The sequence below is a fragment of the Varroa jacobsoni genome, unplaced genomic scaffold, assembly GCF_002532875.2.
Source record: "Varroa jacobsoni isolate VJ856 unplaced genomic scaffold, vjacob_1.0 scaffold_1356, whole genome shotgun sequence".
In the NCBI taxonomy this organism is placed as follows: domain Eukaryota; kingdom Metazoa; phylum Arthropoda; class Arachnida; order Mesostigmata; family Varroidae; genus Varroa; species Varroa jacobsoni.
The window spans coordinates 80000-140947 of record NW_019214258.1 but is presented as its reverse complement, the minus strand read 5'-3'; the positions used below and the strand labels follow the sequence as shown (position 1 = coordinate 140947).

General features: G+C 40.0%; 2 protein-coding genes and 1 long non-coding RNA gene across 6 annotated transcripts in view; 1 reads left to right on the top strand and 2 right to left on the bottom strand.

Annotated features, from left to right (window-relative positions):
* Window positions 1–1357: 1357 nt before the first annotated feature.
* Window positions 1358–32527, bottom strand: LOC111269116 (octopamine receptor beta-2R). Of its 4 annotated transcripts, none has more exons than XR_015314475.1 (3): window positions 31168–32527; window positions 14015–14092; window positions 13363–13632 (listed from the first exon to the last, which is right to left on the bottom strand). XR_015314475.1 is itself a non-coding variant. In XM_022848491.2 (2 exons), the coding sequence occupies exon 2, from the start codon at window positions 5794–5796 to the stop codon at window positions 4336–4338; it is 1461 nt and encodes a 486-aa protein (XP_022704226.1). In that variant the 5' UTR covers window positions 5797–5862; window positions 31168–32527; the 3' UTR covers window positions 1358–4335. The 4 variants fall into 4 exon arrangements, 1 of the variants encoding a protein (XP_022704226.1); XR_002685593.2 differs by lacking the exon at window positions 31168–32527 and adding an exon at window positions 26157–26798 and having other exon boundaries at window positions 14015–14080; XR_015314476.1 differs by lacking the exon at window positions 31168–32527 and adding an exon at window positions 21315–21658 and having other exon boundaries at window positions 14015–14080.
* On the top strand, window positions 22640–25424 carry LOC111269118 (uncharacterized). Its single transcript, XR_002685594.2, has 3 exons — window positions 22640–23089; window positions 23754–23902; window positions 24703–25424. It is a non-coding gene; the product is annotated as an uncharacterized LOC111269118 (long non-coding RNA).
* Window positions 32528–46097: 13570 nt separating the features above from the next.
* The window catches only part of LOC111269115 (polycystin-1), an 81846-nt gene continuing 66995 nt past the window's right edge, over window positions 46098–60948 (bottom strand). Inside the window, exons 42-53 of the mRNA XM_086971981.1 lie at window positions 60641–60732; window positions 58424–58654; window positions 58183–58294; window positions 55363–55519; window positions 53133–53244; window positions 50975–51219; window positions 49978–50149; window positions 49279–49506; window positions 48889–49022; window positions 47931–48767; window positions 47714–47800; window positions 46098–47472 (exon numbers count right to left, since the gene is read on the bottom strand). Of these exons, the coding sequence (XP_086828107.1) occupies window positions 47209–47472; window positions 47714–47800; window positions 47931–48767; window positions 48889–49022; window positions 49279–49506; window positions 49978–50149; window positions 50975–51219; window positions 53133–53244; window positions 55363–55519; window positions 58183–58294; window positions 58424–58654; window positions 60641–60732 (2671 nt within the window). The 3' untranslated portion in view covers window positions 46098–47208. The remainder of the gene's footprint in view (window positions 47473–47713; window positions 47801–47930; window positions 48768–48888; window positions 49023–49278; window positions 49507–49977; window positions 50150–50974; window positions 51220–53132; window positions 53245–55362; window positions 55520–58182; window positions 58295–58423; window positions 58655–60640; window positions 60733–60948) is intronic.

Below are 60948 nucleotides of genomic sequence, written 5' to 3'. Positions count from 1 at the left end.
GGTGCTTAATCTTCCCGCTGTGATTCTACAAAAGGACAGAATAATCGTCGACGACGCAGTGGCCGAATTTCCGCCTTTTGTACAGACATATGATCAGGGTAAAACAGGCAACCTAAGTCCACTTTCTCTCACTATATTGCTGAAGACCTCTCTGACAAAATAAATTAGCCGAAAAAATAAGCCGAGGCCGTGTTGTAGGCAGACGGCTTATATGCGGGGCGAGAAAGTTCCAAGTGTAGCAAACTCTAACCCGGATCCATACGGCAATCACAGATTTAAGACTAACCATAAACTTGACCAAGATGCAGGCGCTAAATTTCAGAGGAGGCAAGACAGCGGACACTGACATCCCGGTTCGGTATTCGTACTTGGCGTTGTTCTTGTCAGAGAACTGCATTAGGTTCATCGCGCTTGTCACCGAAGTACGCAAGAAAGCAGGTTGGCCGCATCGGCAATTAAGTCACCTCATCGCTTGCCTTTCGCAACTGTTCTGAGTTTGTTCGACCTCGAGTTGCAATGTATGAACAGAGAGATTTCACAGTAAACGACCTCGAATAATTAAATCACTTCAAAGTTTTCTTCCTCAAAAAAGCACTAGGGTTATACCTAAGATCGTCTTGTGTATCCTGTAACCGACTCGTTACTGCTATTCGCGAACCTACATTGCCGCTTCGAGCACCAAAAGACTGAAAACAAGGAGCATAAGATTGTGGAGATTGATAGGGGTCTCTTTGCTTCAAGTTAGATGAGGAACGACAAACGAGCAGAGAAGGACAAAACAAGGTAAGTAAACAGGTCATCAGTCTTCTAGCCGTGTATAAATTCCGTCGTAAGGTCTGCATAATTGCCAGGTCTCCATGAGCCTGACGATACATGTAGGTGCTTCAAATGCGAAGAAAATTATTATCGACATCATGTCGCTTGCCGCCACCCAATGCCATTTTTAGGATATTTAACAAATGTTTCAACTTGGTTTTGTAAACTCAACAAGGTTCGTGTAACCTATGTGCTATGGATGGTTTTATATACTCTTTCTGATATTAGGATATTGCGTCGCTGTCCTTTTAGGTTTTGACCCCTATTAGCAAATGTAAATAAATAAAGTTCGCGTAATCACCAGGTAGTCTGAACAATAAAATTACGATACTATTGTTTGTTATACACATCTAGAATATCACTTATGTCTCTCTCTCTCTCATTGTATTTGTCAAGGGGTAGTCCAGACTGGTTGGCAAAAATAGTTCCCGCTTACTTAAACAATCAAGTGCAAATCTAAATTTTTAAGAAACACCTATTCCTAAAGAAAGACGCATTTCTGACAAGAATAGTATGATTCGTAATTTATTTCTTTATTATCATTATTATTATTATTATGGTTCTTTATTTGTTGGCAACGTTTTCATATTTATATATACAGTACAAATACAAAGTTGTTACACTCAGAATCGGCTATAAATTAAACACATAGTATTGTCTCGTAGTTGTTATCTTCACTACTATTATTACTTGTTAGTGTTATTATTTTTTTAATATTTTTTATAAATAATAATTGTGTGGCATCCAAGAAAATGTGTTATCTACCACAACTGGCAAAGGATTACCCTAGTATTAATTAGGTTTTATCACTTATTCACTAACTTCAGTATTACTATTATGTTTATTGTTATTACTCGTTCTGACCATAATCTTCTTCTGATGGAAAAGGTACTAACATTAGCACCGAGCGTCGCAGCTTTAAACGTACACGGTGCTCTGCCTTGTCTTCGATTTGAGAAGATCTTTCGCCCTGGACCAGAGTCACAAAGTTTGAATAATTAGTAGTAACGGTACGTGTGCATTACTGTCACTTTTTCGCATCAGGACATCATCGTTGACAGGTAAGACTAATCATAAAAAGCTAATCAAAGCGGCTCAAATTATAAGTACGTATTCTACTATATATCAAATGCCATACACATGTACCGTTGTTAAAGACGACAGACCGATTTAACTGCTGGATTTGGTTGTACTATGCCACACGTGACTGTCGGTAACAGGCGTTATTTCGAAATTCGGAATAGTGGACATCTTTTTAAGCGGTTCGAATAAAATGATTAAGACCATATACTCCCTGAGCTGAACGCTTGTAATTCATGTACGATCGGATTATTTCGCATTCAGACTACTATTTAGCATTGACGGTTGCTAGTAATGACGTATTCCAAGAATTTAACTTCTGCAAGTGTTCTTTTAGCATCTTCCTCTAAATATCTATTTTATATTTTTTACTGCTAACGCTTGATAACTGTCTCAGTCGTTTTGAAGCCGAAATGTGACCAATGCTATTGTATAATTCGGAGTTCCTGCTTGAGCCATAGCTTTCGTTGACTCCGCGTCGACGGTGACGCAAGAGTATCATTTTGTCTTTGCTTTCTCTAGATGTTGAGTTTTCTTTTTTTTTCCCCCTTATCTATCCGTGTCGATGACTTAATTGTTTTCTTGTGCTTTTTTCGAATTGGTCCTTGAGATGTTCATACTGCTACACGTACTCGCCATCTTAGCCGACATGTGACATCGCTGCAATCCCTGTTAGGCTATTTGTTTGTGCTGCTAAGAGTGTTACTGATGCTGCTGAACTTCTGATAAGCGTGTCCGATCAGTTGTCGAAAACCTCAAACAAAAACGCTCCCATAGAGGTAACCAATGTATTCGACATTGACTTAAATTTCATTCGAACTGGTTGATTCATTCCTGCCACAGAACATACTGAAAGTAATTGAACTAGAAAACGTTTCGTGCCCATCCTGGTGCCGCATTATTACTATTCGGACTAAGCGGACAAGTGTCGACCTATTAGGCTATATACAAAGACCGCAACGCTTTTCTAATACCTTCCGTCCTGTCTTGTATCTATGTGATACAATGCGACAACGATGACTACGAAGACGATACGTTTTGCGGATAATACTTACATAAACAGAGCGGTTCCGTTTCATCTTATACAAGCAGTCTTGGTACCAAGAGAAGTTCTTAAGCTACTAGTGACGACCGGCCGTCTGCCCGCCTGCAAAGTGTGTCGTCTACAATCTCATTCAACCAGTCGCTGCGACCTTTTTTTGTTCTATGGAACAGGTTACATCTGCAGAAAAATTTCATGCATGCAGTGAACGTACGTCATGGCCACTAAGGCCTGTATCATACCACGACCATCGTTAAGTGGACCTTCTCCACAGACTTTTTTTTCTCTTCGACACCATACGTACCGGCGTTGGCCCGACACTTAAACAATTGTCCGAACGTAATACTTCTTGTTATTTTTTCTAAATCGGCTCTGGTCTTGTATATGGATTTGTGTGTATGAACGACTCCATCTGATCTTAAATCGTTTAACTTGTGGAGGTCTTAGGTGGCTCGAGATTTTAGCTAGGATTTGAGTTATCATTAGCAAGCTTTAAAACTATACGTACAGGCATACGTCTACGTATTTTGAATTTATATACTGGCAGCATCTGTTCCGTGAGCCATATTCACAAATGATGATGACAATAATTACAGTACTCTCAACCATATGATTTCAATAGAATTTCTGTAAGCACAGCGTCTTATCCATGATCAAAATGGATTGGTTGACAGTCGACAGCAACAAAGTATTGCTATTTAAAAAGTTTCTATTTTACCTTTATTTTGTTAAATTCTGTTAACAAAGCCTTTGTTGTATCATTACGTTGTTCGTTGTTAAATGTGCAGTTTGCATTGATGCATTTCCGTGTTGCTGACGCGCACAACAATCACTCCAATTTACTAAGATGGCGTCCAATAAATAAATTCATTACCATTGCTAATCTCAGATAATCTTGAATGTGTACTATACGATTTGTCGTCTTATCTATATATCACATAGTCGGCGTCACGCTGAACGAGAATGACTTCGCCATTATCGAGGTTTGCCGGATTTCTATGGATCCGGAAACGGAACATTCGGTAGTAACTTGCGCAAACATGCTAACGCAGGCTTACCTTTATGCGCTATTCAGTCTTCTATCACTAGGGGTCTCATTTTTCGTATTTTCAATGGTACTGAAGTTCTAAGCGCAAATGTGTTTGACCAATCTTCGTTCCTTCACCGTGATCTGCAAGTCGCTTCTTGGCTCGCCACATGAACTCCTATTGAGCCTTATGCATCCTATAGGAAACAAAGGATTAGATTACTAACGTGTGGTCCAATGTCTGGTAACGATGGTGATTATTACCTGATTAGACCGAACGTCAGGACGCTGCTACACCTGCGGATACACAGGCAGCGTCCTGAATCATTCGGCGGAGGAAGTACGCCCTGGCGACGGATCCTCCTGGCAGTCACGCGAGCGCCGTAACCGCCTGATCTGGCGAATGTAATGAGGTGCGTGCGCAAAGATGCTTGTGCCCAGTTTGTGGTGAGTTGTGTAGATGACCATGATCTGAGTTGGCAAAGAGTTGCCTGCGTTCTCGGTGATCTTGCAGACTCCTCCTATTCAGTGGAATGGTATCGCTGCGTAACGATGTCATCGTTCGTTTCCGATCGGTATCGATGGCGGCGGTTGGCAGATACTTTGACCAGCATCCGGTCAGCCACATGCGTCGTAGGCCGCTACGAACCTCAGGCATACGGACCGTATAAATGATCGGGTCGCAGAGGCACTTGACAAAGATAAGGGAATTGGTCGCAATGCCAAATCCCGTTCGTGTCCGGACATCCAGTGAGTTAAGTGGACACGGACATTCGTCGCAGGTGAGTGCGTAAAACACGATGGCGGGCATATAACCAATCAGGTACGTACCGAGAATGAGCAATGTCGTGATTACCGCCTTGACATTACGTTTTATATGCAGCTGGTTTCCACCCACCTGATTTTTCTGCCCCATAAGAAAGCTGTTGTGATTGCGTTTAACGGTTATGAATATGTGGATATATAGAATAGTCATTATGACGAGTGGCGCAAAGAACAACGATGAAACAGTGACCCGATACGGTAGATGGGTCATAAATTCGTAGTTGCAATGTAAATGCCGAAAGTCATTTTCGGGGTGATTGAGTATGATGAGTGCGTATGTGACGAACGGTATCACCCACAGAGCAACAATGACTAACGTCAGTCGGCGGCGGGTAATTGTCGATGCATAATGAAGCGGCCGAAGGATGCCGACATAATGATTTATAGCTAATGCCAGAAGATGAAGCGCTGACGAGGTTAAACCTGTCATGCGAAACACTTCGAGAAGAAGTGCCCAACAGATATTTGGGGACCACTCGTAGACGACAGGCAAAAAACTGTTGACGGCCATTGATCCGGTGCACGTAATAACGGCATAGGCGTTTGCCGCTACCAAACTCAAAGAGAAGAACACTGTTGGTGTAATTTTCCTAATATATCGCGCAGAGAAGAGCACCAGCAGGTTGATAAACACCGAAGCCAGCATTCCTAAAGAAGAAATCACTACAAGCCATTGATAAAGTATCATTCGCACCTCAGCGAAGTTTGGATCTTCGATATCACCGTTACCTCGAACCAGCGTACAGTTGTTCAGTTGCAGATGTTCGAAGGCAACGGATGAAGATGAGTTGAGATCACAAGGCTCACTCGAGTTCAGGTCGCCGTCATCAATACCCTTGACGGAGTACGCTTTGAACACCGACGGCAATGTGCTGTCAGCCTGGACGAGGATGATTGCCGGAAGGCGATCGGCAAAATGCTCGGGTAACATCGTTAATAGCAGCAGTAGTGGGGTGGGGCCAGCGGAAAGTGTTGTAGAAAGGGTCGAATAAGGTACGTCAGGCATCCCGCAGTCGACGTCTAAACGGGACACAAAGGCCACCACCACATGATATCGAAAGAGTCGTTTGAACTGAAAGCATCCACAAACAGAGAAATGACAAGGCACGCAGTTCGTGTTAGATGACTGTTTCTAGCACATGTACTTCAAGTTCACCTGCACTCAAAAAACAAAAACAAACAAATTGTTTATCTTTTTCATAAAAACATTTTTAGTGAAAGATATTGGATGGCAAAAATTCATGGAAATATTTTTAAAAAGCCATCACGGATATCAACGTAACAGAAACTATCAATAGAGCATTTAGCTTGACTCGTTTTAATTTTAGATGGACCAATGCACTTCGTCACGCGCCTGTTTTGTTGTTAACCTATTAATTTGATTCACTGATATTACATCCAGACTCACGATAATCAATCTCATCGTACCCGTTAGCGTTCTGCTACCAGTGGTCCCAGCCAACTTCGTCGTTATTTTTTTACTTTTAGTACATTTCCGTTATGTGAGTTTTTTAGTGCTGCTTAATTGAATTTTTCTTTAGAAACACACATCCCATTTTTGAATAGCGTGTGTAAATCAAGTCAGCTTTTTACCTTGCAGTACTAGTTTGTCTATATAATATATAGACAGGATGTTAAAAATGATTATCTAATTAGTATCGAAGTAATTTACTGAGCTATATGAAATATCTATATATATATATATATATATATATCAAAATAGCATCCACGTTTGAGAAGGCTTTCAAAGAAGATTAATTTTGCAATATTTGTAATAATTTTCGCTACATTCTTAAACGTTCAACTGGGTAGCAGAATCACAGGAGGAGGAGGACTAATTTTTCACCCCCCTACCTATGTACCCTTGCGGATGCGCTTTCTGTTTATTAATCTGTGGCCTGAACCCACAAGCTAGGATCTATAGTATATACATAGCGCCTGTTTTTCGTCTTCGTCGTTTACCGGACAGCAGGCCCTCTTGCAGATCAGTTTCTAATGTATTTATATCAGAAGTAACTAGATGTAATAAATAGCTCGAACAATTAGTACAGCAATATACGATGCTATCTAATTAATCAGACCTATTTTTACTTGAGTTCATAATCTAGCACACGAATAAGGCAAGCGATTTGCCCAATCGATATCGTCGGTGCGCGATGATACCGCTGTAGCCACTGCTAGTGGTCGGGCTAAAATTGCTATTGTTGCCGATAGCTGAAATAGATAAATCATTGACCCAGACAGACTGGGTGCGGTGTAAACGGCGTAATATATGGACTGTGACACCTTCGTTATGTTGGTGGCCTGTTAAGGCGGCCAAGGACAACGATTCGTCTCTATACGACAGCGTTCGAGCCTCGGACTGTCTTCATTTCGTTAAATCGGACTCAGCAACGAAGCTAAATTTTTCATATGAGAGTCTCACACACGGCTAGTTCATATAAGCCGGCCTCTGGATATCTTTGTTGCGTAGGGCCAGTGGCCGCCCAGTGAAGCCATGTTGACATTACAGGTGACACCGGTGTATGCGGGAGGTCCTAGTGCTGTCCTGGCGTAGATATTCGTAAGCAGTATGCTATTCTCAACTCATAGGTCTATGCAATTGATTAATAGAACAGTGGCTAGTCATTTTGACTGTCGCATTGGTAAGATTCGCAGTTCTGCCTAGACTGCTAGCTATGACATACTACTTACCTTATTCTACCTTATTATTATTATGTACTCATATCCATTGGGCTAGACGGACAATCTTTATATCGATACTGAACAACTATGCTTCAGGAAATAATAATAATAATTTCTATATATTTATATATAAAGCTAGCACGCTAGCAATAACGAGAGCCTGTTACCTCGAGACGAAGGTACAGCTTATGATCGCTTAATGAATCTGCACTAGGATTATTTTTGTGCAGTACAGATTTTATACATCATTTTTGTTATCTACTTTTTGTTAGGAGTATCCAGCCAACATCGGACTGCAGAGTATTGTGACCTTTTCGTGGCGTAAAGAGATCTGTTTCTATTTCAATCAAATATTGCTACTGCTTAGCATATATTTTTTGTTCGAATTTTACAACGTTAAATAACGCAACTTAACGGGAAGGACGCCTTAGTCCTTAGTTGCTCACAACGAATACAATTCTAATTAGATTCGATCGTACGGCTGATCCCTGAATATTGCAGATCCTTCTCAGGAAATGTCTACCAAAAAAGTGTGTGAACATCCAGCTTACTCGGTAGGTGACCTTATTAGTGATAGAATGTTTTATAAATGTTACGTACTGAATATGAAGTAGCATTTTTTCACGAAAATAGTTTTCGAAAATAAACTATTCGTCAGGCAGTGTCGATTATGGCTATGGGTTGAGAACGTAACGCACCCTACTAAAGCCGTAACGATTGGGGGGTGGATAATGGGGTTTGTCGTTACGAGTTCGATTTCGGTGTCGAAATCCTCATGTGTTAGCCCTCATTTGGCATGAGCTTGTAAAACATATATAAAACATTATTTCGACGAATGAATACAGGCGCATTGAAATACCTACGGCAATATATAGAGGCCACTCTAGAACCTGTGATGGTTCGAAGGTCTGTACCTGCTTTTGAAACAAACATTGGTCAGCAATAGCTCTGGATACCCTCTCCGTCATTTCGGAGACCGCTGTTCTTAAAAGGTTTTACTATGGGTAAGCAATTATGACCCGTACGAATTGACATAGCGGTATTCATTTCTCAGCAGTTGTAATCTGTCATTATTATATTCCAAAAAAAAACTGAGACTGTTTATGCTTCTGTTCACATTTTTCTAAGGGCGCATCAGTGACGAGTAACCATCGGTACATAATCATACAATCATCACAGGTAGATGCAATACATAGAAATCGACATTGGCTCCAATCAAGTTCCCCAGCAGATACGCATTTTAACAAATGATTACGTTCCTCATTTCACTGAGTTTTGGCCATACGGACGCATTCGTAGCGTCTGTACGATTTGGAATAGTGAAAACCGAAATGACTGCATACATAGGTTAAACGATTTGTCCTATTTGTCTATAACTTGTTTACGAAAAGCACTGAGATAATTAACGTACGCAATCTGAAGCGGGATACCTTACCTAAATATTTCGAGTTTTACATTCGATACGCGTTGCGTCAGACGGCTAGCTACCAGAACAGAACGAAGTGTAGTCCACGCTGGGATTCGAACCATAGATCACCGCACCTCAAGTCTAGCAGACACACATGGCCATCATGGAAACATTGACTCGACATGCCTAATGTGACCAAACAGGGTATGAAATCATCCCGAAAAATTATATCACTGTCTATGCATAATCGTGTTATAGTAACATGATGTTGTTAAATGCTGACTATAGACGAGTGTGTTGATATTTGCGTACAATGGCAAGCTGGTCCAAAAGATCCATTTTGTTTCAAACAACGTAAGTTTTCGATGTATATTAGGCCTCCGTGTAGCGCGTAGTATACTAGAATAACTTCTGAAGAAGCAAGCGTCTGATCTCGAAACGCGATTAACAATGCGTCTTGGACATGAGGAGTACTACGTGAACATTTGTTTTTCTAGGCAAAAACCATTTTTTCTTCCCCACAGTTCAGATACCCGTCGGAGGCTGCCGACGTCTCACATAACGACAGGAACAACATTGCGTTTTCCCCTTTGACGTTCGGCTAAAGTGTTCACCGCAGACGATAGGTGAGAATGTTCGAGCGGGGTGTGGAAATACAGCAAAAGACCAATTGGAAACTGGGTTTTTCCTATGGTCGTTTTCGAGTCGACAACCGCTGCCATCAAATACCACTGAGCTTTCACTTTAAAGTATCGAGACAGAAACAATTTTTTAATCGTTTTTCTTCGATGTGCGACTGTACAGTTCAGATTATGATGTAATATACGATATCTTACATCAATCGCCCTCTGAGAATACGTCAACAGTATAAGGAAGGAAAGCAGTTCCGTTGTTATGTTAGAAGTTATTTTCACTTACTCTGTTTATGGGAACCGTGTTCTTCCAATCAGAGGAGTAACCAACCAGCAGTTTTACTTTATGATGATTTTGCCTGTTGCAGAATAATATATAGATTATGTTAGAATAGTAAATACAGAGCGAAGTGAATCCAGCCTTATTCCGAGCCATAGAGGTTGTTGACGAAAAGCAACATATGCTTTTGTTGTTCACGTGTTGTTTGTTGTATTGAAAAAATGCCATGCTGGGCGCACTCAACTTAACGAATCGAACTTTAAAAACATTCTGCGCCGTCATTGAATAGAAGTTATTGCTGGTAGAATTATTTTACGCTGTTACGTTTTCACAGTATGTGGAACAAGTGTCGTGGACCGCTTGTAAAAAAAGCAAAATTAATTGCATCGAAGTCTCATAGGTCTTGTCCGGGCAAGTATCTACACTAGATATTCTGGCAAATAGATATTCTGGTAGTGATGTTGCCTGTGAAACAAGGAAATCTCATAGGATGTAAAACTCCGTATAATATGTGTATATATAGAGAATGAGCGGGACCAAGTACCGTGTTCATTCTGTTCAACTATTTCCTTGTTCCTTCAACTAGTTCGACCTGTATGTTAACCATTTTGGAAAGTCTGCGATTAGCGCGTACCTGATGAGGAGGATCATTAGAATTATCTATCGAACTACGTTTAGCTAGAATGATTCGAGGAAAATTGGACACCTCTAATTACCTTCTCTTGTCCGTGTGTAGCAATGGTTGGTCTCGGAATGGACGATATGATAATATGTTAATCGTCATTGCACAGTCAAGCAAGCCAGCAACTAGAAGATGCCCAAATGTAGCTGTCAGCAATTAGAATTGTCAATTGTCTACCGTCACATCGATCTAAATGCTTTGAATGGGAAGAACTGAATGCAAACGTACATAAAATGACCACGCAAGTTTGCCCAGAACCCACATATTCACCTCCTATACCTGATTTAAGAAACACTTCTATTTTGAGAGGTTATTGATATACGTATGTTCTCCTAATAGGTTTCATTTATTTATTTATCTATTTTTTTCTTTTAACACAGAAAGCGTTTTCGGTCACAACTCTCGCAGGAACGCCGGGGTGAAACTGCAGACGTTTCGAAATAGTGCTGAGATGTGGACAGTCTTGTTCTACTTTGTCTGTTAGCCGACAGATGCCAATCTAGAAAGGGCAGAAGTTCGCGGCCTAACTTTGCGGCTTACCGCACTGACGTAAAATAGAATACTGCTCCCTCCTCCAGGCGGGGGGCGCCCGTCATCATACAAGCTTAATATCCTTCCGCACCCATTAGCGAACTAATGCCTTTTTCGAACTTGGCTTACATTGTTTAATTGGAAACGTCTACCGATGATGCTAAGGCATCCGTCAGGAAGTTTCCGAATACCTGCCCCGCCTAGTCCTACCGCCTCCGTTCTAGACGAATAAATACCACACTCAACAGAAAGCTATGACTTAATATAGTATATAATTATTCTAACTACTTCTACTAACCTATGAGACGGCTTTGTGACATTACTGGGTTAATTTTAACCTGGTATTCATCATACGCGAACATTTCCGTTGAACGTCTTTGCGTGCAAGTGCTTCGGGCAATTAGGAAGGAAATAATCGAAAATTTCTCAGGCACTGGTTGAGAAGCTGTGGCTCTATAAGCCGTATTCTATTAATTTTTTGGGGCATTGTTCATTAATAGATCATGTTATTGGCTTGCATGACACCGATTTGAAGTCTTTCCTTCCATTTCGGACAACAAAACATTCACTACGAGACATCATTAGCAACAAAAAGACATAAACAACTAACATACTAACCCACTTTTGATGCGTTTTTGCTGCATTTACTTGTTAATTAACAACTAGTAAGGTGATAGTAGAGCGGTAGAATAGCGGTTCAGTTGAGCTGTTGTCCTTAAAAGCGATTTGCGCCCGTATTTGCTAGAAGGCATCACCAACTTCGACAGCACGTCTCGTGATGGATCTACCGAAGGCTTTTGTGCTACCTTATGAGCAAAATAGAAAGTGCTGCGATAACCTACGCCAATTAAACGACTGCAGACCCCCGGAGTATACTGCAGAGTAGCTAGTGCTGGAGGGGCAGAAATTATATAAAAGGGGCGTCTAGCAGATGGTGTCAATGGCAGAGTAATGGCGTATTGCGACAGCCTTAGGTAATTTATGAGGTAGGCCTTGATGGCTTATATGCACTATGTAAATTAGCCACCATAGGTTAAAATCTACAATAGAGAAAAATTCGAAAGTAGCTCCAACCTATTACGCGTAAATTGGGTGCATATAAACGCCAAGCATGCCACTTAAGTTTTTTAAAATCTTCCTTTTCCTAGAGGTTGTGCGTGACGATACTATTTTATCCTCACGTGGTGGGCCTACGTACGTTCGCTGTCTGTGTGATTCTTTCCGAGTATCTATTGGATGACAGTAAAAACGCGGATTGAATACCTACGTCCTCTGATTAACACCTAGGTCATGCGCGCTACTGTGACTGACCTGTTGGTTTCAGGCGCGAAGGTCAGAAACAGAGCGAGCGAAATGGTAGCATAACGGCTGCCTAATTCCACGACAGAGAGCCATAGCGAAACAGGCCGGCCTTAGGCTTACCTCGTTTGTGAGTGACCTGCAAGGTCAACTCGATTTTTCTGGTATTATTCCGCTTGACCGCGCAGCATTGCACTCTTGTAAATTGCGAAGGCTCACCTTCAATGAAAAAATCTGTTTTCGTACGGAAGTGGTTCCTGACCAAAATTTTAGGTAGGAACTTCTTGATATCTTAGTTTGTGAAAGTTTCTATGTTAATCTGAGAATTCTAGAAAAATATTTGTTGAATGACGAATCATTTTTAGTTTCACATCTTAATACCTTTGTGTGCCGATGCCTTAGATATATATATGTACGAGTCTCGTGTCGATGTATGTTTGTGGGCCAGAAAACGGCTAGCGGGATCTATATTTTTCCAATACACGCTTCTATGCTGATAGCTTGCTGAATTATGAACGTAGGACTATAGAAGCCCAGATTGAACGAGTCGTGTCGAAGCCCTTCAGATATACGTTGCCAGGCCAAGTCATTTTGCCGTTTCACTTTATTTTTCAATTATACACATAATAATCATCTCGTTCGTAGCAATTCAAATTAAACTAAGGATTAGTTTTATCAGAGATCTACTTTATAGGTATTGTCTTGTCTACGGTTTTGTTTAAAGTCAAGAGGCCGAATTTCTCCTGCCAGTCCCTGTTACGAAAGCCGCTCACTCGAACATTCCAAAAATGATCTATATGGATAGTTACTATCGTTTAAACCTAAAAAATAATTTATATAACACCTGAATTCTATGTAATGAGCGAACCGACTAAGGGAAAAAGACGTTTTAAAAATTGCTATGCAAAATACGAACAGATTCCTGTATGCAAATCAAATCCAGACTACATTGCACCCCAAATCACAAAAAAACATTTGCAGGTTCAGTAAGCAATAATTTCCCCTCACTCAAATATGCAAAAAAAAACAGACAATCCTATCACCATAGGAAAGGCTCAAAATTCGTTTTCAATAAATTTAAATAAGAAAGACACAAAATAGAACATCTAATAGTAGTTTAATTATTGCGCGCGGCGGATCAGGAGGTCATTTATAATTCAGTAGATTTAATCTAGGGTTTCACTGCTGCAATAGCTTGCCTCCTGTGGTGTCTGTATGAGTTTTTATGATCTGTAAGGTTTTCTTTTGAAGAGACATTCTCATCGATTGTTTCTTCTTCGCCGCCAGATAAACACGGCAGCTACCCAATCGCGTATATAGAGTATCTAGCGAGAATTCGAAAAAAAAAAAAGCAAAGGTTAATAAGCACCCTAGTTTCCTGGTTTGGCAAAATATAATAAGCTGTGGAAACGTCTCTCTTATGTTGCAATGCACACCTAATTCAACCGATGTGCTTTTGTTCTTATTGCCCGTTTGTTTATTTTCCTTGCAACCTTTACAACCTAAGGCATAATTTCCGTCAATCATTTATGAAATGTTGCCTTTGCTAACGAAATGGTTACGAAGGGCTTCGAGCACACTCGCCCAACTTCAAAAATGACAGTAAGTTGATTAGCAATTAGATTTAAAGTCGCTACGACAACAAGCCGCCAGATTGTACCATCGTTCTTTTTCGATACTCTGAAGAGAATGGAAGGCTCTACGAACCTGAAGTATTGCAAGTGCAAGCATGAACATACGCCATCTGCCACATTTATCACACGTCCCGATTTCCTGAAAAAAAATCTAAACATCCTGAATGTATCTCTATTAGACAGGGTAACGCCTCAGTTCTTGGCACCGGACCTAAGCGGGCACGCAGTAACTTTTAACAGCCTCGCATACTTTGATATTTATCCAATATAATCCGAAGAACGCTTAGCTTTTTTGAAATTGGAGCAAACACTATAGAAGTTATTGTTACTACAGTGTCCAGCACCTCATTTGTAAAAACTCTTACTTAATAGAAATCGGTCCGGAACATTATACCTAATTAAACTAGTTAACCAAGCAGCGAGTGTCGACACCTAGTCAGTTAAACGTACCAGGTAAACGATGCATACATCGTCTCTTATAATATGCGCTTGAGCGTTCAGTATATAATGTGAGATCTTCTTCTCATTCCGAATAAGTCTTCATTTCAAATTATTACCCGCCTACTTCGAGCATGAAGTTGGCAAGCGACTGATGCGCACAGAAGTTCCCAAGTCTCAATATAGCATTAGCGCCTTTACCAGTGGTAGACTAGTGCGTCTGCATGTTCTGGCACGCGTATATAATCACAGATCTCGTTCGGTATTATCGTTCTACGCCAGATTTATCACGCATCGCCCTGTAATGGGTGGCATTTTCATAAGGCACAAGGGTGCATTACATGAAAACGAAACATCCTCCGGTAAAGACACAATTTGATCGATATGATATTCCGTTTACGTGATATTATTATCATGACCGTACGTGTATATAATATGGCTGGTTTCTTAAGATGAGGCTGGCCACGAAGTTCGAAACGTTTGGAAAGATAACTAAATCAATGATTTGTCAATTACGACCGTCGAGCTACTTGGTTATCGTCGACGATCGACGCTGGACCATCGATTATAACTACGCTACGTTAAAGGCATAACTATTCAGGGCAATTATTTCATCCTGCACGTTTAGATGACAGGATGCAACCATCTATTTGAGATTACTTGGTGCGGAAACTACGCATTATTTAAAACGTAGCTGATCCAGGGCAATGCCGTATAGATGTTTTGAACATGGCGAATGGATAGCATATTTAAAAGTTTATCGGCCAGCGCTTTTAAAAAAATCCTCCGAATAACCCGTTCTTGGACAAAGCAGGGATTCGGGGATTACCGAACAGGACCTTATAATTATATGTAATGATTTCAATCGACAAAGGTACCTATTTGAAATAGCTTTGCGCTTCTCGCTGCAAATGCCAGTTACTTTCGACTGCAAAAAGTCATACCTATTCATGTTATGACTGCAACACTGAGTTTAGAAACATGTGAGAGTCGCTCGAACGCCTATTTGTCTTCTCTTTTTTTTATTTTTACTTTGCTAAGTAGGCCTTACATCCCATAGCATGAGCAAACATTTATTAGTCGGTGACCCTCTTGAACTCAGTAAAAATCGTTATCGTTTGTCCTAGTGGCCCTATAGTTTTGACCCAAGTCACCGACAACAAGGAAACAAATCACGCGTCATGAAATTTAAACCTTCCATCCTTCTTTCGTGTTAGTAGAACACGTCTGCCGCGTGTTAAGTCGTTCATATGCCTTAGTCTCACCACAACGTTAGTGGAACGTTCGCTGCCAGAAAGCCTAACAGAACGACCTTAAAAGGCGATGCCAACTGCGAGTCATTATTTTGCGATAAAATGTTTCAGTTTAATGATTGCATCGAGTGCTTTGCATGGAACCAGTCACCCGGCAAAGAGTAAGTCTCCGAGGTCTGGTTGCCATGGAGCCTGATGTTGGTGCCGGGATTACACTCATCAAGCCGAAACCGCCCATTGAACCTGATGACAAAGACCCTTCCTTCTATTTGTCGAAAAGCTTTGAACGCCTCTCTGAAGGACTAACGTATTGCGCCTTTACTACCAGACATACGTAGATAGTGGACCCGCATTCTATCTGCCACCTACAGTGGCCAGCGAGGAATGGAGACGTATAAATGGAAGCAGTAGATTTAGATTCACTGCGTACGTGCACGACGCAAAGTTTCTGAGAAGCTCTGAAACACAGCTGTACATTTTCATATATAAACTTTGTAATCCTAACTGTTGTCAATATCATTCCGATTATCAGAGTGCGATCTGAACCTATAAATCAACTAGCAAATTCGATGTCTAGCTTTTCGTGAGCCTGTTTTTAGCACTGTATATATAATTATCATACATAACTGTAAGGGATGCAGCTTACGTGATACAAGTAGCTTTGACAGATCCGTTTCAGATAATTCGACTTAGATGCTTCAACGGCATGGAACAGCCTTGGTGCTCACGTAAGCAGTGTGCTGATTTAAACCCACTTTATTTCAAGTACATACCCATCAAGCGATTGATTAGTTCGTCTCGATTAGGGACAAGCGGCCCTTCAAGTATTGCTTAATATAACTTGATATCTAGCTCGGTGCTTCAATGTGTTAAATATTTCAGCGAGATCTAAGAATGCTACAGAGATTCGATACTGGCCGAGTGCTGGCTCACGGACCATCGATGCTTCTTAGCCCATCTTGCCATTCATTGTAAAGACGTTAACAGGATGAAGTATTTTACAATAATTCCGTTTCATATAGCACAGTATTGGGTACTTCCCGTTTGCTTTCTTCGTTTTACTTGTTTACTTATATATTTTAGACGCTTCTACTTACGGATGTCCATTATGATTTCATTGTACAATAAAGCAACCCTTATAAACATTTATAAATGAAAAAAAGTGCACTTTAATAACATTGACTCTATTTCGTTTCTATGGGAAAGTAGCATGAAATACCTAGGTCGTGTACAACAAGGCCTTTAGAACTGGGAGGACTGCTCTGCTAATTTGAATATGGCATTTTGGAGGATGTAGTCTGGCCCGGTCGGTCTACTGAGGTCGATGAAGGTCATTGGTTGAAGGCATTGTTGAAAAAAGACGACCTGCAGACAAATGGTGAAATACACTACAAATTAAACTGTAGCCATATAACAATATTTGGATCGATGGAATTTATTAAAAAATATTCGTTTGAATGCCTTACGAACACCACAGACACACACGGTTTCTGATTGCCCTTCAACATGTAGCCAGACACCAAACATCATGCAGCCGCATTAACAAATTTCTACACCTAATTGTCACCGGTGACGAAACCGAGATCCCCACGTCAATATAAAAGAGGATAACTGAGGAAGGTAAGCGGGACTGACAAGGACCTAAACACTGGGACATCGCTCAGACAGATAATCGTCTCTTCCAATTGCTGACAAATAAAATCAGGTTTTAAAAAAAAAGGACAAAAAAAAAAGTTTGACGGTGCGGAGGATCCCTAGTTCCTCAACAGCAGAACTGTACATTTATGGCGAGAAAGAATCAATAAATCGATTGTCAAATAGGAGAAGGCCATGGAAGGCACGGTCAAAAATACGATAGATTAATTAAAGTCGCCAGAATTTGTATGAAATTTCAGGTTTCGTGCTAGGTTTGAAAAAAAAAAGCCGAAATAACATAATAGGTTATCCGTGCATGCTGAGTAAACGGCACCCACTGCGCAACGATAATGAGATGAAAACAAAAGACAAATGTACGAGTTCAGAGCGCTTTTTTTCGGTTACCTTATATCGTAATGTGACCAAAATGTCTAGAGCAATAAATAAATAATGGAACAATGACGGACCAGTTTGAGTTGGCTTAAATTGTATATTAATTAATAATAATAACAAATTAGTGTATTATATACATTATGTGGCGATATTGTGTTCCAAAATCGTCAAAGTACTGCTTTCATTGCACATAAAGATTTGGATTAGATGGGGGTGCCACAGTGTTGTTTTAGACATTCACATCGGAAATAGGGGTGTAGGGATAATTGGAAGATATATCCCTTTGGGGCCATTTGCACATGGCCAATGCGGCGACCCTTGCTATTACATAAGGGGGACACGTTTTTCTTGCACTCGTCGTTTATACCAGGAATGAATTCGTGAGAAACTAATCATCGCTGGTAATGACTGTCATAGATAATACGTTATACAAAATGACCAGTTTTCTATTGTAGCCATGTATAGATTATCGGACCCGCTTAGATATGGTTTCTACCTGCTGAGTAAAAAATAATTGACACACATGCGCATAGAACCAAAAATATTCAGTATAACTGTCCCCGGGTTAAGGCTGTACCAGTTTTCTGATCCTATTGTGCAATATTCAGATCTAATCTACCAGTTCAAGACGAAGCCTAACAATGGGTTTTCGAGCTCATGGAGAAAGATACGTTTTAATGAAGCTCAAAGAATTGTACAGCAGACATGACCATTACTGTGTTCTCCCTTTAAATGATGTTTCATAATTATCAGTAATTGCCTTATCTCCTTCGATACGGACGTATCATTATAACGAACGAACCATTCCGCATAAATTAATGAAGTGGCGGCCGCAGTAACTTCGACGTCTATCGCATTGAAAAGGATTTGCTCTAAATTATAATTAGCGTTAAAACTTGTTTTTCTAACGTATCGACTGCCTCGTCAGACTGCTGAATCTTCTATTTTGGAAAGATGAAGTTGTCAGCGATCAATCAAGTCTTCGGCTCTTCTTGCGTAAAGCAAAATGTTAAATCTATCCAGCAATTAGCGACAATACTAGCCTATACTAAGAATAGTCAAGATACCGCTTCGTACACCTAGTATCGTCTCTATGTCTATAGCACGCATCTCAACGTTTTGGCAGTTTGCATTTTCTTTTGTCTTACTCGCTTCTGCCTGCGTTATGTATTGCGAACGAATAAGCATTGGTCGACACTTTTTTCCATCTATAATTTTTCTGTACACGTTGTTGTTGGGCTGTTTTTGGGGAGTAGGAGCACTATGCATTGCTGGCTTCTTGTTTTTCTGGCCTGTTTTACTATTTATTCATCTGCTCTCAGCTGATCGATGCAGTGCTCCGCGCGCATTCGCCAGAGGGGGATGTTGTTAGACGCACTCGGCAAGGACAATGTTCAACAAGTTGTGCCTGTATCTGTTAAGCCGCCGATTTTTGTGGGTAGACCGTTGGTATTAGCAAGCCGAAAAATATATGGGCTGAGCTTCCGGCAGGCATTTATGCCCTCGCCTTACTATAATAATAGGCCCGCTACGGCAGCTGATAGAAGTTTAGGCAAGTTTTTTTTGTAGATACGCGGGCTATGGAAGAAAATGGGCAAACAGTCGACAATTTTTTTGTTAGGCAAAATGACAAGTTTTATAAAGTCAGTTTTCTAGATATGCAATAGCAATTCGATCCGCTGACACTTCCTAGGAGATTGCGGGGCAGACGAAATCTTTGTAGCCCAATTCTTGGCAGATGCTTGTCCACTCTGGAGAGGTAAGATTTTGGGTCACATAATAATTCAACTATAAAGGCATGTGAAGATACTAGACGCTGATTTCAATAGAACAAAATTCAAATAATATAAGCAAGCTAGTGTTCAAATGATCAAGTGCCCTTAAATCTTAGGAGCGCGTCAAGTGTTCTCTGCGTGGCTCCTCAACTCCCGATCTTTTCTGAGCGAAGTCAAGGCCGGATTCAGCGAGACTGAAAGTTCTTCGTCACGCGGTTGCTCGAAGATTTAGATATACAATAACTACGTGCTGTACATGGAATGCTATAAATGATAACCTATTTCAGAAGGCCAAAGCGTGCACGAAACGTATAGGTCCAATAGGACTTATACGAGAAAGCACTTTACAGCTATTGGATGCTACGACGGGATGTTTGTATTCAGGGTGCAAACAAAATTGTATACAGAGAGTTACGAATGCGTTAACAAGACATTACATATGAGCTTGTTAACAGGCATAACAGAGCCTGCCAGCGAGCTACGTTGGAAATTGCCTTTGCCAGGTTACGATGGTATTTGAAGTACATCGCTTTACGTAATGCGTTCCTATAGTATAGTCTAGCCGTATTGGATAACTCACTATACAGTAAAAGACGCACCCTTGCCACTTTGTCTTAACGGCTTACCCGCTTCTCATGGAGAAAAAAAATGTTCAAAGCAATCGTTTGCTGAAATAATTCACTCGCGTAGACATTTAGTTGTTGATCCTTCATAGAATAAATAAGCCCCATCTAGATGGCGAGATACGCTAGTGGGGAGCTGTAGAAAATACATATGAAAACATTCCTTTTCCTACCTCGAGTTAAGTTCTTGACGTTTTGAAAAGATCTTCTACAATATTGCAAATGAAGCTGATATTCCGTTAGCACATCGACGCTGTAGGTCGGAGATGTATATATCGTTAATTTATGTACATTCTGAGAGGTGTTCGGCTGTATTTATATATGTGTGTATGTGCGACTTTGCCAAGTATGGGATTGATCAGCCCAATGTTTTTATTTTTTCGCAGCATACCGTCGACCTAAGCGCTTAACATATTGATGATTCCCGAATACCTTTTTTAACACAGTTAGTTCCGAGTATATTGGTTAGAACAATAGCTTGATAATCAGCCGTGATGCTTATCGCTGCGGGCTTGCCACTCGGCATGTGGCAGATTAGATAGATAACCGGTCCGATACTGATTCCCTTCATGCGTATTGAAACCGGCGTCTAATTATTCATATTAGGTGTCTATGGTTATCGATAGAGATAACAGCTTTGTTCACAGATCGACTCGGTAGTGATTTGGATGTATGTTTATTATAAAAGAGTAAAGACTCGTTGTCAGGGTTCAGCGCGTTTTGTTTCATCGAGACAACTGAATCGTTGGTTGGCATCGTACGGCCTTGGCCCTATACTTCGTACTTTTTTCTTTTTTATACTCTGCTATCTTTGAACATCTGTAGAAAAGGCCGGCTTGCCTATCGACAAGTGTTTTTAGCATATGCAAATAACTATTTTCATTATTCAACGACATTTAAACATGTTTTTATTTGTTAATACCCATGCGACAAGTAAGTCCCTCTTGGGGTAAACAATAAACGCGACGCTTTTGATTCAATAAATCGCCATCAGCCTTGCGCTGTACGTCGTTACGTTAAGTTCAGAAGATATGTTATACTCAGCACTTGCACTCTATTCGAAAGAAAAAAAAAAAAGCAAGCGCTAGTCAAATGGAAGACGGTGTTCTACCGAACGGTCGCGATATGTCTTGATGATCATATATTGTCGAAGTAACAAGCTGATATGTAGCGATACTGGGATACTGTGTACGCAAACTTCGAACTACCATTTCTTCTCTAACTTTATTTGATGTTCATAGTGAAATTCTACTAACCTATACATTGATGCTACCAGTTGTTATCTACTGGCGTGACACGTAACAACAACAAAATGAACGGCTCAAATTAGTAAGTAAACTTGCGCCGAGTCCGATAGGCTTTTCACGCTGTTTCAAGAGAGAATGGCTATGTTAGCAAAGATACATTTACGTTTCCAGAGAAGTTCATTTAACTGAGATCACTGTATTGTCCCCCGACAACATACAGCCAGGGCGTATTCCCGCTGTCCGTAAGTATCTCATTAGATAAGTTCCTATTTTGACTATCATTGAACGACGCTATTTTGCTCGAACGAAACAACTCGAAACGCTCTTGATGAACGCTAATTCAGATAGAAAGGACAAAAATCCGTGTGTACCTAGAGGAACATTTTTAAGCGTGGGACCATATATATATTCTTTTCGCTTGTCACACGAATAATTACAGTACGGTAGTACTCGTCTGTTTGCTGGCTGCTTCATTGTTTACTAGATTTGATAACGCGTACACGCACAACGTACTCGCACTAAACCACTTTGCTTGCATATAATTTGCAATATGTTCCCAGTGGACGTTCACCAAAGGACTAGATGCCATGAAAAACTCACGACGCCACCAGGGGACATATAAGCCTCAACGATACCACAGTCAATATCAGCCACTGTATAATAACGTTTGTATCTGACACGCTCCATTGAGCGCGTATGTTTCAATAGCTAAGCAAAGACTTATTTCAGTAGACAAAAATAAACTTATTTACAGTTGTTCGGTAGCTTAGATCACTCGTTTCCGAAGTTAATCTCAAGCAATTCCCAGGACTCCTCTAGAAATGCTCATGTTTATCTGAAAATGGCTAACGGCGAACTGCAAGCTTGAGAAAACCTGTTATATATATATATACACACACACACACACACACACACACACAAATACACATAAGCAATGCTAATATCTGATCGACACTATTAGGTAAATAAGGGCTTGGAATTTGACAAGCTGCCAAAAAGTAACTAACCGATATTGCAGATGTCACAACTTTGAGGCTATTGTATGAAAACTTAACCGTCGCACGCCCATTGTACCAGTCAATCTGCTTCTTAGTCGGCAGAACTAGGACTATTACTTACGCTACCCAGGTATTTTTAACATACAACGCAGTTATATTAATTACAGACACTTCCGTCAGCAATCCCTAAAACTTGGACCATTGTTACGCTCACTTAATCATATGTTTATAGAAGATAATGTTTCTAACTGTTTTTGTTCACAGGCTCAAAAAAGGCACTTTTTGGGGGTTGGCATGCTATAAATAGTCTATATGTTGATTTAGTCGGATCCATAAAAACAACGTTCCGAATTCGCACAAATTATGAATAGTTAAAACACAAACACTTGGTAAATGACGGAAAATTCTACTCAGTCGCCTTAGCCCATCCTGCTCGTTTGACAGTTCAGCCTGCGAGATGAATACAATGAACAAGAAATGACCGCCCAGATCTTGGCCCACGATGGTTTGCTTCGGCCAATTCGATGACACTTTCTCGTTGGCAACTTTTACCACCTATCGGCGACTTAGGGAAGCAGAAGAAGACCCTGAAGCTTGCCTTGTGACAATCAGGCGGGCAGACAAACTCCTAGCTTTTGCACTACACTAATGCTTTGTTTTCCCTATTATGGGATACTTGTAGCATACTTACAATCTAACAAAGAAGAATGTGCGTTTGAAATAGATGGATCGAGCTCGTCACATAAAATATCATTCGATACCCTATGTTCTCTAACGAGCCAAGCGGTAAGTTGAATTTCAACTTGCAGAAATAGTTCCAAAATTTTCCATTATTTAGTGGCGGCGAGGACTTATCTGTTGGGCTTATAATAGTTCACGCTAGCATAGCCTGTTACTGGAGCCTTATGCCCATAACGTTGGCTAGCGCCTTTTCCTTTGTTTTGTGATTTTCCTTTTGAAAAAGCTTGGGTAGTATAGAAAGACCATGTCAAATCAAGCTAGGGAAAGTTCCTTTCTTTTTAAAGATGATTTATGTTAGTGCAAGTTAGTCAAAATTTAATCACTAGATGGAAGTTTGAAACTAGTACTAGTAACTAACACCAAGATTTACGAAGGCTTTCCATCTGAGCTAGACGTACCGCATTAGCTTTGTAGAAAAACTGAAAAAGCCTTACCATAATTTTAAAGCACTATTTTTATGATTACTTCAAATGCCGCCTTCAAAACGTACGTTCGTGAATTCGGGAGACATATCGAATCGTTCAATAGACTTCAAGAAAGACTTCAATCTAAATCGTTTATACAAAAATTGCATTTTAAGAAGCGTAGGTACGATTCGTTTTTCGCGTATAACAGATACATTGAAACAAATATCCTACATAGCCTACAATAGTATAGCTAATGTAAATAGTAGGACATTTTGTTCGATGATCTTTCGCCTTTTTTCTAGAATCTTCCGGGCAAAAAATTACCACGTGGTTTTTGCGTCCCTTCCTTGAAACTGAACAATTAAGGGATTTCTGTGAGTGGCGGAGAAGGTACTAACTACACGGCGGATACCAGAAGCGTTTGCATGCATTTTTGCCCGATAGCTAAAAGGTACGTGTTCTTGTCCGAAACAATTGCTTTGCCAGACAGTATAATACACGTAATCCCACCAAACTCTTAGCATCACTTTTTTTTTGACGTCGGTCTTTTTTTATTTGCACGCTACCCTCTTTGTTGCTACATATTGTATGATCCATATTAAAAAGGGGCTTAAATTCCGTTACGGTTCTCCAATGGAAACATAATCGAGTAAATTATTTTCTGTAAATCCGTACGGTACAAAAAATATCGATCGAACTTTTCAGTTAAGCCAACCCTCGTCGAATTATTTAGTTGTTTGAAAGTTACTACTGTTCAATTGGTAGACGTTGAGTGATGTCATGAATATGTTATTCAACTTTTATTCGTAGATGCTGATCGACCACCTCGAGGGGCATCCTTCGCGTCGGTATTTCCAGACTGAACGCCGATTTTTGAGCGTAAACAGCACAAAATTTATAGTAGCCCGGACAGCATATATGCCCGTATATTATTCTTATTTATATATATACAATTGTATATATACACATATATATACATACATACACTGGAAATGGAATTTCGCACAGATATTTCTGATGAACAGGTCAGAATAGTAGTGAGCTGCTAACCAAATCAAGGAAAATTGATTGAATACTTGGTCATTTTAATCGAAAGAGTCTATTCGGCACTTCCCTCTAGGTGATTGTTGTTTATGACTCCCCCTGATCAATGTTCGCATTATTTCTATGGCCTTGAAATTATGTTTCAATATACATGTTATTCAACATGTTATTCAATGGAGCGATTTTATCCCGTCTGCGTCGTTTCAGCTTCGCGGTCGTTCTGGTTATGCATCGTATCGTTGTACAGCAGCCACGTCAGAGATACAGTTCAAACAGATCTCGCACTGCTTGTATTTCAGATACATAATATATACTCGAGACGTCTAAACGAAAATTTCACTACGACGACTTATTAGACGAACCTTTCTATTGACAAGCCGCCGGAGAAAAGGCTTTTCCAGCGTGAAAAGGCTCCGCTCAAAGATAATTCACCTAAAATCATTTTCGTATTGTTGCATTGCGTTGTCAAAACGTGTCGAAAGCTAAAACTATCAAGGTACCCATCTTATCTACTTGTGCTGCGATGATCGGCTTCGAACTATGGTCGAGTAAACTTCACTTTGATTCGAGGTCGCTTAAGTTCAGCGCGTTCGATATCCACCAGTCTTTTACCACCACCGGTCGTAATGACTGTCATCTTAAAAAAAAAATGCCAGTTGGAGACTTCATTCCTGAAACGATCATAATTTTGGCTTAAATATGTGTATACGCCAGCCAGCCAGCCAGCCAGCGAGACGTTCCTGGGACTAAAAGTGCATAGAAGGACTTCTTCACTGTAGTTCTATGAGCCGTTATGAATCTATTCAATAGGCCACAAAAAGCTATTTGACAGGCACGAATAGAGTTTGCACGAGCGAAGCAATCTCTTAAATGACCCAGAATCTCTTGCGATATTAAATTAGCAAATAAAACTGGCAATAAACCAAACACCTGAATGGCCTGTTTAGGTAGCTTAGGCATCTTCGACTCTTACTGCCATCATACTCTGCTCCGAGTTTCTAAATATATAGTTATATCGCGCAACAAATATATCATTCTAGTTCTAATCAGACAATTTTATCGAATCTATTATGTGTGTGTGTGTATATGTTTCTCTGTCCACAGGACACGGTACAAAAGGAAGAAAGGTGTATCGTTGTAATAACGAACACAATGCGTAAACGTTTCGAAGAAAATGCAGCCTTCTAATTAGATCAATGTCCTTTCTACGCATACGCAAGTCGCAACAACGAAGGCACTAACAAAAATAAGACCCTTTTGAAAATTCGTATTCGTTAACGCTAGGGGGTGAAGGGCAATGGCGGCCAGACAGCGCAGATAAGAGCGCTTCGACATGACGATAACTCGCAATATCGATACACAGTCGTCAAGCTAAATGGCAGCACACGAAACAAACCCTAACCGAAACAACCGTACAATGCAATATAACTGGTAGTACAAAAAGCAAATTAGTTTACGAGTCATCACCAGTAGAATACACAATTCTACTTAGAAAGTACACGTGTCCTATCTCATTAAAATAACACGATGTGTTGTAAATAGATGCGTTGCATAACTGCAACGCAAAAGAAAAACCTTTATACTAGTTTCAATTCTAATTTAGCGGATCTTCATTGTAGAAAGAAGACAAATTAATGAAATCCGCTTGCAGGCATACATACGGAACATTGGAGTCCACCTTTTTATCCAGGCTTGGGATTGCAATAGGACCACAGTTAACCAACCTCGAAGGATAAGATTTTTGTTCGAGTTAGCCTGCCGGCAGTTGTGTGGTAACTGAAAAATAAGGATCAGAGTAAACAAATTAAGGCAGAGCTTCATAGGGAAGCAAACAACAAATAGCACACATTATGTACCTCTTTTGTAACGGCTAAGACCATTGCTCATGACAGTAAGCCTGCAATGTCGTAATCCTGCAAAAATATAGGATCGACATTTTGAATAAACAAGAAGACTAATAAATATAATATAGTAAACAATATCCACGTCAAATAAATGACTCTGCTTGCTGAGATGGCCTCCAAAAATATATTCATTTAAGCAATTACCGAATATCAGCTGCTGCAGCTAGGACCCGCGACCTTGTATTTGCAAACGCTTTGCGTCCTCGCCATTTTAAAGTATATATCCAATCGGCTGCTAATACATAGATTCCGTGTGCGACGTTCAGAGTGTTATATCATGAAGCAAATTACAGAGTTTGCCGATGGATGATATCTTATATCTGATAGCAAAATAATTATCTGGTAGAACAAAGAAATAAAGTGAAGCCAATTCTGCTAGAGGGCATTTGAAGGAAACCTAAATACTGTGGTTCGTTTTACCAGAATCTACCGTGTTCATTATACAAAACAATATCTGAATGTACCGGTGATAGAATAATCAGAAACAGTCGTATTTTGTATCGACAGCTGAACATGATCCAGTCGATATTGCAGAAGTTCACCAATTTCCGAGTACGGTAAAGCCGTCTCTGTTTTCCACAGTCGGATATTTTTCGGACGTAGCTCTGATCTGTGATTCTTAAGATTCCTAATTTCGCTATAAAAGTACGCTTAGCAATTAGATTCAGTTGTATACTATCGTTTACGTTCCTGTCGTGATCTCCTCCAATCTCAAGCCAACTCTTGCCCAAAGCTACGAGTCAATATTAACTGGAAACCACTATAAGAGGCATTGGCAAAATTAAGATAGACAAACATTGCCGCTGGTTAAGCAGAGATACTATGTATAATATGTATACATTTCAGTTAACATTTGTTTACTCTTTGACCGTAAAGTGGCTAAATCTAAAAGAAAAGGCAGGACGAAACTTGGCTCTTTTCACTCGTGTACAATCATTGGTTTGCAGGTTGAAGCTCGGTCAAAAAGGGACCAACCTGGTAACTTAAAGCAAGTTAACTTTGTTGTGTGCTTATCTCTCGTATTCGCGAAATCTGCAGGCACAGTTGCAAGATATCCCTGGAAGCGAAAAACGCAGAAGCTACCAATGAAGATACTTGTCAATTGTTTTGCTACGTGAATTCTAGTCGGAATATGGGTTTGTTTTGTAGGTTGTAAAGCGAATATGCTGGGCGTCAACAGGAGTTGTGCTTGGTAAACAATATCAAAAGGGTCACCAGCATTATTGTTTTAAGGTTTCGCTAAAAAAACCCTTTGTATTCTGGCAATGGGAACGGAAAATTACGTTAACGCGATGCTAATTGATAGGTGAACTCCTATCACGAGTATTCAACGATGTCCAAATTATGATCGCTTTCGGCATTTCCACGCCATATTTTGAAAGGAAGCAAACATACGCATCCTGTGAATGAGGCTGCTTAAATAAACGAATCCCTAAATTCGAACTGAATTTTGCCCGTATTGCCATTTTAGAGAGACACCGATAGGTATCTATTCAGCGTAGCCGAGAAACGATCACTGACAGAGTCCAATGAAACACCTACAACACAGAGAACAGTATGTGTTTCAATGTGTAATATGTGATCGTTTTTATATTTGTTTATTGCCCCCAGTGTTTCGTTTCCTGCTCGCTGATGACAGCATATATATATATATATATATATATGTGTGTATACTAGATAGCTATTAGTACTATTAGATAGCTTTTTCCTTTGCTCTGTATGGCCGATATCATCGTTCTGTTCGGCATATAGACTGACAATGAAATAAATTAACGAGAGCGACTGTTCGGCAACGAAAAAGATTCCGAAAGCAAGTTAACAATTCTCTCTCTAGCAAGGTGACGATCTGATTTCTAAGAGAGATAACTCGATCTACTACAACGAGGTTGGAGTAAGCCCCCTGAAACTCGAACAAAATATATCTTTGTGTGGATCAGATTTTTTAAATGCCATTTTTTAACTTGCCAAGTCACTTTTCGATAATACTCCTAGCTGTAGAGTCGTTATTCTATCTATTCTCGCTTATTGACTTCGAATAGGGAAAAACAGAAGATTTGTTAGCTGATAAATCTCTATTTTTATGACTCGAATAGTATGCGGAGCAAATAATAACAATGAGCATACAAACAGACGAGATATCAATAACAAAAAATTGTCATTACTCATTTGAAACACCGAAGACTTTTTTTGAAAATCGGTTACGTTAGAAGATAATTAATCATGTGTCAACGGGCTTAGCATGTAATGTTATAATGTTGACTGTGATTCTCGATACATATTCAAATAGATATATATTCAAATAGCTAAAATTACAGCCGTGAATATGTGCAATAAAACAGCTTTATATATGGCTATATATACGGCTAGCCGATGTGGTACTGTGCGCCGTGTACCCTATTCATGTTATTGGAGGGTCGTCAGCGTTTGTGAAGAAGCGAAACAGGACGGGGTGTCAAGCCATGCTCAGAGCAACGCATACGATTCGGAAATCTACAGTCTAGTATTGTGTATGTTCACTATCGAAATGGCAACTCCTATGACTTTCATTCAACCAGATAAAACAAACTGCGGAAAACAACCAATTCACTTGAAACTATCTCGATGCGCGACAGTCTGTTTGGCCGCCGCCGTCCAATGATTTATCTCCTTTCGATTTTTTGCCATGGGGCTATGTGCAAGACAACGTCCATAAGGTAGAACCCAAAAAATCACAGCCTGAAATACAGTATTCCTAAAGCCATTGATAAAATTGTAAAAAACAAGCGATTGTAATAAATTGGGTAGGCCCAGGATTCGGCATTACATGTAACTGATTTGGTTACGCAAGCGGTCTGTGAGAAGACGTTTGGCTATCGTTGTTTTCCATGTGAAGTGGAAAACTGCCTGGGCCAGTTGAGCGTAAGAATTAAAAACATACTAAAAAAACAAACCCGTTTTTGTTTTTTACTTTGTGATATTAATATTCGCTGGGAACTTGTAGCGCACTCTATATTATACAATTTTTAGTTCACTCTAATATACCGTTTGTGAACGCTGCGTTCTTTTACTACTTTTGCTAGACGGCAGTATAATTGAAGAAAATTGCAAGTTTTACGTCTAATTACGGGTATTAAGCAAAGTTCTAAAACTTTAGCCCTCAACATGAAACGACGTGGGTTTGCGACCGGTTTCTAATCTAGACTACTTTATATGTTTCTGAATGTTTCACCTGCTGTTTTGCCCTTGAGCATCGATCTCGATACCTGGTTCTCAAGACTAATATGTCCGTGATTCACTCCGAAACAAGACCACCTTGAATTCGGTGAGAAAAACATTTTTCCAGTTTATACTATCGAGAAGGGTGTAAGTAACCGTACAACGTGCAAAAAAACCCAGTTCTTAGAGAGCGTGACTCCTCACAAACACCTCATGATTAAACTAGCCCATTTTCTAGTGAGGCTTTGGGAACAACTATTGATCGTGATCTCTGAAAGTAAAATAATACGCAGAACTGTGTTATTCGACCTCTAAGAATACCACCATTATGCTATATACATATGAAATCGCTTTAAAGAACTTTCTGTAGAACAAATGCTGGCATTCGAAGAAAGTAGTAAGAAAGCCCGCGAAAGTACGTTAGCATTATTGTTAACATACACTTGTTGGCTTTCTGTTGGCACTGAAATGTATGTTATACTTATTTAAGTTATGTCTTTGTGGATATATGTCGACAGTGTAAGGCACTGCTATGCACACCAACCTGTACACGACGGCACGTACGCATCAGCCCATGTGTGTTTTAAGTTCTCCATACTCACACAAAACAACATCGGCACATGTGTGCCGCAGATTGCTTCAGACATAGATTATAAAAATCTATATTCCAAATTTTAAATTCGTTATAGGCGTACGGTGTATGAGAAGTCGAGTTACTGTAACAGTACAGTGGAAGCCCCGCAGCCCTTGGTGTGGCCTAGGGATTCTAATCCAAAGAGCCTCCAGCCGAACTACGAGTTTCTATACTTAGTTCCACTTCGGAATTACCTACGCTTAAAACAATTGAGGTCACATTATTCTCTTGTGTTTGTAACACATACAGCCTTATATATACGCAGCTTATGTACGTATGATGTGTACACCTATGTGCACTAAACAAATAACTTTCCCTGCTTGTACGAATCACGTTTCGTTGACTAAGTTATAATAACTTGCCGTTTTGTCTAGACGATTTTCGTGGCTTTTATTTGGATAGGCTGATTGAAACTTTTGCGGCATGCGTAGCTTATATATCCGACATAAACCACTGAAGTGGACCACAGAACGCGTAGTCGTGCTTTTTCTCGAGTAACGAAATACATCGTATTTAAAAGGTGTTGATCCTCTTAGCCAAAAACGTTTCTGGTAAGATTGTCACTGCTCTCGATGAGCTCCAGCCAGCTCCAAATTGATTTAGAAAAAATTTATTTTCAGTATATATTTCGAAATTCAATCTACTGCATATATAAACGCATATGACGGCTGGACGGTAAACCCTGCTATCTTACCAATCAATGCCCTAGAACCGAATACTACACAAATTGCTTAACTAGTAAGGATCGCTACAAGTTGTTTTGTTGCTTTACAATATATATTCCTTTAAGAACGCATCAAGCCAGCCTCTACTATTTTTATTCCATCTACAACTTCGACACCATCGTACCATTTCAAACTTCCGGCAGAACTGCGTGCATTTTAAACCAAAAATATCTATTTATTCAAATATTTCTTATTATCTAGAACCCCAACATACCTTGCTCTAGTTTGCCACCTAGATATGTCCATCACGGTACCGACACAGGCCGGCGCTGTTGAAAATCTGATCATTATCACGTCCGTATAAACTACTTCGATTCTTTCGGGTTGTAGCGATAGCAGACAACAACTCAATGAAGAGGTAAATAAATCACACCCGGCTTGTACACGCCCCTTTCAGTTTCAGTAAAGCGTTCTCATCTGCAATTCTGTCTTGCTTCCTCGTATCCGAAATGGTGCACAATGGCGGCTTCACGAACTTGATACTACACATCTGTTATTCCTAGCAATTATGCAGAATTCCAGCCATTTTTTAGCATGATTATCTCCTTCGAACCGTTTTCTATCTCTTCGAAAATAATCGACACAGACGACAACTCCGATAAGATATTCATGGTGCATGTACACACACAGATTGAGCACCAGGTTCTTTCTTTGCCTCAAAATCACTTTATATCACCGTCGTGAAAGCGCTATAACTAACGTTTTTTCGTTAGCATCCGACTTGCAAAAATCTTTTTGACGGAAGGTGGAGCGCATAGCTGACGAGATCCATATGTCACCTCCTAATTTTTGGCAGTATTTTCTGTACTGGATGATCCGTATAGTTCACATGGCTTCTCTATCGAGTTTCCTCAACGCCCCACTCTAATCATCGAATTTTGCGTCTGATACTGCCCCAAACAGCTAGAAGAACTTTCTTCCTTTGCCCCCTAACACTATTGAAAAAGAGATCTTCGCAGAACTGCTGTAGCTCCCAGTGTGTAATAATGTATGACAAAAGCAATGGTATCTTCCGGTCCCGTCGGTGTTTCTAGTATTTAAGCTGCATTTGACTATCTAGTGTTGCCGTCATATGAATGGGTGTAGCATTGTTGTTCTCTGTACGCACGTACTTAATAGAGTAACCTAATCTACAGAAGAAAAATGGCGGTTGGCTGGTAGAATAGATGTCACTTGGATCCACGTGTACATTTACATGACACTCTATGAGTGAGTTCTTCCATATCTACTTAGCCGGCCGTTCGATTCATGCAATTGTTGTCGTATGAAGCTCTTTCTCTATGTTCTTATAGCACTTTTCTGTCTAGGTTTTTCTCGGTATGCAGTACGACAATCGATGACCAATCACCTTACTTAGCGGTCACGTTATCTAGCAAGTTCAAGACAATGACTCATTGTGTCTAAAATGTATGTCCTGTTGTGTACGTCAATGTCTCCAAGCTTCGAGTCGCGTTTAAGTTAGCGGAAACTTTCTGACGCAATTTCTCCCGTCGAAACGGCGGTACCGTACTCACAAGAGGCTTCGGAACTAGCTGCTCAGACAGAAATGACAGCATATCTTGCTGAAGGCTGGAGAGAGCGATAGTTCAGACCGCTGCTCACAGGGAAGTCCAGCTGGAACGTCCGTCATTAGCTAACAAACCTCTTGCCAAGCACCTTTTTCCTTCTCGAGTACGCAAAAGCAATGGCCGCTTCGCGCGCTTACTTTTGCTATTAGGTGTTCATTTGATTGCTAAAATCTTCTGCCTTATTACTTCTTGCAGTGATTAATAAGTGCACAAGTATAATGGTAGTAGAAGTATCCAGAGATAGGCGTCTAAATATTTATTCTAAAACTGAACTCTGCAGTTCCTATATAGTTTGCTGGTGAAGTTTACTTGACCACTTGCACTAGGTGAAACCAATGGGCCCCATCCTGTCACTGTTGCCGCTCAATTGAGGAACAAACGAGGAAAGGGCGACAACCACTCCCCCAAAACTCAAGCTACCTGTACTCACTACACCATAATGGCAAAGCCTGGCAGCGGGATGCAGGCAAATCATTGACGATTAGGCGAGGACCTACGCTGGGAGAGGGTAGACCAGACCGACGTGGGTGAGAGAAGCTCTATAGAAAATTGCGCTCGGGAGAGATGAGCGCAGACGGCCTTTTGCTTTCGGAAGAAGGTACGCTATTGAGGATATTAAAATTTGCCTTTTAGATGTCTAGATGCGGCGTTGATGTCCTGGTGACGGAGCACATACAATCACGTGACTCTCCCAGTATTTGTTCATGTTATTTTAACACAACGTAAAAAGTTATTCACGATATGGAATTTTGCATTTTTCCAATGCCTACTTTCAGCCTACCCATATAGTGAAGGCTGTGCATGGCATGTATCCACTAACGCTGAAGCGAAAACCAGCGAGCCCAATTAGTCCTGTCACTGGCCTTAGTGACTCGGCCTACGATGAGGAAATTTTTCGCATTCATCAACTCGCGAACGGTTTAAGTGTTTGCCTAAACTATACACACACACACACACACACACACACACACACACACACATATCGATCATGGAAAAACGCCCATTATGGCAACTCCGGCAGTGTTCTGATTTAACAAACACAACAGTAAATCACACGTATAGCAATCACTCACCGCTCAAGTCGACAACTTGTGGATACACATAATTTCTTAAAATTGCTTAAATGAGTATCTTTACGATGTGAATTAAAATACCCACACAAGCTAACTGTAGGAACCTAATTGCTTCTGTAAGTGTAATTTTGTTGGTTCCTTTAGATAAAGGTTATTTGAACTTTAGACTCTGAGGTAGAAAAACGCCCTCAGAGAAAGATAGCACCGAAGAAACTCAAGAGGTTATCAACAGCATTTGGTCTTCTAATGGATTTATGCTAATTTTTCAAAATAGAAATTTCGGCATCTTAAGATACGAAGTAATAGCCGCGTTTAGGAAAATTATTAGGACATGTAAAAAAACAACCTTGTCGAAGTTACTATTGGATCATAAATATGGCTTGTCTTCCATTGAGCTCTGACCCACATTTCACCCTATGATAGCTATCTTGTGACAATTTTTTAGCTTTTATTGCTTTCAGTTAATTTCGGTCACCTTGATTCCTGTTTAAAAGTCGGTTGCTGGTCGGTTTTCGATTGAATTACTTGTTTATCTAGCTATCAGGCTTTAGTGTGACTGGTATCTCTCATCTGTTTTTTTTAACAGAACATGAAACATAGCATTTTGAAAATTAATTCATCCAACTTACTAGAAGCTTTTATTTGGACGAAGTAAAAAACAGGAAAATAGAGCTAAGGAAGAAGTTTTCGTTTCTATGCAGTGCTTCGGCACATAACAGAGGGCACGTCTAATATAAGATAGGCAACATGTACGATAGCAGAAGCCTATCAAATTATTGAATATAATAAACGAAGAAAAAATTCGACAAGGACCCAAAGTATTTTTCAATAAGCCTTTCTCATTAGCCTATCCCTGTTACTCTATATAGAGATATGTTGCCTTCTTGCGAATTAAAACCAGCGAGTTGTTTTGTTTCCTACGTGAAAATGATAAGTGTCGTTTTCGCATAGGAAACAGCAGAGAAATCTGCAACTCAATTCTGTGTCTACGGAGCCTAGTAACGTGTAAAAAGTTGGAGACAAATCAGAGAATTGGTAGACAGCTGCAGCAGTTCATAACACCAAAAGTTACAGCAAACATTATTGAATCATACCGTATCCCGATTCGTCAATAATATGATGAAGCTGAATCCGCGGTGTTCCTATATCTGAAAATGAGCGAAAGTCCCGCTCCAAGACAGATCTATTCTACATATTTTTGTGCGTGTGTGGAAATACGTGACGTCAGGCTGAATCAAAACCAGTCGAAATGCGGCAATATACATGTCACACGGAAATGTCTTAGTTAGAAATATTATAGCGAGGCATCTAATTTGTGCTGCATTTCGTTCTACCAATGCCCCCAAATGCTCACAGCAGAGGACAGTTTTCGAAGAAGATGTAATCAATCTAGAGGTAAAGATGGGTAGTCCATGTTATTATATTTTAGATACGTTTTTTGTGTGGGTACATGTTTTATGTCGTGTGGGGTTGTTTCGTCCAAGTTACATTGGGAATTTTTCGCCATGTTATGGAAATATTCTAAACTATTTGCAGTCAAACTGGCTAGAAGTCATTAAAAAGCTATCATTCCATTGGGTAGAGTTAGTAGGAGCTGGAAGGATTATTTTGTACTTGCTCATTCATCTAGAGTACAATCGAAGTGAGATCCCAATATGTATATATAGTTGCATTACCCAAATATCAATTATCCTTTAGCGTCCTTAAATAGACACAAAACAGTAAGATGTTAACCGCCAGCTATATAACGAAACCCTTTTTCATATGATCCTAATTAATCAAGTTGTCCAAGACCGCAGACGTCCTTGAGAGGATTTAGCCCTTCGTGACACGAAAACGACTTAAATAACACGTAAAACAACCGTAGTCGAATGTCAGCTATTGCAATTAAGTCGTTACATCAAGCGAATAGATTCTGCTCGTCGGCAGCTTCGCCTTCGTTTCTTTCGAGCGATGTTTTTTTGTCTTCGAAATACTGTACAAATGACACCCAGCACATACATAGTAGGCCTTTCGGCAGCTTCTACGGTAGGGAGTCGTGTAGATGGAATACTAAAGTGAGTGCGTCATAGCGGAAAATGGAATTGCGATAGGAATCACCTATCGTAGTCGTGCCACTTTAACTAATACGTGATGAAAAAAACACGTCGTAGCTGGGAAAAAAAAACACTCTACAATCGTCCATAACTACCCACAATTCATAGGAAACGGTCCATACGTAGCCACAACTGTGGGATGAATTGGTTCGACTAAGGACAGGTGTCACTTTGTATTTGAAGTCGATCATAAAACGATGCTTAACTTCGTTGTTTTATTTTTGATTCGAAATGAACTCCAATGGCTGACAGAGTAGACGAAGGTATCATTTGCTGTCTACGAAACTCTACTTCGTTTTTCGAAATCATGTCTAGCTGGACAGCCAAGCTATAACCTGACAGGACTGCAGGTTTCGGTCGGCCCCCGCTCCTTTTCTCGTTTTCCGTAAACGACTCGAAAGATCGTTTTACGCTTTTATGATGTTCGACACGTACATCGATTGGCACGTAGAGAACAGTCATGACCAAAGCATGCAGCTTCGTAAGGTTGCTAATTGCGCGTCCAACGCAATATGAAGCTTTTAGGCTAACTCTTAGCCATATACTCAGATCATTATCGAATTACAGTTTCCTTGTGTCCCTATGATAGCGACTTTGAAAATAGCAAAAGTAGCGTGCTGTCCACAAATCCTAACGACGCTACCAAGATAAGATTTTGAGCGATTCTTTCTCTATCTGTATATAGTAGTATTGACTTGCTTCTTTTATCTTTAGCAGTCCTTGTAAAGCATAGCTGTATATTATTGGCCAGGTTTTTCACTTCAGCTTCAGAACAATAAAAGTAAGCCTTCTGACAAGTTATAAGTAAGCCATCTTTAATAGATGTAAAAAAAACGCTAGGGCGGCTAAGGTCTCACAACTTTAAACAACGATTAGCCTTACGAGCTGGTCCTTTGCCTCGTGAGGCAATCATTATTAAAGCGTTTAAAAAACCTCGATTCTTCAAGGACATTTGTCGTTAGCACCCATAAATAGGTATTTGCGCCCATCAATGGTGAGCTAAGAAAGATCTCTGCTAGCCCCGAATTCCGTTATTAGGCCAACCCATTGCAACTGCGAAACAACCAGGCCGACTGCGACTGTGGCCTAAACTGGACATCGACTACGCGTGGCATTTCAAAGTCATCGATGCTAAGCATTAGAAATGGCTATTAGAAAGCAAATTGATACAATTTTTTATTGATAAAGCTTTAGCTCATAAAGCCCGTAATAGCTACTATGCAGACTATCTGTATATATATCCAAAGATGTCTTCTCGATTCGTATTTGTAACAAATCAATGTTACGTCTCACCAATATCTGTGCAAGACTCAACGAAGAAGAGAGCTTTAAAGGAGGGGTCATGGCGGCAAGGTGAATGATGTAATTTAGCTTAAATAGGAGTTCTTTCCGTATTTATATTTCGTATGGATTAACGTCATTATGATTTTTACGAAGCCAATAAAGTACCAGCTTGCTATAAAGGTCTTAAAGACAGTTGCGTTGTTTCTTTACCAGAGGATGCCATTCCTACGATACTACAGAACTCTGTTAGGAGGTGCTTCGTTCTAGATACCCGTTCGAGTAAAATACCGTTACTGATCGTCTTTTCCTTTTAAAAGGCATTCGGTATACCTAAATTGACACCTTCTTTAGTCAGCCGAAACAAAAACAAATCGATTAGTGCTGCATCCATCAGGTTCCGTCAACAGAAGGCTATTGACGAAACAATACTCCTTAGATAGGAACAAAGGTGCACCAACGACATTGTATTAGGCCATCACCATCAGACAGTGGAACCATTTCTTTTACTTCTTTCTTCGTGATACGTAGACGTCGTTTGCGAAAGTACGTATATTAGTAAAACGAGAAACAATACGTCCATTTGAGAGTATCGGAAAAATATTAGACCTCAAGATGAGAATATCTTAGTGCATTACGCCTTACGTTAACTCTTAGCCGTATACTAAAATTGAGCTTTTTGTCTCAGTTCTAAAACAGAACCGGTGTCGCGGATTCTCGGTTCTGCGTCTTCCGATGTTTCTCACTAAAGCATATAGGATGCTTAAAATTGCAACAAGAGAACTCGAATTAAAGCAATTAATGAGATATGAAAATTTGTGTTACTTCCACTTTAGGTCATCTACTGCGTATCTATAGTAGCGTACTTGTTTACAATACAGGCCCACATAGGCAAAGTTATATACAAAACTGGCCAGTTACGCTTGTGGATCTCCCCCCAGTGATGGTGATCTTGTCACCTCGATTCCATTCACCGTCGTCTTATAGTGTGCATTTCTTGTGGCCGAGTCGTCATTTATTCATGTAGCTTATATTTCTTTAGAACTTTTCCGATAAATGTGATACCAGCACCGTTTGCGTCAGCGTACCACTTTCCTACTATATAGGGCACGCTATGACTTTTTTGCCGTAAGGAAATTGCGTTCATAAGGTTGGTATAGTCTACATGAACAATCTCTATGATTGATTATGATTCATAATACTTCACCAGCTGGGAATCAAAGACTTCGCGTTCAGGACTTCGCGTCTAGTGCTTACATGCCCCGCCACAACGGATGCAATAATTTTATTAGGAGTAGCATGTTATTCATTATAGCATAGAACCAGGGCGAATGGCTTAGAAAAGTTCTGAAGGGGCAGTCTACCAAAATGGAACTTAATTTGTGTCCGATTTTCAAGATTATATAGACTTCGATCCTTAACGTACAGGATTCAGAGTCAAGGCATTTTATGCGGCGCACCGTGCCATAACCTAAAGTGTTGTAGTTCCGCTGCAGTCTGATGTATTGTTTGTCTCAGTGCACAGCTTGTATCCATTGCAATATCGATAGTAGCAAAATGCAACGGAGTTCAACACATTTCTCATGTCGTCATTTCAAAAAACAGGCTCTTGTAAATACTGCCGCTTCGAAGATTTCAGGAAGGCTCTTGTGTGGCAACATTTTTTCTTTAAGTATCCCTATTAACATTATCTATCGCGTCTATGACAGTAACTGCTTGACTGTTTTAGACAGTACCTAATAAATCATGATTCGTTTGCTGCAAGAAGCTACAATTAGAAAACTTAATTTAGGACTATGCGATTTCTCGTACACTTATGTATATTATATAGAGAAATATAAATCTTATATTTCGCCCCGTATGTATATAGTCAACTCACTTATTTCTATTGGTTAGTTCGCTCTTGTTTTCAAGCGATGAGCTCTCTCGCGCGGCAAACATTAGTGAGAAAGTTATCTTGGCGTTTAGTTTTTTTTCTCAGTTTGTGGCTATTTCAATACGTGGAGCGCAAAACAGCTACGAGTTTTGTAGAACTTATTCACTTTTCGACGTGCCGTTTTTACACTGTTCTCCGTATACCCAATGAGAATGAAAGTTCTATATTCTAAATTCTACTTAGAAAGAACCTCACAAGCCTAACATCAAAGTTATTTTAGTTTATGGTTACAATTGCCCTTGATGCTACTGAGAGAACTTTCTAAAACATTAATCGTTTTTTTTTTCTATGTAAAAGCACAGCTATAGAGACAAATGCATCTTATCGCGTATGCATTAAAACGCTCGCTCATAGAGAGATTCATAGAGGTCTCGCAATGCTAGTCTACGGTAACATTGTCTGCAGACAAGCCGTTAATCTGAAAAGCCTATTATACCCATATAAAACAAAAAATGGCGTGGTACGCTTTTTCAACTCGGTATCTTTTGTTGTATATTTACAAGCTAACCTATAAAGCCTATTAGGCCGTTTCAGGTGATTTTCCGATTCCTGCCTTATATGACTAGAAATTTACAGTCAATATTTACGAGTTTTTTTTTATTAAATACTAAAAGTAGCTTTAAAAATGCGTAATTATTTAAACAACGCTTATACGCAAAGATGGTTATGTAGACGATGGAAGCTGGCCTGCTTAAAAAATACCTTGTTCTTTGCAAATCAAGAGCAAAGAATTTTCTGTCGTCTTTTTAGTTCGTTGTTACACGGATGATACGTACCTTCTTGACCTAATCATATATATAACCTAATTTACGATAATTTTTAAGAATCCTTACTGGGTTTATACCACCACCACCTTCTTTCTTCTAAAATCCTTTACTTTCTTGATATTTAACTCGGTCCTACTGGTGTCTTTGGCTGCACTTCCTGCTAACTTTGCACCTCAATAGAAGTTGCACGTCTCTTGCAAATTGTAGGCGTTGCTTGAGATAATTTTACACCTTGCATTGCGTCTGCTCCCGAACTTAGGCTTGTTTTAGCACTATTCGGACCCTAGGAAGATCCTCAACTATCACGTGATTACACACAAATGGTAAAGCTAGTATGCTTAAATAGGAAAATTAGACAAGATATATCACCCGCTCTAACACCGCAGTAACCTTCTGCATAATTTTGATAAAGTGAAACAATTTAAATAAAACATACTAATATGATGTTGATTTGGAATTATACATCTACGACACTGAGTAAAGTTTTCGAAGCATTTTGTCAAAAAAGACATTGGTCAAATCTATCTAACTAGGAATTGTTGTACCTGAAATTATTACCCAAAAACCAAATTTATCATTAAAAGGCTGCAGGTAGTAGTAGTATTAGACAATAATTTAATACTGTGCTAGTCATGCTAAACCCTGAAAGATCCTATAGGGAAAAGCACGGCCCGCACGACGGCGAAAGCCACGGAGCGCTACGGAAAGCGTGGAGCGCTTTGAAGCTTCTCCGAACGATATTAGTAAACGGCCATGATATGCTACCGTGTTTAGGCATAGATCGCGCACGGTGACGGTGGCCGACATTAAACCGGGCCTGTGGAAATGGATCGAAACCCATATCGATCCAACATAGGACTCTTTTTAAATAAATGCTTGAGAATCACATCGTCCCTTCGTCGTCAGCAGCGAGTACTGCTCCTATTTCAATCCCTCTTATTCTATAGTAAATATTTAATATACTGTATCTTGAAAGTCTTCTGATCTGCTGAGGATCACATGTAAAAAGACAACGCATATATATATGCGTCTGAAAAAACATGCCTTGAGTGCTAACAATTCTTTCAAGCCTCATACTCATATAATAGCAGTAACTACATATTCTGAAATGGGCATACCGCTCCGTAATGGCACTTACACTTGATTCCGGTGGGATCATAACATACCACCAGTAGTTATGTTTGATTCCTCTTTCATACCTTACTCTGAACCACCCTGGACCATTTTTGTTCAACCGTACTAAACCCAGTATTAGGCTTCTCTAAACTTTTATTACAAACCGGGAAGTGTAGTCTACTCTTGAGCTGAATACACGTTGTGTTTAAAAAAAGACCGTTTTCGTCGGCCTGGCCTCTGTGTACAGCAGAAAATAAGATTGCCACCTTCTCAGTTTGAGTGTACAAGTTATAACTACCTATAACGTTAGCATTACCATTGTGCAGCATTCCAGGTTTAAATCCTAAATCGACTTGAACATTTTTGGGGGGTACAATTCAGAAACACATTCGTCTATAAATAAGTAAGCTTGCTCCTGAGCTGTACCACGCAAATGATAACACCATAGCCAATTATTGGAGCTATACGATGCGACTAAAAAGGGCAGGGACTAAAAAATGTTTCCCTAAGGTTAGCTATTGTCAAGTAGTCCTACCGCATGCCTTTACAAAAAAACGGATAGAAGCAGTTGGCCAGTGCGATAGAAGCTTTTAAAATGCAGAAGCTGTACTACTACTACTGTCCCCCCCCCCCCCCCCCGGTGAACCAGAGCTAATAGTTTCCTTTTGTTAAAATGATAAGACTCTATGAGAAATACTATGAAAAAAGAACAACATATTCACTATTTTTCACTTATTTTTTGTAATGGTGTTAATTCGATATCTATTGTTTAGGATTAGCAATAGTAATGTACTATAATCCGCGCACTCAACAAAAGCTGTAACATTATTTAAATATAGGTCTTTTCTGTACGAAATAAAATTTATTTATCGATACATACTTACGCGTACTTTTTTTTAAAACAATTTATTTTCTATAAGAGTGAATATGCCCATTTATTGAAAATGAATCACCATTTAAAAAAAAACCTACAGGTTACGCAAAAAACAGTCATATGTGTATACTGCAAGGACGACAATTATCAATGAAATCAGTTTTCCACTAGGCAGTTTATGTTTTTTCCCTTAGTCACACACATATTTTCTTGGGCATTAATGTAGGTATATAATGCGACCTTCACTTCCGGAAGTTGCAGTTGGTTGTAACTAGGTTAATCTCAAACGAGGTCTTTTGCAGCACATATCTCCGCTACCTCTGCGAAAATAGTAATATGCTAATCTCTTTCCATAGCTTACAGAAAAACACCACTGAAGTCGACAATGTCGCTTATTCTTCTTACAAATAAGCAGCTCGTTTATAACAGTTGCTTACGTAAACTGATTTAGATGTGTCTCAAAAATAAGAATACTTGCGTCGGTGTCAAAAGCCATTCAAAAAATCACTTACCCTAAAACCCTACGCGAGACCCGAACTGGAGATTTGGCGAAGTTCTAGAAGAAATGGCGACGGCGATACCGGACGTACAACTTGAAACATAGTTGTTTGTAGGGGTTGTGTGAGAGCCGACCCAGAGTAAAGCTCGTGCCAGCCAAGTTCCTGGGACCATCCTCAAACGGAATGAAATTTGCACTGTACAATCGGTCAACAAATCGTTCAAGCAGAAACTTCGCTAAGGCTCCAAGCGCGCTGCGATAGCAGGACGAAGCCTCCATTGCTACAGCTTGCGTAATGGATCTCTTCAATATAGTGGTGGCCAATACTACTGTGTAATGGGTCCGAATGACGCTTATTTCTGCTGAACCCTGATCGACGTGCAGGTAGTGACGATGTAATTTCCAAGGTTAAACCGGTACTTTACGGCGAATTCAATAGTATTTTTTCTTAGACTATGGCCTGGAATCTTTTTTTTCTCACACTATACAATGAAAAATTTAATAGTTTCGTGGGATTCTTAACTTGAATGGGTCTGTCTCCGTGATGGTGCATCGGTAACGTGTTTGCCTGCTGAACTTAAGGGCACGTGGTAATCTAATGGGGCGTGAACTTCTTTTATTTCGTGCAGAAAGTTAGTCGTTTAAACAGTGTTTAAGGACGGCAGTGGTGGATGTTAAGCCTGCAACAAAAAAAGACAGTTAAAAAATCTTTTTCTTAAAATCCATTTCATATATATTGTTAAACAATGGCAACTATATCATTAGATCGTAGATAATTATACCTTATCCAAAAGTATCCCGAATTGCTACATTTATGAAGATTCTTTTTGTGGGAAACTTGAAGTACGAAATGCTGGTCACTTTATAAACAATGATTATTTAAAACGGCTATGGTAGAATCACCCGTTTGTTCTCTAAGCCAAGACAGATCAGGTCAATCGTCAACGTTAATAGTAGCCACTATGAGTTTTTGTTGCATGTTCGTATCTTTTATAACGCCTCATGAATAATCATAGCTGGAAGACATTGATTGCCACTTCTCCGACTGGAAAATTTACCTAGCCTAGGCACCTCTTTCTCAAAGGGCCCGCTGTATTGCCATACACAAGCGTAATCATAGCAGTGGTCTTGTTTTATTGCTCAGCGTACCTTATACGGTACTTCGTGACATAGTGATAAGATGATTTGCAACTCTGAACGTACCATACCTCTTCTATATCAATACGCACCACTAGTATAGAGCCGAACAGAGACAGTACTTACTTATAAGGCCTACATTATCTAACTCTCTTTAACTATCTCTCTAAGCAGATTTATTTTACTTTACGCTCAGTTCTAACGGTTCGTAAGTTTGCCCAGGAACCAATAAAAACAGTCATATATCCATCTGGCCATATTGTTTTTGTTTGCATTTATTCATCGCATCTAGATTCGCTGCTTCAAGTTTTGCCGATATCGCATCAAAAGTACACAACTAGCGTGAAAAAAAAATTATTACTTACCCAATTTATGGTACTCCGGTTTGAATGGTGCTCAAAATTAATAGATGAGGAGTATAGTTCTCGCGCTCAAAAGCTTTCCTTTATCATTTCTCTCTCGTCTAATATCCCCTTCGAATACACTCTTCTAATTCTATCTGTATGCTGTGAGCGCAACTCTAGTTCGACAGAGTTCCTTAAAAACGTGTTTTCAACAAGTTCTATACCAGGCGTCTCGCCAAGACTAGGACATTGCCTAAACCGCTCGGAACGTTTGCCTTGTGTACGGCAATTATGCTATCACTCAAAAGATTACTGAAGAAAAAAGGTGGTTTGCCAAGCTTGAAAATAACAATGGGACCTAGGGTATTCTCCCCCCTCTGACCAGTTATCCGATCTTGATAAGTACCATTTGGAAATACTTTTGTAGGAAGATGGTCAACAATTAACTTAGGAATTAGCCAAAAAGATCAGCTGCAGTCATACGACCCTTGTTAACTATTTCGAGTCATATGAGTCTAAACAGAAACTTCGGTACCCCACTAACCATCTAAATATAGCGACTAAGCGCTGCACCTCAGCACTTCACTCGGCGTCATGAGTCGCGTGGTCACAGTAACTAATCTTTACACAGAATTGTCATCGGCGTGAGAAGTGGCGTCCGTACATCAACACGAACTAGATTAGATGTTCCAGACGAGCAGGCAAGGCCCAGGGTCCAACCATGTTTTTATCTAAGAAAGGTTGGGCTTTGCGTGTGATGGGACTGCGACGGCCCGATTTACTAACTGCAACCATATCGGCGGTCGACGTGGTTCATTGGCCCAATTGTGTCGAGTCAACCGGGCCCTTCATGACAAAGGACCTGATAAACGAGATCCGGTGATCTTGCGCGACAAAAACGCGAGGTACACGCAGCAAACCTTCTCAAAGCTACACTTTTAGACTTTGAACGGGAGATTCCGTTGTATCCCTTATGATGCCCGAACCCGACGCCAACGCGCTTTCTTTTTTTCTGTTCACTGGCCAATCACCTTTTTGACTTTACCGTCGAAACGAAACCCGCTACCTTCTGGTGAGACGCCACATATGTTATTTAGGCGAAAGGTGGGAAGATATTGTGATTAGTGTCGGGGATGCATAACATGATCTCTTATCGTCACAGCTATAGGTGAGGACTCAGGCTCTATACGTTGCATTTGTTCCGAAATCAGTTTTCTGAAACTGCCCACTTCGGATCATCGTGATAGCACTGAAAAAAGCAACCGGCAGAGCGTTGGAACCATTTAAGATGAATACAACTAAGTAAAATTATCAGTTCTGCAATAGATATTTTAGCCTTGATGTATTGCGGTACGTAAATATCAAGAAGGCTTAAATTAGTTAGCGCTCGTCGATCACTGTTAGCTCAAATCCATCATTGTATGTTGACTGCATAACAGCTTTTTGTGCACGTTTGTTCACGCAGCGTCATGGCTTGATAAATGCTCAATAGGTCGGTTTGTCCGCAAACTGTTGGAGAAGCCGCGGTATTGACAACTTTTTGCTTACTTTTACGGACTGTAGTTGACAAACAACAAGCCTACAATTACGTCTACTACATACATATATATATATATATAAACTAGAAAAAAAAAAGTTGTTTCATATGGTAGCTTGTGTGTATCGATTCAGCATTCGATGTGTATAGGTTTCTGCAGTGGCAGAAATTCATCCTCGTTCGCTTTATATCGTTCGACTTTTACCACGAGTGCTTTGCTAATGCGTGAAGTTACTAGAGTCTGCCTACAAATCTGCTTCGACTTTTTCTCAGGTACATTACTATTATATTGTCTAGTGGTACTGAATTTCAGACTCATTAGCAAGTGGCGTGCCGGCAAGGTATCTCCTTGTTCGTATTCTACCTGCGGCTAGCTGGCCGTACTGCCGAGTTTAGTCATGCATAAAATGGGCTGTCTTCAACAGCAGTGATAAATAGGTTGTCCTGGCCTTTCCTATAAGCACTGAAGTAGTCAGGAAACCCCTTTGCCGAAGTTAACGCATGATGTTTTCTTCGGCAGAGCGAAACCTTGGCACTAAAAAAGCGTATTCTTCGATATTGGAGACGAGACAGGCAGCATGGAACGTAGAGAAAACGAAGGACCACCGAAAAGCAACAAGCATGTATGAGACGAATGGCTTTTACATTTTCCAGATACACATTGAATGTACTCGTACAGCTTCAGCTATACACTGCCGTACCTCAAGACACGAGTAAAATTATACGTAGTTACGTCCGTTGAACGTATATTATTGTCAAAAAGCGTAGCATTCGATGTTTTCACGCAGCTTTTTCAATCGTACGCTTGTGATTCTATCAAAATAAAACTGGTAGATTCAAGCTGGCACATATTTATATACATGTTATTAAAAATACTACTTACGACAATGAACGTCTAAAGAAAAATAATCACAACTCGAGTGCAACATGTTTATTAACTAGGTTTACATGTAGGTATATGAGCTCGTAGTAAGCTCTATCTGCAGCCCGATAAATCGTAGCGTTGTCAGATAGACCTGATTTTGTAACGCGGTAGTTTTTTTTTTTTACTACTTGTCATCCATCAATAGTTACTTATTAATCCCAAACAGAGAATATCTACTTTTCTTTCGACGGCGACATATTCGATTGTTGGTAATCGTTCGCTTTAGAAACCAAGTAGATTTATAACAAATGAATAGTATTTTTTTAATTTTACAATATTTTATCTATTTAATATTTTAATTTACAATATTTATTTAGTTAATAAGAAGATCGCCACAATATATCAGCTTACCGAATCAAAAATGAAACTTCACACCATTTCGAAACAAATTTAGGTATTATTCGTACGTGAATTTTAATAAAATTATTATATTTAAGAAAATTATTAACTAAGCAGTTAAGGCGACGACGAAAGGTGAAAGACCGCTCCTTACTATCCTATTTCTACTTTATTTAGCACAATAGAATACTTATAGGGTTGTGTAGTGGACCTAACACCTCCAGCGCGAACTATAGGGGCCCGGGAAACTTTTGGGTATTTCTGCAAACTAGCGAATTTACTCTTCTCTGTTATTATGCATACTTTGACAGCCAGAATTACTCTTAATTAGTTAATTTTTCCTTAACAGACTTATTTTAGCTAATTAATTAACCAATTACGGAATTTCAAGGACAACAAATGCCGACTTCCCTCCGTAAATAGGTACATGTTTCAATTTGGTTTAACCTATCGTTTTTTAAAATAATATCCTTTCGACCCGTATCTTTTCATTGCCTCTTTATTTGCAAATAGCAATATATCCACTGCAGACTGCAAAATCACTTCGAGAGAGCAGTTTTGTTTGTACACTTAACTATTCGTTTACGAGTTCAGATGGAAAATAAAATACTTATCATATCAATTGTTAAGTGATATTTTTTGTCATGTTCCTTTAACAGGAAGCCGTACTTGGGTTTCCAATAATCCGGGGCTGTAGGTTCGACTCAGTCATATATTCCTCCACTGTCGAGCCACTGGTTTATTATTGTCAAGCCGCTGACATTTAATAGCGCTGCTTTTGAGCCGAGGCTCTTCCGCTTTCCATGCGGCTCTGAGGGCGCCGACCCCTTGAGCCAGTGGACGTTGAGCGAGCGTTGTTCACCTCCACCCACTCAAACATTGAAGGTTGTACACCGCCAGCTGAGGTCTGCCGTCGTGTCGCACCCTGATCGGGAGCCTTGTAAACGACTTTGAGCTTATTCTTGTTGTCTAGAATAATTTCTCCATCCAAATAAACCTCATTTATGAAGCTTAAGAGCCGATCCACCTGCACATAGTTAGAAAGATGCCACGTCAAACGGAGTATAGGGTCCGCTAAAGCGAAAACTAGCGTGTATGTTGCACAATACGTATTTGTCAGATTACCTTTCGCTTCTTAAAGCATTTATCCAGCTTTGTTTCTACTCGGACAAAATTATACGGTAGCAGTATTTTTCTTGTATTGCGTACAATTACAACGTTTGTATCAAAGCTAATGAAAAGCTAATAACAACGTTCAAGAAGTAGACCTTTTCAGGAAGAGAATGAACTTGTGACTCGATCGTCATGGGCTGCTCGGTAGTTCTTCCATTTCCTCGGCTCATTCCAAAAAAGCCCTTGAATATAATAGTCATGTACAAAGTTATCAGTATTCACCTATTCGATGTTCAACATCATGCATTAGATTTTTATGACTTCGGGATGAAACGATCTAATCTTACAGAGATAGCATCCTGTAATACCTACCTTGACCTTTCGACCCATGAAGCTGATGATCTCGTAGTCATTACATTGTTTTTCTATATCCGCTTTGACTGACTGGAACGAGCTAATGATCAGTGTTACGAAGAGATTGAGAAGTATCACCGACGTGATGAAGGCGAATACGAAAAATACAAGGGGTCCGATGACCGGTGACGCCATTGAGATCTCGTCAAACTTGAATTGGCCTCGTGCCATGTCGAAACATGTTTCCGCCGATGTAACGAAACTTGAAAACTCCTTCATTTTGGTCCCTAGCACGATGTAAAACACCTGAGTGAATGCGAGGAAAATCACCCAGAAAACAACGAAGAACGATGACAGATCCTTCGAGCATTGCGACAGTGTCGAATAAAGTACGCCGATCCGCTTGTTGAATCGAAGTAGCTTCGTGAATTTGAGAATTGAGATAAAGATTAGGAAGCTCATTAGGTAGCCGAATACTTCGTCGACGGCCGCCACCCGCTGCAATTTTATGTAGGCGTTGCCGTGTGACCGTTCGAATATTTTGAGAATTTTTCTTGTCATTGCCATACGCGATATGTAGAAGAACATGCAGGCATAGCTAAGACCTAGAACAACGAGTTCGGTGATATTCCAGTACGAGCGGAAGTAATCTATCCGCAATGCTCGAAAACTCTTTGCCTCACGCACAGTGAAGTATATGATAAAGCCGATAAAGGAAACTTCGCAGAGGAGCACAAATAGGCCAAATCCTTGATGGTAGCGCATCAGCCGAATGCCATCTATTCGGTAATTGGGTATAATTCCGCCGCCCGGATGAAATTCGGCCACAATTGTTACTACACCGAATAGGTTCACCTGTTGATAATATAAAATAAGCAAACTTTACTTGGCTAGATACAGTAAAACGTACTGCGTAGGTATGAGACGCCAAGTTCGACGAACGCACGATTCCGTCTCGTAAACTATTGTCTTTTACCTGCGCGTTGTAAACGGAGAATTCGATGAATACAGCACGGGTCCCTCCGTCAATCCAGTTGGACACCTCAAGTTCATTTATTCGCTTGATAATGCTTTCCTTGGTACCTCGAAGACGCATAATATAACCACCACCTAAATGGAATGGTAATAATTAGTAGATAATAGATAGTTAGCTACGTTGCATGACTGCGTTTCAATAAAAAAACAAGTAATTACGAGTAAATCGCTCTGAGAGCCGACTAGATAACAATCTAATATCAGTTAAACAATAGCTTTACGCTGTAGAAGTATCATTTTTATCAACAGAAGTTAAAAGCAAATTTCGCTCTACATTATTTTGGTAGCAGAACCAAAACGCACACTCATTTGCACCGCATATATAGTATACCTCCGTAAACATCGAGTTTTCCCCAAAATGGAAGTCCGTGGAGTTCTTTGGCCTTCTTATGTCTCCATTCCTCGTCTGTTAGATTAGCTGGATTGAATAGGATACTATGATTTTTGGCCATCGAAACCCACTTAGGGTGATAGTGTTTTTTGTCTTCTTTGATCAATGAAGACTGTCCTCGACATTGACTGACCACGTTCCGCATCAGTTTCTCCACCTTACACGAATCTATAATTAATAGAGTAAAATAATTAACGATGTGCAATAATAATAATAATAATAAGGAGCGAGTTCAATGTATGCGAAAGGTATTGTAATTATTTTCATCATTGGCTTCAATACTTCACTCCATCGACTAAGTATTGCATCACGAGTCCGATGGTCGGTATTATTTAGTTGCGTTCACGAAGTATGGAATAGTTATTTTCTACCGACAGTGTTCTTCTTGGTCGATCAGATCGCTTAGCACTTGTCTAATTGAAGGCTGTGAAGCTTTTTTCCACACCGTGTGAATTTGTGAAGATAATTTTCAAAACCGCCATTGCTAGTCAAGTAACGTTCGTGCTAGTAAAGCATAGTCTGCTCTACATCACTTAATCCTCTCGTATTGTGCACGTCAAGATGAAGTTAAAGTAGGTATCTTAATCGTTCTGTTTCATCGTTCGTGAGCCACGTAATACGTTTTGTGCTGACACTTACTTGGTTTGGCGCGTATCTGCCTCATAACAGCATAGCCCATGATACGATTGACTCGGTCGTTTATGAATCCACGTAGACCGAATGGCTGTTGACCGTTGTACCATTCTCCCACTTTCAGCTGAGGCACGACCGTTTCGCGAACGTATTTGTACAACCCGTCGGTCGATGAAAGCTGCAAAGGGAAACGTTCGCATGTATGTACAATGGAACGTGCTGAAACGTGTGTTTTCTGAAAGTATTTATTATAGGTGCACTGTACAATAAAGAAAAAAACTGAGCATTTGGGATCAATTGAGACACTTTCAGGAGGCACTGCTTGTCATAGAGGACGTGCGCTTCTTCGGACTGAAAAAAAATCAGATTTTTTTAGCATAAATCATTTATGGTGGAGACAAAGGATTTGTGCTTTAGGTATTAGCGAACATTAGTTATTGTGCATTTTTGGAGCACTAATCCTTTCTACATCCATATAAATTAGAAACATTTATGGTTGCCCGAAGTCGATCATGTACATGGAAAGCCCGATTCTACACGGTTCCTGAACGGTCTGAAAATGGAATCCATAAGGCGAAGTAAATAATCTACGATAGGGATTAAATTATAGAGCTTGAAACTTCGCTTAAAAGTAACGCAGAAACAAATAGTAGAAAATACCATTTTGGATGAGGAAGTTTAATAAGAATGAAATTAACAGTTGTTTGTAGAGAGGCGCACTCAGCTGCCTACTTCTTGCGCTTTCTTTTAATATGATTTGTACTATTTGCAATTGTAGTCTAATGTCAGCATAACGTTTAAATATGCTAGGTCAGTCGGACGGACAAAACACGATCATGAAGAATGTGCTAAGAAGCATTAAGGAAAAGAAGAAAAAGTTTCACCTCCTGAATATTTGTCTTCCTTTGGATGCAGCCTATAAACGAGCACAATAGTTTCTCCCGGACTTTATATATCATTTCACTCCTAGTTGAAGTACGGTGTATACCCAACGTATACAAACCTCCATAAATTTAGCGTTCTCGATGAACTCGTTCTTGAGGTTCATCTGCATCCAATATGCGTTAGGATCACGATTTCCATATGATAATACGGTAAGTAGCCAAAGGAAGAGTAGATACGAGAAAATCTCACGTAAGATGGCCGACATTTTTAGTTCTCGCATCCTTTCCTCGCGAACGCCATCGAGATCACCCTTTTGCGGCGGTTTATACTGCCGACGACGCGCGCTACCCGCAGATGTACCAGCTGCAATGAAACAATCCAACTAACTATTATATTACTAGTCAGGTTGTTACATAAACTTTTAATGTATACTGAAACGTTTAAGCGGACATCGATCAGAGAACGCGTTGAGTTGCTGATTCCATAATAGCTAAATGTAAATTAGTCGAATCACGAAGGTTTTATAATGATCGCAAATTTATATCTAAACTCAATAGACAAAAAAAGTCAGCTTTCAGAATTTAAATTTCGTTTAATCCGCCCCGAAATGTTGTTGGTCCAACTCTGAGGTAGGAATTTTATTGAAATTTCAGGTTGTCGCCTGTTTTTCTGTCGCTACAAATTGAAGTAGAGGATAGAAATGCCGAACCGAAGGTGATTTGTGTCCGCACATATATCATATGATTTCGTCAAATCGGTCGTACCTTTATTAAACAAAGGGGCAAATGGTGTAAAGGAGCAGAATATGGTATCTTTATGTATAATCGATGCAATGGCGACTATTGTTCTAAATCTTCTAACATTAGTAAATGCTTTAATACTGCATTGGTAAGCTTAATGAAAACATCGTGACTAGTCGCGTACGGATCGTATGATCATTTGAGAAAAAACTACTAAGATAATTTCGGTCCGAAAAATTTCAATTTTCAATTAGAAGTACCGTTGCGACTTCTGTCCGATTAATATCCCGGCAATTTCAAAAAAAGTGCACCGTTCCAATTATACTCTTTGACCACTTCAGACATCTTTCAACACCGTTATTATTACCATGTTATATCTTATTATTAACATGTTTATATCTAAAATGATCAAGTTAAGGACGCGTTGTTCCATTGTGCGTTTGACATGGCACAACTATTACTTTTTCAGTATATTTTCAAGTGCTATTGTGACTGCTTTTTACGATAGTACCTTTGAAACGGACTATAGAAAATTCAGTTTCTCCATGCGTTACCACTTGCTAACTCACCAAAATAATAGTTTACGAATATAGTGGCTTCTAGATTCATGGTAGCGTAAGTAGCAGGACTTTTTCAAACAAAAGCTGGGTAGTATTGCATTTAAATGATGCCATCTCGAAATTGTAATTATGCTTTCCTGCTGCCCTTAAAACATACCAGACTGAAAAAATCTTCCAGACAGGTTCGTGAAATTAAAAAATAACCGTTCGTTTACATTGTCAAGTATTTTTTTTCAAAATCAAAGGAAACACTGTACACTGACAGTCGATTGAGATCGTACGTGGAAAACAACGCAGGCCTTCACCAGTAACTTTCCTGTATCGAAAAGGCTATGCATTTGTTGTTATGAGGAACAACTGGCGTATAGACACACAAAGGCAACGAAAGGTCCGGCTGACGATTAGGTCTATCGACATCGGGTGCCCTTCGAAGCCAATCGAAAATGACAGTGAGACGAAACAGTTTCTGCACAAATGGCCCCCAATGACTAGAGAACTGTTGCTGAATCGTATGTAGCACTAGAAGAAATCAGTCTCGTAACTGAGGCTAGCTTGAGAAGGAGACGTGTCGGTCACGCAAGAGCGCAAAGGGACAGTACAAAGAAGAAATCAATGAATATCCTGTCAGGAGAGCATTACGGCTGTGGAAATACATTTTTGTCGAATTTTACCTAGCAAATGTATTTACAGGTTTATAAACAGGTTTACTTTGATATATATATATATATATATATATATGTATGCTTCTTTCAAGCTCAATATTTCGAGGGAAACGTTTCCGGTTTGTCACGCGATTGTTACTTTTGGCATGAAGGTACGCGAATGTGGTTGTTGGCAGTGAAAAATGCTCTATATGGCTGAAGTCCCGCTGATGCGGATGCAGTCCAGCTCGTCACTTAAACATTAACTTCAATTCATTTATTGATTCTAAACAATATGGGCCCGAGTCACAATCGCAAAATAATCGGTCGCTTACAATGGTAAAGTCCGGCTGAACCGGCGAACGCTTCTTCCTCGTCGTCGTCATCTTCCTCGTCCTTCTGCGGCAACTTAAACAGCGCTGATAGAATTATGGCTGTCATAAACACCTGCAACGTCCGTAAAGTATTGAATCAACATTTTTGCCCTAGCAAATCCATGCATAATGGTCCACCCCAAGCAAAGCGGTTGTTGAAGCCGTAAGCGAACAGCTAAGCCAATCTTCCTGAATTTAGAGAATAATTTATTTTTAGGTTCTGATTACGACTATTTCGAAATACATTTCAATAGAAATACAATAGAAATAAGAACTCAGCAATGGTGGGCACCAAAAGAGAAAGATAGGCGCTATCCATCAAACATTTTACGAACGCTAATGCAATGTACTACCTAAGTGATTGGCCTGCGTTTTCTTTGCCTCTAGCCTCTAAGGATGTCTTGAGTGGCTTTTACATTGGTCCTGGTAAACAGGACACAAGTAAAAGCCATGGAAAACGACTTTTGACAGGGCTAATCAGTAGTGAATGTGTTGCACAGAAGACGCCATTCGATAATCAGGCTTATGGTGTTGCAAAGAATGGAGAGCCTAAGTACTGCTAACTACCGATCTATTTTCTCTGCTATTTTCCTCTAGCTTTTGAAACTCTGATTTCCCGAATTGTCACAAGTGTTCTTTGTGTAGCAGTGAACAGTCCCTGCATTGCGATTCAAGCGAAGCTTTACACCAAGCGCCAGTTTGTCTTATATAAGACAAACTGGCTTCATACGGATAGTGCCCTCAAGCTCTAATGCTTAACTTTTAAGTTATTTGTTGGATTGTTTGCTTAGCGCATATCTTTGCTGAGTGACTTGTGTAGCATTTGTAAGAAGGCACTAACTTCAACTGTTTGATGACCTACAGATCGAGACAGATACAGAGGCATCTTGTCACTGATCACTGCAAGTAACCTTACCCGTGGCGAACATGTTTAAATATATGGTCCGCACGAGAATCCATATATTTGCATCTAGACATAATAAGACCTGGTCACATTAGCTTAAACTAAACCTTCTTCTGAAAATCTGTGCAGTAGCATTGTGTTCCAGTACGTTAAGTTAAACAGCTTGGCTAGATCCATCGTTCATTGATATGTTGCTCGCTAACGGCTTTTGAAATCTCCGGACTGTTGAAAGTTTAAACGTGGATAGGAACGGTCGTTGAGTCAGCAACGTTAATATCTAAAAACGGTATTTAGGCTTTGACAATGTTTCTGTGGCGAAGGCTGGTAATGGCTGCTGTTTAACCGATGCTGGAACGCTTATTTTTGCTAGAATATTAGCATGCCCAAGACGGGCCCAAACGGGCCGATTTCTTGCTTTATCGGACTTTTTACCCGAAGTCAAGCTCTATCTAATAGTGTTTAAATAGGCTCATTGAATAGGATCGTACTGTACATGAAATGTACGCGGTTCAAAGCTACCAGGCCGAGTTAAACGTCTTGTCAGTTGAGGCATCTGCGTGTAAATTAGTGAGTTAAACAAAGTGTTGACGGAAAAATGTGCACTATCATATTTTAGTGGCCACTTGAAATTTAGAGAGGAACAAAAGTTGCATTACCTAGGCGTAAGTAACTCGAAATTCAAGGTCGTAAATTACAATAGAGCTTGAATGAACCGTTGCGACTTAATGAAACGTTTGTACAAACTAAAAATGTGTCGTCTCGAAGTGTTATTATTTATAATATAAGACTAAAACTATATTAATCCGGATAGCTATCTACCATTCAGTCCTGAAGCGCAGGAAACGGAAGGAAAACCAAGCATTTTACTCTTTATCCCAGCCATTTGGGCTCAGTGCCATCGCGTAAAGAGTCAGATCGGACCGAGCACTTAAAATTAAGTTGTTGGCACTGCTGAACTTCTCCTTTGCATAAATTCTAATTTCTGGAGCAATAGGCGTAATAATGTAAAACTTGAAATGAAAATGCCGCCATTGCATTGATGTTTTTCCATAACACGATACTACAAATTGATTACATGGGCATCCCTTAATTAAAAACTTTTCAACCGTGTTGTGAGCCACCGACGAGCGTAAGCTATCCTAGTATTACATAGACCCTTCTTCCTTTTATAACAACAATAATAGTTTGTATTATTACTACTTTAATCGTTATATTTATAAATATCACTTTATATGGAAGAACTCTAATTTGCAGTGTTTCGCTATCGGCTGTTTGTAGATCCGGCACCTTGATTGGTTGTGTTACGAGGACAGATGTAAAGAAGGACACCAGGAGTGACGTGATCCATTTGCGCGTTTTCTCGTCACCAAATTGGACTCCGTATGCCCAGATGAAGAAGACCGAGGTAAAGATCGATGTCAGGCATATGAACCAGGCCACATACCTAGCAAACGATAGCGCAGAAAAGCCTTTATTCAGAAAATGCATAAAACTAGGCCGCGCGCGCCTTATAAAATAAAACCACTTACTTAGGCAGTGTATTAAATGATGCGATTAAAGGATCCATATACTTAATGCCATGCCATACCATACCATAGATGCCCTGGGTCTATAGTAAACAAAGGAAGTTAATCGAGATTGATATGTTATTCCTCACAACAGATACAAATACACTATTTTGGGAGGTTTTCGTATGACGCTAAAAAGTTTCCTAAAAAAACTGGACGACTTATGCTTCTTATAATCCGTCCTGAATTCCGAATTACACCAAAGAACGCAGAACAATATTTCAAACGCGCCTGTATGCAACATTTAGCTGGTAAACTAATGCTAATTCCTAATGGCCGCCAGTACTTATGTAAATATACCAATTACGCCAATAAATATGCATATATATATATATATAGAATTATAAGTTCCCGACTATCGGTATGTGTACAAGGGCAAAGCGAGTACGTCTTGCCAGTCCGGGACAAGGCTAAACCTTTTTTTTAGTGAGGTGGCAGAGGTCGCGAAAAAATTGTTCGAATATCTGACTGATAGGGAATCGCCCCCCACGGTACGGTTGGGGCTGAAGAGTACGAGCGGCTTCCGAAGGAATGAAAATGGCGACCGGAGTTGACAGAGGGGCGGGTGTATGGACTGGTTTGATTTAGAAATTGGTGCAGAAGAGACGCGGAAGTTTTTAAACAAAAGTGCAAGAACGCTTTCCCTCGAAGAAAGCAGGATCGCCGCGAAAATTATCTGTCGGTACAGGGAGGCTGTGCAAGATATGCAAGAAGTTCGTGGATACTAACCGGTTCCTGCTAGAGGCTCTGAGTGTAACGTTCAAGTTTTCGAACGAATTTTCTTGGGCAGTACTTAAAGAACGGCCAACTCAGCATTGTTTATTTGTTTTGTGACCGGAGCGTGGGTGAGTTCATATGCTGAGTTGTTCGGGTGCTTCAAAAATATATGCCAGAGGAGTCTGGCAGCAATGGCTGAAATGAATTATGCTAGTTCTCCGTTATGCGAATACCGTACGATTCGAAATCTGGAGTGGTACTCGGACCCTGAGCCAGCACACCAGCACAAACCTCTATAATATTGACCTTGTGACGCATGAAATTAAGAGTACTGGTAAGTATCAGCAATCGCTGTACAAGAAGACTATTTTGACAACTTTCTACTCGAGAAAGGCGTCTGGGACAAAAAATCGCGACCCGTACTTCCGCGGGCACGGAAGTCTTGGGATTTTTAGTTGTTTTTGAGGATCATCTAAAAGCGCAAAGCTGTTCGTCGTCTAATGAAACAGTGCTTCTCCAGTAGAGGAATTTAGGCTAGGACACGTGCGTACATACGCAAGTGCTATCTACGCGGACAAAGCCGCGAAAGCAGTGAACGATTTTTTACTTTTCGCGTCAGTGGAACTTCGTCATAAATCGTGAAGTTCAATTTTTGTTGATTTATAACATTACTGTCATATGTGAGCGCTTTTCACTAATCATCAATCGTTTTAACAGTAGTTCTATTTCGTTACGAGCTCTGCAGGTGGAAATAGGATCGAATTAATTTTTTTTTACGTCAATTCGTGTGGCATTCAAACATTTAGCTCTTTTGTGACTGACGTTTTTGGTATCGTAGTACATAGCTGCGTCCTTATAATTTCTCAGACAATTTTAACCGAAGCCACACTTCCTAGGTTTTAAGACTGCTCCTGTTGTGTCCTTGTCTTCTAGTTGTAGTTTCTCTAAGTTCAGAGCGTAGCTGATCCTAATAGGACGTTGTCACAGTGTCCTGTTAGAGCCAAAATACCGCAACAACGTGTCCCGAACGGATGAATAACAGATGCACAGTTTCACTTAGAGCTCGAGCTATATTCATACGGAGGAAATACTTGAGACTTGTCGCATTGTTTATAGTCGATAGTCACAAACCGCTCACAACGAAGCTGAAATTAATCTGATAATGAATGAATTTAACAGTTTAACCTATAGTTCAACGGAAGAAAAAAGATTTTTGATGCCTGGTCACAGTGGATCGCGCATCGTATATGTACGACGACAACAGCAAGAGCGTGTTATAGCTAAAGTAGGAGTTTTTAAGACCTGCTGGTACCTTCCCCGACCTACTCGACTTTTGTTGCGTCCCTTCTCTTCACGACAAACTCTGATGTGACGATTCAAACAGAACCCTTTCAGCACTGTTCAGGCTACGGTCACGCATCAGCTGAAGCATGACTCGGGCTATTCTAATACATTTCTTATCATACGGTCCACGATATGTAGCTGCTGGTCCTAACGACAACGCGTCATTTACAAAATTCTTCGGTCAAACAAATGTTTATTAGCATCGCGCGCAAACAATAGCGTGCACATATATATATATATATGTATATGTATGTGCATGATATAAAGCCTTCAGGATTTATAATTTTTATCAAGATTCATTGTACAGTTATATTCTGCTTGCAAATACTGTATTTGTCAGCAATTTCATTACTCAATCAATCGAACCTCCTCAGTATATGGCTCGTATGTCCCGTTCTTAAAGCGTGAATCAGGTTTTAGTAGACGATATCCAATAGATAGGATCTGCGTATAAACAACAAGGCAATTTGATGCTTACCTGCACCAGTATGGAAGAGTTCTAGTTTTTTTTGCTTTTTTTTTCTGTTCCTTTTTGGCTGCGGCGATACTATTGAGATCGGTTACGCTTCCATCCTTCGTTTGCATCAAATCTGCAAGATAATCTCAATGCGTTTATTTTATATTGTAAGTCGTGCTGAAATATTTGATAGTTTTACTTTTTTTTTTGTTACAATCTGCATCTGTATAAAAGAAATCTAACTTTCTTAAGATGCTCTAACCTGTCGTGGAGTCTGTGGCCGGATTAGCTTTCCGTTGCCCTACTATCAACGAGTCTTTACGTTGCTTTCGAAGAGCTTCCACTATCCTGTTGGGCCGCTTCGTATGAAGCCGAGCTTTGCGGAAAAGTGTAATCATGAGAAAAGTGGGCGGGAACACGATCAGGTTGGCTAATACCCCCACGCCAACTTGCTCAGGCGATAGAGCGAACGGTCCTATATTCAACGTAGATGCTGTATAAAGTATAAATAGAGAAGATGACATGATTAAATGTTGTGTCGGAGATGAAACGAGGTATTCGAAGAAAAAGTACGCATCTAAAGTTGACTGGAATTTAAAATTTGTAGGGTCAACTAAAAAAAAATACTGTAGTTCCTTTTTTCGATACAGATACTGTTTTCGAATCGTTAAAACCACTATCTCATATGTATTGGGCAACACAGTTACGCTGTACAAAGTACGATATCGATGTGCCGTGCTACATTATGGTCGAACGCTAAACAATATTTAAAATTGGCGTGAAGAAGGAAACGAGAAATAGCTACATTTCTACTCGCTAAAACGATATATATACGCTCGTTTTGGACCATAACTTTATCCTATATGGATAGGAAAGATGACTTTTTAACCTCTGTTATATACTCATTGTTGGGAACCACTATAGACGAAAAAAAAAGGTGCTTTATAAACGAATAAAGCAGAGATTTTTACATCAAAACCTATCCAGATGCTCGACGCTAATACCTAAATCGTGCGTAAGGATCTCGTGCAATGCAGTAGACAACAAAACACGAGTACTGGTAAAGTAACTGAATATTATTTCAAATAGGACAAAGAGAAACGGGACTGCTTCCAATCGAGACCCGACATTGCCTTTCATCGAACTTCACACTGAAGCTACACTGAGCAGTGGAAACGTCGTATAAATGTAGCAAAATTTGCATTGTCTTTGAGCGCCCATAGTATCCAGAAAGTTCCCCATCGGCGTGCTAACATGCGCAAATGATCTGATTTGTGTGATCCGATAAAAGCATGGATAAATATAATGTGGTTTTTTGTTGCAGGGGCTAAAGCCATTCGGTGTTAATATCTGTCACGACAAAAGCCACGGAATGACGACCCATTTTAGCCGCTGCTTGCCATAATTTATGAGACTGTTATGCGAAATGCTGCCCACACTAAGTCGGTAGTCGAGTCCCCGTACACGTATCGTGTCGTTTGTCTGCAGGTCGAACATTAACCATATACATCTGTGACGTTGTGTGCGTCAATTGGTGACATACACTTTAATAACACGAAGTATTTTGTGAGGGGGTTTAGCTAGATATGTTTGCGTTTAATTTAAATAACTTCGTTATTAAACGGGCGAGCAACGTCAAGCAGATACAAGATTCTGAAATGCTACTGTCGTGTTTCGTCTTGTCGGCTATACCTTAGATCAACATCATCCTACAGCTAACTTACATGACGACCTTTCCCCGACTTAGCAAAATGCAAACAGATATAAATGGCTTTCGCTCACTCGGATTCGCGTGAGCTACGGAAGCTCGAAAAAACAATCGATAGCCCAGGATTCTTAGGAGCCGGTTAGCTAATAGAATCTCTTCCACACATGTGTAAGAGATTCTGTTAAGTGTACCTTATCACGATTCTAGTCCCTATACGTTGGCCTAGGTCTACATAACGCCATCTTTCATGGGCCTTGATTGTAGTGTCAAAAGCCTGAACAAGACAATCTACAGAATGGCTCATATATTGCTATGAACGTAAAATATCCCTACGTTAAAAAAACAAAATACTCTACAGCGTTAACATATCTGTAGCAAAGCAAAGGCCATACAACCGCATACGCAAAATACTCTCCTTATCAGTCCCAATTCAAGCCACGATCTAATACCTTCAGGTCCGAAAATATCTGTGAACAATGTTGCAGCTGCATATTCATACATAAACTGACCAGCTGCTGCATAAATTCATCCTGTGCAAAGTTGCACAGAGTACAAGTTAATTCTCTGGAATGAATGTAGAAAATGGTGGGCCGGTCGCTGTCAAGGCCGACTAGCCTAAGATACATTTCTGTGTTAATCCTCTAAGTATAAACAAGTGGATGTGTAATCCTTCCTTAATTTTTTTCGGTTAGTATGTCTTTTCCTTATCATAGGCCAGACTATAACACAGGCACAAGCAGTATGTATTAGAGCGTGCGCGTAGGGTCTTACCAGACGGTTTAGATGGTACACGTCCATACCACATCGCATTGACCAGCATCGATAAGTAAAGTAGGGCAATACAACAGGACACTCGTTGGCATCTGCAATTCAAAACCAGTAATAGGCATAACGATATTCTAGCTAACTTACTTGATCCTACTAAATGTATTCTAGTTCTTACTTACAGATAAGGATCATGTTGTCTGGTGGGAATCTTGTGAGCTGCTGCAGTTATCATAAGGATAATAATGGACTTAGCGCAAGCTACCAAGTGAATGCACATTGGCACGAATAAGGCAAACTTGAAAATAATGACC

Excerpts from the sequence above, each read along its gene's own strand:
- LOC111269116 (XM_022848491.2), bottom strand. The coding sequence starts at position 5,796 with ATGCCTGACGTACCTTATTCGACCCTTTCTACAACACTTTCCGCTGGC.